This window comes from Chamaea fasciata, unplaced genomic scaffold (assembly GCF_029207755.1).
Source record: "Chamaea fasciata isolate MVZ Bird 193981 ecotype frontalis unplaced genomic scaffold, bChaFas1.0.hap1 SCAF_3, whole genome shotgun sequence".
NCBI lineage: Eukaryota > Metazoa > Chordata > Aves > Passeriformes > Sylviidae > Chamaea > Chamaea fasciata.
In genome coordinates, this window is record NW_027094088.1 from 81575711 (window position 1) to 81647799 (window position 72089).

General features: G+C 40.6%; 1 protein-coding gene across 2 annotated transcripts; it reads left to right on the plus strand.

The window, feature by feature from the left end:
- Positions 1-19275: 19275 nt before the first annotated feature.
- On the plus strand, positions 19276-36749 carry LCA5 (lebercilin LCA5). 2 transcript variants are annotated; one of them, XM_066179639.1, is made up of 10 exons: positions 19276-19361; positions 19652-19736; positions 19839-19960; positions 24151-24542; positions 26791-27320; positions 28852-28989; positions 30232-30328; positions 31448-31593; positions 33426-33564; positions 35344-36749. In XM_066179639.1, exons 4-10 carry the CDS (start codon positions 24344-24346, stop codon positions 36141-36143), a joined length of 2049 nt encoding a protein of 682 aa, XP_066035736.1. In that variant the 5' UTR covers positions 19276-19361; positions 19652-19736; positions 19839-19960; positions 24151-24343; the 3' UTR covers positions 36144-36749. The 2 variants fall into 2 exon arrangements, with proteins under 2 accessions (XP_066035736.1, XP_066035737.1); XM_066179640.1 differs by lacking the exon at positions 19839-19960.
- The last annotated feature ends 35340 nt before the right edge of the window (positions 36750-72089 follow it).

The following is a 72089-nucleotide window of genomic DNA, read 5'->3' on the forward strand; positions in this document are numbered from 1 at the left end:
GCACCTTATTTTATTATGTAGAAGTGTTAACTCATCACATTTTAATCTTCATCCCTGTGATTCACCAGAAATCACTTTAAGTTATTCACTTAGTATTTCTCCACAAGGCAGCTGTGAGCTCAAAATTCAAACAGGTATATTAATACAATGAATTCTGATAAATTTGTAAAACCTCTGAAATCAACTACTGCTGTGAAGTATACACAAATGTTTCTTTCATTGCACTGTATCTGCCCTTTTAATATTTCAATATTTCACAGCCTCGGGAATTTGTGTTGTTAAAAACAAAACCCCATGAACAATGCCCAGTGTGCTTCTTTTATACATCCTCTAGTTCAGCTGAGTTTATGGAAGCCCTTTCTCTGGCACCTGTCAGACACACAAAAGGGGTGTCAGGAGTGCTGAAGCAGCTCCAATACCATCATAGTCAGAGAATCCTCAAGAAAATCCTCTTGAGAGGGTTGAAAGCAGTCATAGTATGAGAAGTGACACCAAAAGACATTCTTTCAAAGAGTTATAACACTAAGTTGTCAGAGGTGAGCTGTCGCTTCTCAGCCAATGACTCAGGAACACTTGAAAAAAGAAAGAGTGCAGGAGGCCTTTGGTCACTACAGAGCCTAGGACATGGGAGGCAAACTCTGAAAGTGATTGTGGGCTTTTGATTTCTAAAGGTAGGTGAGCATACAGTAAGAAAAACAGCTGGCCTCCAACAAAACCAAAGCTTATTTTGACACATGCATTTAAAAAGTATAAGGACACCATGAATATGGAAAATGTCAAAACAGAGTAACATTAATTTGCATTACAATTTTAAATATTTCGATTATACAATTGCAGATAGCTCAGAGCATGGGAAATATGTGCTGATACTCAAAGTATGTTGTATCCAGGAAAATATTCCAACATACAATAAGGAAAAAACCTTCAACTAGACCCTAGGTACATCAAAATTCATGCACTAATACAAGTATCTTAATCACCTCATAGACCATATTTATAGCAGTAGACAGAGGGGGAGATTTCCAGATCCCTAACAGTGCCTACTCCCAGCCAGTCACAAAATGACAACTAGTGGAATTTACAAATACTCTAGGACTGGTCGAGTTCAAGAAGATCTTGCACAGTCCAGCTACTGGAATAGTCCAGTTGATTGAAACAATAACAATGAAGGTTCTCTTGAAGATCTTGCACAGTCCAGCTACTGGAATTGTCCAGTTGATTGAAACAATAACAAAGTGTGTTTTTATTGTTTTTTCAATTGCAGCTCAGTTTCAATGATCTGTTCTATAAACCCCCTCCCTCACTACTTTGTATTGTTATATTTCATCCCTAATGGATGGTTTCTTTCCCCCTGTATTGTTGGCTTTGCCCTGGTTGTCTTTCTTCCCTAGACCTGCCCTTCCCTCCTCCCACTGAATTGTCAATCCTTCCCTAACTCTTCCCCTTCTTCTAGACTGTTCCCTATCAATCCCCTAATTGTCGACGCCCTAGTGGTTAGTTAAGACTGTTCCTTCCCCTTCTGTTTTTTCATTGGTCTATGTATTGTACTCCCCGCTTTATGTTCCTTCCCCATGTAACTCTTATTGATTGAAAATTGTATCCTCTCCCAAGACCTCGCTCGCTCATAAGCCTCTGCAAGCCCAGGTTCTGTGCCTTTTTCTGTCCCTGACCCTCCCAGGAATAAACACCTTTGGAAATCACACAGAAGGCCTCTCCCTGTTCCTTGTCCCTGCCCTTGACGCATTCCACCTATGCTGCAGAGCTGCTCTGTGCCCTACAGCCACACCCCAGATTGCTTGGCTTTCTGGGGGCAGCCCACTCTTGGCAACGGTGCTGGCAAGGGAGCCAGCTGGGCTGAAGAACTTGGGCATTGCGTCAGGTTCAGGATTGCTGAACGCACTAACTAGAGAGTATTAATAATATCTATAGTAAAAGCACTGATTTGGGTGTCCCTATAGATCTAGTAAATTCACTAACTAGGGGGCCCTAATAGATACAGTAAATGCATTTAATTATGTGATTTATATTGTAAATACATTTCGTTAATGACCTAATGACAGGAGGTTAATATATGTGCGGAAAAGAATTTGGAGTATCCATTTTACTACCGAGCAGTTTCCCTATCACGCTCTATTTGTTAATTGTGGTAAGGTTCCCTCTTGTTAGTTGTCAATTGCTAATAAAGTTTAATCCCCGTTTGTACGTTTCTCAGTTCCTACTTCCCTTGTGTCAGGTAAGGCACTTCCACTGCTCCCATAAAGACATGCACGCATTTCCATATTCAAATGAGGAGGCTCCGGTACTTGACAACAACCTCTAGCAACGAGCCAGAACCAAATAGAGACACAGGAATGACCACCTTGGGCCGGCAAAACATCGAAAAACCCTAGACTACCTAAAGCTACACCTCGACCTCTCACCGTAAGTTAACCCGAGGTTGACTGGACAGACACCCCTAAGCGGTGAGCCTTGGTGCCTTAAAGCCTTTAGAGCCTTCTTGAAGACTCCCACGAGAATGCCCAGATCTGCCTGCGCTACAGTTAACAGAGCTGAAGACTCCTCCTCCGGCATGTTGTCCTGGGAGCAGTGGTGGTGTGTGCACGCCCCTCAAGCCCCCCATCCCAAGCTGTTTAATAAAGGCATTCATAGGAGGAGCTGGTCTCTCTCTGCCCATTCATAACAGCTGGGGGCTTGTTTGGGATCTGGCCACACCTGAAGAGGACTGCGGGGGACGAGACGGCCGCTTGCCCCAGCGGCCAGCCGGACAGAAGAAGAGAGCTTGGGGTCGGTGACACAGCGGAGTGCCAATAAGTATAACTGGTGGCAGGAGTAGGGGGCGAGTGAGGGTTGTGTGAATGAGATGGGGGCCGGCAGCTCGGACCCCTGAATCAATTGTGGACCCCTTAGTATCACGGTTCCGATCTCCCGCAATGGGGCTGGCCGGGAACAGGGGGAAGCAAGTGACCACTGAGTGATTGAGGCGTCCCCGGGGTATAGTGAGCCCCCCCTCTGAGCATGCAGGGGGTACATAGAAGTGTGAGTGGCACGCAAGAGTAGGCCCCCCCTGATAGGGCTAGGATGGATTGGGTTGGGGTCTCCAGGTCCTACTGGCACTGGACGCCCGAAAAGCCCCAGCTTCCCAGAGTAGGGTCAGAAGTGCTGAGAGGTGTCAGTCATCGTCCAGTCCCAAGGGTGGGCTGGAGCCTGTTGCCCAGGGCACGGGGGCAGGCAGTCTGGAACAGGGCGAGGCAATTGGCGTATAATTCTTTCACGCACTCCCCTCGTCAAAGCCATCCCATGGTGGGAGGCGTGACTAGGAGGCAAGGGAGGTTAATCTCACCAACATCCACATACATCTCCCGCGCAGAAGTTATCTCTTCTGGGGTGGAGGATAGTGAGGGAGCAGGGAGGCAGGGGGCCAGAGGGGCAGTCTGAAATGACTGCAGGCACTTTGGCCCATCTGGAAGTTTTTGGCTTAGGGTACTAGGGGGCAGGACAGTTCTGGCCTAGGGAGGGGTCAGGCAGGGAAGGTTCTGATAAAACCCCAATACCAGGGACCTCATCACATCGACCCCGAGTGCCACAGTCTCCAAGGGAGAGGCAAGGCAGATGAGGTACACAAACAGGTGGCTTACAGCACTAGGAGGCAGGAAACCCCAGTGCCAGGGACCTCATGGTGAGGTACACAAACGAGAGTAACTCCATCCATAAGTCCTGACGAGGGGTCGGGCAACTTAGTACAAGTGAAGAGGCAAGCCAGAGAGTGTGTGAGAAAGACTGAGTGGAGAGTGTAAGTGATCCCCGTGTGGAAGTGAGAAGTGCTTAGTTGCCAGAGCAATAGGAAGAGTGAAAAGGTAATACAGAGAGAGGAAAGTTTCAGTTGTGTGGATATTGATTCTCAGCCTTTTTTGTTTAGGGGCTGAAGTAAAAGTCAGTGCTTTTGTTGCCTGTCAGTATGTTTAAGTTTGGGTAGAGGCACCTTTGAGTTCTGTTTAGTAAAGGCCCAGTCATTGAGTTGTGGTGTTTAAAACTTTAGTTAAAGGCAAGGATCCACTAGAGAGAATACAGTCAGGGAGCAAAAATGGGAAAGTGCATGAGTAAGGAGGGAAGACCAAAGAAGAGGAACAAGACTAAAGAGAAAAACATACCCCCAGATAGCCCTCTTGGGCAAATGTTGGCCCAATGGGAGGAGTTAGAGAAGACAAAAGGACTGGATGAAGTTAAGATGGTTTACTTCTGCATGGAGGTCTGGCCCTAGTTGAACTTAAAAGGAGAGTGGCCATGGGTGGGGACACATGACCCCTGGATGTGCTCTCAACTTAACCAGCATCTAAAAGCCCAAGATGCAGCAGATGTGGAGCAATTAACCTACTGTCCTGGGTTGAAGTATATTCTATCACCATCTTCATGAACTGTTGAAATCAGGTGAGGCAGTGCTCCCTGCCTCCTCCACTCTGGCTTATCTTCTGTTAATGGGCCCATCAGCACCTTTGCTACACAGCTCACAGATAACTCCCTACTGGACTATCTCCTGTTAATGGGCCCATCAGGCCTTATCACATGACTCACCATCCCATTGTGAGATGCTCCACCCAGAGGGAGGAACCAAGCATTCCAGCCTGGATATAAGCTGAGACTCTGAACACCAGAGGGGCGCTTACCCACTGGATTCCCAGAGGACCCGAGCTACCAGACCTTTCTACAAGATCATTGCTTCAGGAAGACCACCTCATCTGGACTGCTTCCATCACTCTGCTCAGGTTGTATTCTGACTCTGTCAGTGGTCTTTTGTATTATTGAATCTATTTTATTTTACTTTCTTTCCTTTCTTCCTATTAAATTGTATCTCTAACTTAGAGCCTCTCATTTGTTTTGCTTTCAAACCACTACACCTACACGGCCTGCTGGGAGGAAAACAGAGTAACTAGAGAGACTGCAATGGTATGCATATTGAAAAAGCCAAAGGAAGAGAAGAGGGAAAAAGAGAATGAGAAAGTGAATGAGGAAACCAGCAAGAGCTGGGACCCAGTAGACTGTTTACCTCCTCCTCCTCCTGTTTACCCAGCCGTACCCCAACTCCCAGAACCACTAGCACCACCCCTAATCCCACCAGCCACTCTAATCCCTTTACCATCTCCATCCAACACTCTAGTCCCTCAAACTGTCCCAATACCGACACCACCATTTTCTAACCCTGCAGCTCCTCCAACTATTCCAATTCCCTTACTGATTCTTCCCAGCACTCCTACCCCAACCATAACCCCTGGACCCACCTCAGTCCCAGCGATAACCCCAATCTCTCCTCCAACCTTTTCACCTATTTCTTTGACTCCATCCCCAGAGTCCCTTACTAGAAGTTTAGTTCAATCTCCTCCCACTCTCTCTCCAATCCCGCAGATGTCACCTCCTGTGTCACAAGATACAGGGTTAGCATCTTCTCCCTCTCCGGCAGGTATCCCTTTACCACCTTCCCACTGGGAAACTAATACCTCCTCTCGTACTACCTCCCCCAAGTCAGTTCCTCCTCAAGTCAATAACTCCCCTGAAGAGCCGTACCTAAATATTAGGTCGAAAACCCCTAAGGTGGAGAGACTTTTCCCTTTAAGAGAAGTACCTATGGGCGGAGTAGCCGGAGGAGTAGGCTTTGTTAACACCCCACTAACTGCCTCGGAAGTTAGGAGTTTTAAAAAAGAGTTGGAGAGCTTAGAAGATCCCGTAGGAGTTTCCAAGCAAGTGGATCAATTCCTTGGCCCAAACATCTATATGTGGGGGGAGTTAAATTCCCTATTAAACATCTTATTTAATGCAGAAGAGGTTAGAATGATTCAAGTGGCCGGAATGAAAATATGGGAAAGGGAAAATAGAACAGGCCTCCCAGGAGAAAAAAAGTTGCCCATCGCAGACCCCGGATGGGATCCAAATCAAGAGGAAGGGAGGAGAAATATGGATGAATATTGGTCCCTAATGGTAAGAGGTATGAAAGAGTCAGTACCCCGGGGAAGCAACACCAAGTTAGCCTTTGATGGAATGCAAGAAAAGGATGAAACCCCAGCAGCATGGTTGAAGAGACTGAAACAAAACATCCAGTTATATTCCACTATAGACCCAGAGAGCCCGGAGGGACAAGTCCTGTTAAAGGTGCAATTCGTAACCAACTCCTGGCCAGATATTCGGAGGAAATTAGAAATTATGGAGGATTGGCAGGAAAAAAGCATAAATGAGCTACTAAAAGAGGCTTTGAGAGTATATCTGAGGAGGGAGGAAGAGAAATAGAAAGCCAAAGTGAGAGTGATGGTAGCAGTAGCAAGAGAAGGTATGAAAGCAGAGAGAGACTGAACAGGACCTTCCAATAGAGAGGATGCAAATAAGACAAACCCCCCTCTTGATGGACCCAAAAACAAATCAATCCTGCCTCCATGAGCTAATAGGGAAAAGGAACCGAACGCACCTAAGGATGACAAAGAATGCTACTATTGTGGGAAGAAAGGACACATCAGAAGAAATTTCAGGAAGCTGTCCTTCAATGAAGCCATTTGTAAAGAACAAGAAACTCTAGAAAAGATCCTGAAAGAACATGACTAGTGGTGTCAGGGACTTTATAAGTTGGGGGACCCAATGAAACATTGGAATGAGCCCCTAGTAAATTTTGAGGTGGGTCCCCAAGATGAGGACTTTGAATTTCTGATTGACACCGGAGCTGACCACTTCAGTATCAAAGACTTACCCATTGGACTAAGTATGGGAAAGAAAACCTGTGAAGTGATGGGAGCAAAGGGAAAGCTGTTTAAGGCTCCCTTAGTAGAAAATGTTGAGGTAAAAGGTAATTCTAGAAAGTGCACAGTGGACTTCATATACCTACCAGACATAGATAGCAACTTGCTGGGGCAGGATTTACAAGTCTAATTGGGAGTAGGTATTGTCCCAGAAGGAGGAAAAATGGTTGTTAAGATCATGCGGCTTATGGAGAGGGATATCAAAGAGATCAACCCACGAGTGTGGGCCAAAGAAGGAGAGACTGGGTATTTAAATATCTCTCCCATAAAGATCGAAATGAAAGAGGGGACTACAAATATCCAGGTGATGCAGTACCCCATGTCGCAGGCGGCCTGGCAAGGACTGGCTCTGGTTATGATTGAAGGCATACTCGAGCCATGCATGTCTCCCCACAACACCTCTATCCTAGCGGTGAAGAAATCTGAAAAGAAGTACAGGTTGGTTCAAGATCTAAGAAAAGTCAACAAAAGGACCATCACTAGACACCCCATGGTATCTAACTCCTATACTCTTCTGAGCCAAATTCCTAGGGAGCAGGCTTGGTACACTACCACAGACCTTAAAGATGCCTTCTGGGCATTTCCCCTAGCAGAGGAATGCACAGATTGGTTTGCCTTTGAGTGGGAAGACCCAGAGAAAAGAAGGAAACAGCAACTAAGGTGGACACGCCTACCACACGGCTTCACTGAGTCCCCAAATCTATTTGGACAGGGCTTGGAAAGTATATTGGAGCAGTTTACCCCCGAGATTGGGAATAAGATGCTGCAGTATGTAGATGATCTGCTCATATCAGGGGAGAAACAGGAATCAGTAAAAAGAACCAGCATCAGATTGTTGAACTTTCTCAGAGATAAGGGGCTAAGAGTGTCCCGTGAGAAATTTCAGTTTGTAAAAGAAGAGGTCACTTATTTGGGACATATCATTGGAAAGGGATATAAAAGATTAAGGCCCAAAAGAACATCAGGAATCCTTGCGATCCCAGCCCCGAAGACAAAAAGAGACATCAGGAAATTATTTGGCTATTATAAACAATGGATAGATCGGTACTCTCAGACTGTTACACTTTTGCACGAGAAACTAGTAGACCAAGACCCTATAAATTGGACCAGTGAAGATGAGAGCAGATTGGAAGATTTAAAAACCAACTAAATTATCCTCAGCAACCGCCCTCAGCTTACCAGACCTTAAAAAGACTTTGAACTGTTCGTTAACACTGAGGAAGGAGTCGCCTATGGGGTCCTGACCCAAGAGTGGGGAGGGTATAGAAGGCCCTTAGCCTTCCTATCAAAATTCTTAGATCCAGTTGCAAGAGGATGGCGACAGGCCATTGCAGCCACTGCAGTCTTGGCAGAGGAAGCACAAAAAATAACATTACAGGGGAAGATTAGAATCCACACTCCCCACGATCTGAGAACTATCTTTAGCCAAAAAGCCCACTGCTGTTGACTAACTCCAGAATTCTAAAGTATGAAATCGCCCTCATCAGCACCAATGGACGGGAATTAGTGACATCAAAAAGTCTCAACCCGGCACAGTTCCTTTCTGGAAACCCTATCTTTAATCTAGAGCATGACTGCCTAAAACAAATAGCCCTGCAAACTAAAGTCAGAGAAGACTTGGATGACACCCCCCTACCTTATGGGAGGAAGTTGTTTGTCAACGGGTTTTCAAGAGTCATTGAAGGAGTAAGAGCTTCTGGCTATGCCATGACAGAAGTAACAACCCAGAGAGAAACAGACATTTAAAAAAGGGGTGGCTTCCTTCAAACTGGTCAGCCCAACACTGTGAAGTGTATGGTCTTGACAGAGGATGGAACACTCTGGAAGGAGACCGGGGGACTGTCTATACGGACTCCATGTATGGTTATGGAATTGTGCACACATTTGGTAAAATCTGGGAAGAGAGAGGATACTTAAATTCCAAAGGAAAAGACCTGATCCACAAAGAACTGATAAAATCTGTATTAGACTCTCTATTTAAACCGCTAGAAATTTCAGTAGTGCACATAAAGGTCCACCAGAAACCAACCATTCTGGAAGGAAAAGGCAACCAGATGGCAGACCAGGCAGCGAAGGAAGCAGCATTGGACCGCAGCAAACCCATAAAAGTCCTAAAACTAGAAGAAACTTCCAACAAAGAAGAAAAAAACGTTGAACAAGTTTTCAGCGAAAAAGAACTAAAAGCTATAAAGGAATTAGAAATGCATCAAAGGGAAAGAGGGGAATGGGTAACTAAAGATGGGAGGAAATTTCTAAACAGAGCCCTAGCCCGAACAATGTTAGAAGAAATATATCAGCTAACACACTGGGGAACCCAGGGACTGTGTGACCATTTCCTGAGGGAAAATTTGTGCCTAGGAGTGTATGATCTGGCCAAGGCGGTAACAAAAGGGTGTGTGTTATGCCAAAGAGTGAATCAGAGAGCTGCAAGAAAAATAGAACCTCGGGGAAGGGAATTAGCTTTAAGACCTTTCCAAAACATCCAAATTGACTTTACTGAGATGCCCCCACTGCAGAAATTTAAACATCTGTTGGTCATAGTAGATCACCTTACTCACTGGGTGGAAGCCTTTCCTACTGCAAAAGAAACCACGGACGTAGTGGTAAAAATACTTTTGGAACAAATTATCCCCTGATATGGACTGATTAACATCATAGATTCAGACCGAGGATCACACTTCACTGCTCAAATACTACACCAAGTGGTAAAAGCTCTTGGCATTAGGTGGAGATTACACATCCCTTGGCACCCCCAAAGTTCGGGAAGGGTAGAACGCATGAATAAGACAATCAAAAATGTGATCATTACATTAATGGAAGAGACTCAATTGAATTGGTTAAAATGCCTACCCTTAGCCCTACTGCGCATGAGAACTAGGCCACACGCAGACTTGGGAGTCTTCCCCTACAAGATGCTGGGCTCCCCTTTTTGATTTCCCCATTTAGCACCAGGAATTACTTAGAGGGAGAAGAGATATCTCATGAGTATTTGAAGACTATAGGAAAAACTCTGGAAAAACTTAGGAAAAGAGGTTACCTCCCTCAAACGTCACCTTTTGATGCAGACATACATAACATTAAGCCTGGAGACTGGGTCTTAGTAAAAGTCTGGAAAAACACCCCTTTAACCCCAAAATCTGAAGGCCCCTTTCAGGTCCTCCTGACCACCCACACCGCTGTAAGGACCAAAGAGAAGGGCTGGACTCATATCACACGGGTTAAAGGGCCAGTAACTCCACCAAACAAAAACCCAAACTCAACTACAGACCCATCCGGTTGGACTGTAACTCCAACCCCCGACAGTCTTAAAGTAACTTTTAGGAAAAGACCAAAGAACTGACTAAAAGACTAAAAGAGATGGTCAAAAAGAAAAATCTGTGTCAAGTTTAAAAGGGTTATTGTTGTGATTGTTACTTGAGTTATCACTGTTAATATATACCTATCTATTAAGGAGTAGCCATACATAGTCGAATAAGTTTGTATCACTTTTAACAGTTGTAATTTTTCCCTATAAGTCCCCTCCTCAGCTCAAAACAAAACCTCAAATCTCCTGTAGAACACTCCTCAAGAGGCCACCAAATTAGTAGAGAAAGGGGAGGGAAAGAACCTTGAGACAAAGAGAAAGGCCCCCATATAAAGAGGCAAGGCCAATACTAGGTAAAGGAGTACACCGGACTCCTTGAACAGATGGTGTTGATCCTGCTTGTGATAGGAGCCGCAAGAAGCATAGAAAATGAATCCACTAAGTGCTACTATCCCTTATATGATGGGGAGAGCCTCACTGTGTTAATCAGGGTCCACACGGACATTAGTCCCAAGTGCTTCAATGCCTCCCAGTTAACCACTTGCCAGGAAGGTGGGAAGACTTTTTGTATTACTAAGAATACAGCCTCTTTTAGGCAGTGCCTTCTTGGAGAATGTCCTGCTGGAGAACCCTGGGTTTGTTTTGAGCATGTCAGTAACTCAGGAACAGTAAAAGGTGTGGTAAAAGATAAGCAATTGGCCAAGCCCCCTAAGCAGAACGAATTTGAGATTCCCACAGGAAAGAACTTGTTTATAGACCTGGTAGAGAAGATCAGTAAGAAATTAAATTTAACTAACTGCTAGGTATGTGGAAACACAAAGATGACCGAAATTTGGCCCTGGGAAAGTGTAAGTTTAAGACCTCTAGGTGTTCTAAAGTGGAAGCAAATGACACCAAAACTTCAAACATTTTGACAAAGAACGAAAGAGAGATGGGATCTAAAATCAAAAATAATTGGAGAGGAATGTATAATGAGATCTGGCAAAAGGTATACTACCATAGTAGGGAGGATGGCCTGCAAGAGATACTTGATCGTGAAAGACTTAACCATCAAACGGGTCCCTCAAGAACCAAATAGATATTGGTCAACTGGAAAAAAAGAAAGAGGTTGTATCTATCATGAAGGATTTGGTTTACATGAATGTGCTGAAAAGGGAATACACCCTTTTTGGGGATTAAGGTTAATATCAAAATACTGGGAATATCCATGGGAAACTAAAGATAGTTTTTGAGAGGCCCCAGCTCATTTATTTTGGATATGTGGTAGTACTGCCTACACGAGTCTCCCTAGAAATTGGACTGGAAGCTGCACTTCCAGTGCACTTCTAATAATGCCACTAATTTTTGGCATTATTAAACCATCCTTCTTTGTACTCCCTAAAGAAGCTGGATCAGAGCTAGGAATCCCTCTCTATGATAATCTCGGAAAAACCCACCAAAAGAAAAGAGACATTATTAACATGGGAAGTACACAAACTTGGAAAGGTAAGACCTGGACGCCACAAGAAATCATACGAATGTATGGGCCAGCCACCTGGGCCCAGGATGGGTCCTGGGAATACTGCACACCAATCTACATGTTAAACAGAATTATTAGACTGCAAGCAGTGCTCGAAACTATATCAAATAACACCGCCCTTGCCCTCAATCATATAAGCACACAATTAGCACAAACAAGATCTGTAATTTATCAAATCTGACTTGCAGTCGACTATTTGCTTGCTTACGAGGGGGGGGCATATGTGGTAAGTTTAATTCGGCTGAGTGCTGTTTGGAAATAGATGATAAAAGCGCAGTCATTAAAAACATCTCAAACGAAATCAGAAAGATTCCATATGCTGGTACTCAGGAGTGGACCCCACTAATGGAGACTAGCTGGTGAGATGATTTCTTCTCACTAAAAGGGAAATGGTGAAAAAAAGTGGCGTTCCTGGCAGTTACAGCAATCTCCAGCCTATTGCTCTTATCTTGTTTACTTCCCTGTCTTGTCCGAGTTGTACTTTCCACCCTCCAGGCCAGTACCCAACTCTCCGAATCAGTTAACCAAAAGCAAGCAAAAACCATGGTGGTTGAGAGCCAAGAGAAAGGGCAAAGGATAGCAAAAAGAACATATGACCAATACCAGAAAGTAAACAAATTCTATTTTAAAGAAGAAGAAAAAATTACCAATTGATGTCGGCATAAGCCCAATCAAAAATAAAGAGGGAGGACTATGGGGAATAGAATTTGGAGTATCCATTTTACTACCGAGCAGTTTCCCTATAACACTGTATTTGTAAATTCCCATTTTACATTTCTCAGTTCCTACTTCCCTTGCGTCAGGTAAGGCACTTCCACTGCTCCCATAAAGACATGCACGCATCTCCATATTCAAATGAGGAGGCTCCGGCACTGGACAATGACCTCTAGCAACGAGCCAGAACCAAATAGAGACACAGGAATGACCACCTTGGGCCGGCAAAACATCGAAAAACCCTAGCCTACCTAAAGCTACACCTCGACCTCTCACCGTAAGTTAACCCAAGGTCGACTGGACAGACACCCCTAAGCAGTGAGCCTTGGAGCCTTAAAGCTTTTAGAGCCTTCTTGAGGACACCCATGAGGATGGAACGCCCAGATCTGCCTGCGCTACAGTTAACAGAGCTGAAGACTCCTCCTACGGCGTGTCGTCCCGGGAGCAGCGGTAGTGTGCGCGCGCCCCTCGAGCCCCCCATCCCAAGCTGTTTAATAAAGGTGTTCAAAAGAGGAGTTGGTCTCTCTCTGCCCATTCATAGCAATATATACGGGGTCTGTCGAGAAATCCCACAAGCACAGCTCTGTGCATGAGGATCTCTTTCAATGGCCGTGGGAAAAGTTTTTTGAGCCAATGTAGCAGGCAGGTGTACTCCTGTATGGCCTTCATGTGGGCACCCGCACTGCTGGCCAGGTGCTGAAAGAGGTTGGGCAGTTTGGGCATGCAGAAGTAGGAGGGCAAGCTGATCTCCATAGGAAACCTCGCATTGCCTATGACAAAGTGGTGAAGCTGTTTTGTCTCCAGCGAGAGGTGGAGGAACTTCAGGATATCCATCAGTCACTGCTGGAAAGCCCTCCTGTGCCACCATGTCAGGGTTACAGTGTTCAGCAGGTGCATCACCACAGTCTTCAAGGCATAGTGGGAATAGCCGATGCCCATCGGGAAGCAGGTGAGGAGCTGCAGGCACTTGCAGTGCCAGCTATCCTGGGGGACCTGCCTGGAAATGTGCCTGAAGAATTTTGCCTCTGCCACAGCCTAAGTCTCAAGCCATGCTGTGCTTGGGACACCTGCTTCTGTAGGCTGGCTGCCCACAAAGATACCAGAGTCTCCTTGCCACACTCCAAAGATCATCTCAGCCGTGAAGCTTTCCTTGTCTCAGCCGTGAAGCTTTCCTTGTCTTTGCTCAGCTGAAATTTACAGGAGTGGCTGGAGGGCTGCAACATCAAACGCCAGTGGCAGGATTGGATTGAGGCAACAGCAGCCAGGCTACTCTCACAAACCGATCGAACCAGTGGACTGTTCTCTCCACATCTAGACAGGAGCCAGTGCAGAGGGTGTACAGGAGGGCGGGGTCCTGTTTCCTTCTCAGCTCCTCCTCGGGGTGGTGGAGGAAACATAGCATGTCCTCCTCCCCCAGCTGCTCCCTCGTGTAGGTGCACAGCTGCTCCACATGGACACACAAGTTCCTCTGGAGCATCCCCGCAGTGTCCAGCTCCAGATGGAAGGCATGTCCTGGAAGGGGACTCAGGGGCACAAGCACATGGTACACAACATGGTCCTGTGCATGGGGACTCCAGCCTTCAAAGGTGCTGCCCACTCCAATGGCTTCTTGTGGCACTGGGTAGAAACTGATAGACAAGCCTTGTCCAAAGATGTCTGTGAGTTTGTCCATCAGGTTCATTATCAGCAAGCAACCTTTGTCCAGATCCAGAACAGGCAACAGTATGCACTCCTCTAAAAGGCTTCCGAGGTTCCTTTGGACACTGGGGTCATTGTCTTCTACCTTTGCATCATGGTTGCCTTCTTCATTTCCAGCAGCATTGGCTTCCTCCCCCTTCTCATCATAGTTCACTTCTTCCTTTGCATCATCATTGCCTTCTTTTGCTTCATTGGCAACAGTGCTTTCTGCCTTTGCCTCAACATTTCTACTTTCTTCGTTTCCACATTTGCATCGTTGCTTTCTATTTCATTCTTTGCCACAACAATGTGCCCTTCTTCCTCTTTTTCCTCCACCAAGTTGCCGCTGGACCTCTCCTTGCGGCCACTGTTGTCTGGTTAGCATCTAATTTTCCCCACTCCAAACCACAGTGCCAAGAGAAGGACAAGGATTCCAGTCAGAGCCCAGAACCGCCACACAGAGCACAGCTCCCCAGGCCCCACCACTCTGCTCCACGTTCTTCTGCTCCAGCTCCTGAAGGAGCTGAGTTATCTGCTGGTTCAGATACTCAGCCCGCTGCTGCACACCCTCCTGCCTGGCCTCATCCAGCCCTTTGCCAGCCTGCTGCCAGTACTGGATGAGGCCTTGCACAAGCAAGAGGAGGAAGGTAATGGCAAGCATGGCCTAAGGAGGTGAGCAGGGCTTGCCTGGGGATGGGAGGGAGGTACAGATAGGGGAAGTGGGGACAGGAGCCGCAGGGATCCAAAGGCAGGAAAGAGGGGACCAGGCAGCCGGCAGGCAGCAAGGCCTGTGCCACTGCCCCAGCAGCAGCAGCACCGTGCCCTGCCCAAGGTGCTCCCTTTGTGAGGGCCTGGCCTCTGGGCGCCCGGTGAGAAGCGGCTCCCCGGGTACTCACGTTTCTGCCGTGGCCCTTGTTCAGCATTCAGCACAGCCTCCTGTCTGTGTGCACGCTGGCTGCTCACCGAGGCTGGACTGGGCCGGCGTTACCTGCTGCTCCTGTTGGTAGCTGCCCCCACTGTGACATTGGTGCTGTGTTGTCACAGGTGCCAGAGTGCATCCCAGCCAGGGAGAAAGTATGCGTGGACTTAGTGATGTTTAAGATTTTTTCCTAGCTAAATGACTCTATGATTCTATTCCATAAATATCTCCCTTCCTACTGTACACTGAAGAGGCACTCCGGGCTACCCAGGCCTGCTTTGCGCCAAAACCTCTATAGTACAAACCCCTCACTTCTAAATAAAAATGTTTTTTACAAGTGTGTATGCAAGGTACTACCTTTGGTGCATATGCAGGGAGATGTCTATAAAGGTTTTTGCATGTACAAGGTCCTGTTATATTGCTTATTCTGATGCAAAACATCAGAAAATATAAAGGCTGAAGGAGCCAAAAGGAGTCTTATTTGGTACTTCATACCTTGTCTGATAGCTTTAACCAGCCTTTGATCTTTTGCAGAAAATAAATGTCTAAGTCTTAATCTCACAGTGAATTTTCACATCATGTATTCTGGTTAAACCAAGCAGCATAGCGCTTTGGCTCCCTCATTTGTATGACCATGCATTCTTTTAAGTCCCCACTTTTTACAGATAATGTGGTTTTGAAAGCAATACCAGAAAGATACTCCCTTTTCAAATTTGAACATCATCTTTTTTCTGTCAGTTTGGGAAATCTGTTTTATCTATCATATTAGGTGTAGTAATTGTGACAGTTCCTACCCTGTTTGCCATAGCTATTTCTATGGTGCAATGGAAATCAATACCATTTTTTCTATGCATCAAGGATTTCCCATCAATATTTATATACAATTAAATAAGCACAGGTTCCACTCATCTGAATAAGCGTGGTGGCTTTATCCCTTTTGGAATCTCTGAAAGCAGCAAACTGTGACATTACGACCTGATTCAGTGTTTGAAGATTTCCACCCCCCTTTCTAGAGCATCCCTCCCCTCAGTTAAGCTCCAAGGCTAAGGCTGTTCCTTCTGAGCCTTCTACTTTCCCCTCCAGCTCTTGAATTAAATACGCTGTTTAAACGACCTTCCCAACCAAGCAAGCAGTTAAGACATCAGACTTGCTTTACACAGACTGAAGAAAACTGCAAAACTTTATGTCTTGCTCAGGTGATTTATCTATTTGCCCTGTCCAAGGGAACAAGAAATACAGCACCATCAATTATCTGCTGTGTCTCAACTGCTAGGTTGTTAGGAAAATATCTAGAATACATGATTTGCAGTTTCTAGACTAACAAATTTCTATCAATTAATCCCTATGCCAACATTTCACAGCATCTGAATTTATTCCAGCTCACCAGCTGCTCCAAGTCCGTTGCCATTATTCTGGATGGAGCATTTGATGGAGAAATAAGATGTCATTTGTTATGAACAAGAGGCCTCTTTTCATTATTACTCAATACCTGTATTCCACATACACACTGCCTAAATTCAATACCTGTATTACCCATATTCAGTAAGTAATTATTAGTTAGTCACTAACCAGGCCACAAATTGTTAGCCATGGCAATTAGTCTATAAATTATCAACAAAAAAAAAGGTCTCTTCCATGTATTTTAATGCTTTCTCATGTTTGTTTGTTTGTTTAATTGCTTTTTCTGCTTATAATTTTCCTAGCTACGGTGGGCATGGAGATGGATTATGAATCCCTTTCATCCTATTTACAGCAGCAACAGCATCTCAGATTCTGGTCTGGCTTGCTGCCAGATACAAGCAGTACATTTCCTCCAGTTGCAAGCAATAAAATTATTCCATCTTTGTCATTCCCTGGATCTTTTTGAAGGACATCAATGATTCTCTGCCAGCATTCCAGTGATGAATTATATGCTTTCACTGTTTAGCACAAGGGTGAGCTACACAAAGCCACAGAGGATGAATTTAAAAAAGATGCACATGAGTTTTTATTGTTTATTGAAACCAATTTCGTAATAGCAATACAAGTACAGCAAAAATATTAAGTGTAATTAGGGAGACAATCAAAATTAGGAAATTCACAGACCGGTTGTTGGGGTTTTTTGCATGCTTCATGCTTGTTTTCTTGGATATTAGGATCAAAAAATAAAAGCTCCATTCAGCTTGGGAGACTCCATGTCAGGTTTATGCTGCACAGCTACTTCTGTGCTTCTGAAATACCAGTATACATCTCCTCTCGTTTTACAGGAGTTGATGCTGATGTGTCTCTGATTGTATTCTAGCCTACTCACTAAATTAAATTTTCCAGTAATTTAATTAAACATATTCAGAGTTCTTGTGTACAATACACATAATTTTTGAGAATCTCTCAAGTCTTCCATAACCATGTTTAGTTGGTTTGGTTTTTTTTTTCTTTTTCCTCCTAAAATTTATAGTTAGGGAGGAGGGGATAGCAATATTTTAATTTCAAGTGCATTAAAACTGTATTTTTCTCATATATTTCCTTATTTTCATTGTGAAGTGACAGGTTGTGCCTGAAAATATTGCCTTAGTAAACAAAAACTGGCAATCCTGTTTCCTCCACTCTTATTATTTTCTTTTAATGGTCACTGAGCATTCATTTTGAACATTCAGAATTGTGAAGACACAGTTCTGCCAAAGGCAAATATGTCTCCCTCTCTCGAATGTCCCATTTATGCTTTCCCACACAGGCAGGTTATAATCTTCATCTGAAATGTTCTACTTTATCCTGCTGCACCCAAATTCTTGTGTCCCTTTCATTGCTGTGCTATCATAACATACTCCATCAGCAAGTGAAGCAAGCAAGATCTCCTGTTTCCTTTTCCCTTCCTCTCTCCAGAAAGAAATTCACTTTACTACATTTGTTAATAAAGATTAGCATTAGGGAAGAAAAATAGCAGTAACTTGGAGTAATAAAAGCCAAGGTTTAGAAATTCTCTTACTTCTTTGTGGAATAAACCACAACCGCTTCATTACATTGGGCCTGCCTTTGAATTCAAGCCTTTTTGCCAGCTTTAGGCAATACTTTCATCCTTTTGTCAGTACAATCCATTCCTGTTCCCCCCTTTTGCTCTCATCCCTGACCCATCATTATTCCCAGGTGCCACCCTGACCCAGAGCCTTGTGTTCAAACTGGCAATGCCAGAACATGCCCAAGGCTCCCCAAAGGCTCCATTGGTCCCACTGTCCAGAGGGGTTGTGAGGGGACACGACGGGTCCCAGCACTGTGGTGGGCTGCTCTACCACCCTTGTGCTCCTAGGCAGCTCTCTGAAAAGAATCAGAAAATAATTAGGTTGGAAACGACCTCTGAGATCATCAAGTCCAACCTATGACTGAACACCACCATGTCAATTAGACCAGGGCACTAAGTGCCACACATCCAGTCGTTCCTTAAACATTCCAGGCATGGTGACTCTACCACTTCTCTGGGCAGCCCATTCCAATACCCAATATCCCTTTCTGTGAAGCAATGCCTCCTAATGTCCAACCTAAACCTCCCCTGGAGCAGCTTGAAGGAAGCTATGTCCTCTGGTCCTGTCACCAGCTGCCTGGAAGAAAAGGCTGATGCCCTCCTGGCTACAACGTCCTTTCACAGAGTTGTAGAGAGCCCAAAAGCCTCCCCTGAAATCCCTTTTCTCCAGGCTAAACACCTTCAGCTGCTCCTCATAGGACTTGTGCTCCAGACCCTTCTCCAGCTCTGTTGCCCTTCTCTGGACTCGCTCCAGCACCTCAATGGTGAGGGTTCCAAACCTGGACACAGCACTCATGGTGTGGCCTCAGCAGTGCTGAGTACAGGGGCACAATCCCTGCCCTGGTCCTGCCAGACACGCTATTGCTGATCCAGCCCAGGATGTCCTGGGCCTTCTTGGCCACCTGGGCACAACTGGCTCATGTTACTCGGCTGTCAACCAGGACTCCGGCTGCTTTTCCATGGGCTGCTTTCCTTCGATTTCCTTCCTTTCCACGTGCCCAACAGAACCGAAATGGTGAGGGCAGGGCAGGGCAGGGCAGGGCAGGGCAGGGCAGGGTTTCGGAGCCTGCCGATCTCGGGGCACAGGCGCGTGGAGACGGCCGTGTCTCCCCTCGGGCGGCGGCTCGGCGGAGCTCACCCGGCCCGGGCCGGGCCGCAGCGCCCCCTGCAGGAGCCGCCGGGGCACCGCGGCACGGAGAGGGGGCGCCGCAGGGTTCAGCCCCGCCGCACTCTCCTTTAGCCGCGCCTCAGCCAATCACCAGCCGGGGCTCTGCCTTCAACCAATGGAAAGACCGGCTGTCGCCGAGCTGGCAGGGCGGACAGCCAATGGCTGACGACAGGAGCCCGCCCCCGCCCCGCCGCCCGTTGCCGGGCAGTCGCTGTCAATGGCCGCCGCGCGGCCCCTTTAAGCGTAACGCGGCAACCGCCGGCGCGTCCTCCAGGCGGGCCGAGGGGCCGGGCAGGTACCGCCGGGACGGGCCGGGGGCGGTGGGGACATCGCGGACATCCCGGGGCGGAGAGACCGGCACGGGGGTGGGAAAGGACCGCCGCGGGGCCGTGTTTTCCTGGGGGCTCTGGGGGGTGGGAACGGGCCCGGGCCTAGGCCTGGGGTTGGCCTCCGAAAGGTCTCGGGCCGCTGGTGTTCAGTTCCTTTCCTCCGAAGTAGTTTAGCGTATGCAGCTTCCGGTGATTGCATTTAAAATATGCCATCGCGAAGTGCTGCTTGAAAATAACATTCGATATGTTCTTTAAGAAGGTCTCCGCTGAGCGAAGGAGAGCTGTCTGGTTGCGCTGCGGGAACCGGCGGGTTGCTCTCGGGAGTGCCTGAGCTGAACTCGGTAAGTCCGCACGCTCCGGGCTGTGGGTGGGAATAGGAGCGACGGCGCGGGCCTCCGTGATGCAGTCTGATTTAGAAATATAATCTCTTCTCCCGGTTGTAGGACTGGGCTGCATGTGCTCTGTTTGAAGTGCCATTTCCTCATTTCAGACCTGGGATTTACAGCAGCTTCTTCATTTTGAGATCTGACACAAGTAACGTTGTGGTTTACTGGGACAGAGTCAGGTAAATGTAACATTGGCTTTTAAAACCATACAGCGTTTTAATTCACAAAACGCAGGACAAGGCAACAGTCTTAAGCTGTGCCAGGGGAGATTTATGTTGGATGTTAGGAGCAATTTCTTCACAGAAAGGGTGATTAAACATAGGAATAGGCTGCTCAGGGTGGTGGAATCATCATTCCTGGAGGTGTTTAAGGAAAGACTGGACATGGCACTTTGTCCCCTGATTTAACTGATGTGCTGGTGTCCAGCCTTAGGTTGGACTTGATGATCTCAGAGGTCTTTTCCTACCTAATTGATTCTGTGATTTTGTAAAAAGCTATTAAACCTAGAAATACTATGTACAGCTAAGTCAGCAGCTGCAGTACCTCATGAAGTTATACTTAGTCCTCACTAAGGCTCCTCACTTAGTATGTTTTGATGTCATAAAAGTAAATTATTTTGCTCTGCTTCTTTCTGGAAAACCTACAGTGTTTGGATATGAAAAAGAGGGATGCAGGGAGAGGAGGGAGACGTATTTCTTTTGAAATTCTTTGCTCTTAAGTACAGCTTCAATATCTTGGTTTGATGCTTTTGTACTTGTCTGAAGCTGTCTGTCTTGCACGGTCCCTGTCTGACAATAGGTGGAGGAGCGGAGCGGGCCGTTAGAGGTCAGTGTTTGTACGGGGGAAGTGCCACTCGGTGACCAGCAAAAGCACTGAGCTTCCCCTGCTCTGGGAAGGGTGGTAATACTGAAAAGGACATAAAAAGTTTTATGAGTCTTGCACTGCACTACAGAACTAAGCTCTGGGTGCACTACATGAGAAGAATTGCTAAGTAATTTTCCTTTCTGCCTACTGCAAAATACCTGTAATCCCATGGTTCAATTTCTGTTTGTGTGGTTCACTTAGGAGTAATAGGGAATCTCCTGTCACCATTGCAGTTGTTTTGTGTTCTCTGTTTTGTCTGTCATGTCCTTTTCGGTGACCTGATGCTTGATTGGGTTTTTTTGTAACAATGAACACGGTTTTGATATAAAATATGTAAATAATAGCAATGGATAAGAAGCAACAGAAGTGAAGGAGTGTGAAATCCTGGAAACAGAATTCTTTCTAAAGTTTGTGGAAGTCCCAGATTTCCTTCAGCCACTTTGTATTGATGTGATCCCAATTCATTAGGCTTCTTAAAGCATGCCTTGAACTTTTGAGGGGAAAGGATTGGGATTTTGGTGGTGATGGTGGAGTTTAGTAGACCCACTGCTAATCCACAGTGTTTCACTCCTCACAACTTATTAAACATACAGGGGAAAATAGATATTTTTGTGGATCTTATTCACCCGAGTTAAACTTACTTTATAATCAATTCAAGCTAGTCTGTAACAATTGGAAAGTCAGGGAACCAAAGCATTTCTTAATTAAACAGTCCTTAGGCTCACTGAAGTAAAACTCAAATATCCTAGTTATTCTTTTGTTCTCAAGATAAACTGTACATTCTTTTGTTAACCAAATTGTATTACAAACTGTTGGAAAAATTAATTTGGCAAGACTTGACAGATTAAGGGCTTTTTTGTTTCATATGGAAAATATGATATTTCCAGTTTATAAAACTGAAAACCATTTGAAGATCCAAAAGATGTTTTTGGGGATTCCTCAAGGGAGCTTTCTTTGTTTTACCTTTTTCAATTTGTTTTCATTCCATTGCTTTTCAACTGCTTCCAGAATGCATTGAAAATTCCTGTTCATTTATGTCGCTGTATGTCAAAATGATACTTAGCAAAATATTCTCAGGACTGGGGAATATCCAGTACAGGAGTGGTGGATAATTCTAATCCTCCAGTTCTTACAATTTGTTTGTTTTAAATACACTGAGTTATGAAAAACATTCTTCAAAAAGATTATTGCCTCTTCAGTGAACTCTTGTGAGGCTATAAAATATCTGATCAGCTTTAAGTCGGTATGTGAAAGTAAGTGCTCTTGTTTTATATATATAATTAGGTATGAACTGCAGGCAGTTATGCTTTCCCTAAATGTAACATTATGAGGTCTGTGCCTCCAGAGTACTATTTTTATATCTCATATTATTTTAGTACTTTAATATAAATATATATTAGTTTCTATTTTTTTGTATTCCCTGAAATTCTGTCCTGTGGAGACAGATCTGATGCAGTCTTGCCTGTGCATCCTCTAGAGAACAGATTGTCCCTGAAATGCTGCCTGTCTGGGCTTATTTTGCTCTTCAAGGAGCAAAATAACATCCATTCTGCACAGGTGTTTGTGGGGCCAGGAGTTAGGAAAGGAAGTGTTCGGGAGTACGGAAGCACCCTGATATGTTCCAATATTCTTGCATGATCTTATTTACGGTTATGATTAGGTACATCCTTTCAAAATAATTTTAATAACTCCATTATCTTGTTAGGAAAAAGAACAATAATTCCTGATTATTTGAATGTCTACAATAATGATACCTTCCAGCATGTGTTTAGCAATCTCTAGAACAGGTGATCTCAAGCATAGCTTATTTAACTTTCTAGGCTTTGCAATGAAATTTTTGTCTTCCTCAGAATCTTTTGACGTAAGTTTTCAGTGTCTAATTTTTTTGGATCACTTTGGAAATATTTAGGTGTTTAAAAAACATTCCTTTGGAAAGTTACTTCCTAAGTAACAAAAATACTCTTTTCCAGGTAATTCAGTATTAATTTCCAAGCGTCTTCCCAGTTTAGAAACCTGATGGGATATTTATTCCTCTAATTCCTTCTGTATAGATTATGAGGCCAAATGAATTCCCGTCACTGGAGAGTTGTGCTAACAGTGCATTGAGCCAGAAAGCTTGAATTAGTAGTGAAAACTGTCTTGGCAGCTGACATTTCTGTTCTGCCTGGCTCTGCAATAATGCATGTATAGGCAGTGAAGGCTGAGAAGCAGGCCAAGTTTGTTTTATTGGGAAATAATACAGTGAAAAATTTACAGCTCATTTACAGGTAGGTTGAATGTCTTGCTGGGTAGAGCAGTTTTGACTGAAAGCAGCTCAGTTTTTTGTAGTTTTTGTGTAATTTGCTGTGCCATTTAGAAATCAGCTAGGAGGTTATGTCGTTCAACAGGTGGAACTGATGGGCTCCAATGCAGGTCCTATTTATTCACCCACTAGAGGCCTGATATCTCAAAGTTGGATTGAAAATAAAGAGATGGTGTAATTAAGCTTGAAAGCTGCCAAGAGTGGTGAGAGAGGCAAAAGACAAGGGAAGCTGAGCATAATTAGTAAAACACTTCCTAAATTGTCAAGGAAATTTTTTTGACTGAGAAGGTGACGAAAATTTTGGGTATATTTGCTCCATTACATTCTCAGGAAGTGTCTCCAAATACAAAATGGAATGATTTCACCTTGAGATTATGGGATTTTTCAGTTTGCATCAGGCTGCAGGAGTGGCCCTTCTTGTTTTATACCTGCTGCAGGTGTAATGTTTATCATGTACTGGTGGTGTGGTCTCTCTTATCAGATATAAAAAAGGTATAAATATAAATATAGATGTAGATAGAGAAATACACATGGCCCAAACATGTGTGCTCTGGCCAGTCCTTGAAGGCATGAAGCACCAGATGTTGTAGGATATGGGAGTGCTTTTCAGGGTGAAGATTGGGATAGATAGGTACCGTCTCATTAGGGGTTAGGGACTGGATGTTTTCCAGACAAATGGGACAATTGATTTTCAAGCCCATTATTTAATGTTGTTGGAATGTCAGAAATTGAAAAACGGAAGATTTAGTCAAATTCTGCAAGTATCTTACTTCTAGTGACACAAAGAAGTTTTTAATTCATTTGGTTAAAAAGTTTTAAAACATGTCTAAGTTAGCTTCCTCAGTATCAACAAACTTTCACTTGTGTTCTGTTCTGTTTTCCAAATTCTTCTTTTGCCTTCTCTAACATGGGAGTAGTTTCTTATTCTAGATTTAGCCGTGTTAATATTCTAATTTCCCTTTTAGGATTGAAATACCTCAGACTACTGAATGTAATACAAGTAGCATTCCTAGAGTGATGCCTGTTATATTTAATATGAGAAGTTAATATACATATAATTACTAATATAAACAATAGGTAACACAGTTTGTGGCATAAGGTTATAGGAATCATGAATAATTTTACAGCTTTTTAAACTTTCTTTCTTAAACAACTTTCTTGCTTAGCAAAACCATTCTCACTGTTTTTTTCTCTCTCTCTAAGTTGTTACAGAAAAATGCATTCTGAATGATAACTACTGCTTGCTGAACTGAGTTGCAGAGATCTCGTGCTTGGAGATGAAGATGATAAACCAGAGGAAATAATCCAACTGCTGCCATTCTGACAACTAAAAGATCCTTTGTGCCAAAATGAGCAGTCTTTAAGAAAAAAACTGGGAAGCCATTAAATCTGAGAAATGGGAGAAAGGGTAAGGAGCCCAGATTCTGAACAAGAGAGGAAATCAGATGAGGATAAAAATAGTGACTCCTATTATTCAGATGAAGGTGATACATCTCGTTCATCGAGCCAGTCGCCAGCGCTAAGCTCTCCATCTACAAGCCAAGAAAAAAGACATCACAAAACACAGACTTCAAACAGCCGGTTGCACTACCAAGGTAGGTAGGTAGCAGAAATTGCTGCTTTGTAACTGCTCCGAAGAGTTAATTATCTTTGAAAACTCAAAAAAGATAAACTAGTATGATGAGCATCTACAAATACAGTTCATGTGAATTATGCTACAGATGGCAAGTAGACAGTAGCTGCTCAATTGAAAACTGAAATTAACCTACTCCTGCGTAAGGAGGAGTTTTGGTGATTTTCAAAATTCTTCATAATTTTCTGAACAAGGGGATATGGCTTTTATACTAGCCTTCTGTTGAATCATGGTGATTCTTTCTTTTTGTCATTGACAAAAAGCTCCAGGCCAAAACCCCAAGGCAAGTCCTTGCTATGCAGTCTGTAAAAAGGAGAGAATTGTTAATATTTGCCTGACCAAATAACCTACAGATACCTCACAGACATAGGCTGCTTTTTTGATAGAGATTGTACAAGAGTAGAATGGTTATGCAGCTCCTGGTCTGAAGTAGAGCTGTGAGGACTTTCTGCCATACTTTGACAGCTTGTTCTAAATAATTGTATACTTTTTTTGGTGACGTTATAGCACGTCCTACCTTTCTCGGGCAGGTGTTTTTTATTCGTTGATAAATGCTTGATAGTATGTGAATAATTTGGTCTGTGTTACAATCTAGGCTGTGCCAGAAGGTCTGACCTTCAGTGTTTCATTTGCTCAGGGAGTTATCTCTTCAGATCCTTGACAGTGTGGGTATCCTGGTGCAGCTGGTATTTTGCTGAGCTTCTCTGTTTTCAGAAGTGGCATCTCCTCTGGTGGTCATGGGTTATCTGTCTGGGAACCAAAAATTGCAGTTCCACCATGCTATTTAATTTGGAGGGGGCAAATGTGTGACCAGTTCTTTGTTTACATATCCAGAATTTAATATAATTATTACATGAAAGTATTGTGAATGTCATATTACATTGTCTTGAATTACACTATTCCCCAATGTAACTATATGATCAAAAATACAATATCGGTGATGGAATTTTATGTGTGCCCTAAATAAGGAGAAATTCTGACAGGGGCTGCACGTCTAGGGTTAATGGGAGCTCCCTTAGTTGGTGATAGGAGTGGCATCATTCCTACAGTGCATGTATTAGATAATCTTTTCACACTTGAATGTGACATAAGTGTTCTTTGTAAAGGAAAAAAACACCTTCTTTTGTTTGCCCGAGCTGTGGAAAAAAATGAGCAGTGAGCAGAAAACGAACGAATGTTTTTGCAAAATGTCTAGAGGAAATTATAAGAAGGTATTTTTAAGCTGTTGTTTTTGCTGAGAAGTATTCTCAGTAGAGTAGAAACACGGTGAGTGGCAAAGGGGAGGAAGAATTTGCTGTCACACACACTGTCTGTGTGCACATAACTGGACTACTGCTGTATCCCAGCTTTCAATCCAGAATTACGAACTGCTGCTCAGTGTACTTCTTTCAAACACTGATGTACCTTAAGGAATTATGCATTCTCTGTTAATTCAGTTGTTTTAAGAGGTATTTTTAGTGGATTATATGATTTATTCTTTGAGTCTGGCATGAGAGGCACATAAGATAGAAACAAAATGTTCAGCTTTTATGTGTGGTGATGACAATAATAATAATCGTAATAAATAGGAATGCAAGCAGTGCATGCAAGTAATCAAATGAGAATACTGTATGGAAAATAACTTGTGATACAAGAATAAATTATTCAGGGAGAACTGAATTTTCATGGGATTTATAATTTTGCTTTGGAGGCTTTTTGTATTGAGCCTTTGAAATCTGCTGTTTTGTCTGTAAGCATGGCAGCTGGATTTGAAAATACTGCTGCATTTGTCTGGGAGAATTACATCTTGCATAACACATAACTAGCTAATGCTCAGCTGATTGTTGCCATTTTAAAAGCTTGTGATAATTTTGTATGCATTTAGAGTATAGTATTTCTAAACAATTTTAATAAACATTATCAAATATTAACAAAATATTATTCTTATTTCTGATACCATTTGTAGATGGTAGGACCATTTACAAGGGTCCTTTATTAATGGCTGCAGATATTACCTCCTACAGTAGATCACGGACATAAATCTCCATTTTTTCAGCTATCAAAAGGAGCATAACTCTATGATATGTATGCCTTTTATTGTCTGGTTTGAAAGCTGCCTTCTCTGCTAGATATTGTATGATTGTTTCAGGCAGAGCTTGGTTCCAAGGATGTCTGAATAGACAAACTGCAGTGTCTAATAGTAAACATGCTTTTTATTTTTCCTCTCTCAGCCACAAAGAAATTGGATTCCAAATATGCACCAAGCAAAAGAGGAACACGGTGGGGTTTCCGTTCTCAGAGCCTCACTAGGGATTCTCCTGCAAAAGATATAGATCTTGTTACAAAAAGAGTTCTTTCTGCTAGGCTGCTGAAAATCAATGAGCTCCGAAATGAACTGACTGAACTCCACATCAAACTGGATGAGCTGCAGAAGGAAAACAGGGCACTGAAGAGGCTTCAGCACAGGCAGGAGAAAGCCTTGAATAAGTTTGAAGATACAGAAAACGAAATCTCTCAGCTCCTTGCTCGGCACAACAATGAGATTAGAATATTAAGGGAGCGCCTACGAAAATCTCAGGAGAGAGAACGTGCAACTGAGAGACGGCTGAAAGATACAGAAGATGAACTGTACAGGAAAAAAACTGTCTTGGAGAAACTGAAAAAGCTGTCTGCAGATAAGCACCTTGCTGAGAGAGATGACCTGGCAAAGAAACTAGCCTTAGCAGAGAGCAAACTGGAGGACAGGGAAAAAAGAATTAAGGTGGGATGGCTTTCTTTTTGTAAGAAATTCTTGTACAGATACTTCTTTTCACAATGAGCTGTAATTTTACACAGCTTTGGAGCAAATAGAAAACCAGTATTTTTTGGTTTTACCCATAAGTAGAATCAAGTAAATTATTTCTAAGGTGATTATATAGTTACATATGAGAGTGCATTCAAATTTCTGTTTACAAATTAAGCATATTTTGTCAGAATATATCCTGTGGATTTGTGCTTTTAAATGCTTTTATACCTAGCAGTAACATTTCAGAAGTGCGTGCAGATGTAATACAACTTCATGCAATCTAGTTTCTCCTTTTGGAAGGAAACAGTTTGTAAAATTTTCTGGGTATTTAGGGAACTTTACACTAAAATTCTAAAAAAAAAAATTATATAATAATTCCTTTCCAATTTTTGAAGAGCATTCATACAGTGTTTGATTGTCCACTATTCTGCACATCTAAGAGCTCAGCTGGACAAAATTATATCGTGTTCCTTAAATACTGAAATAATCTTTAGACCTCTTTATGGGTATCCATTATAAGAAATTTGTCCGATATATTTTAATTTTTATATTTTAATTTTATATTTTAATTTTAATTTCATCCAGAAAAAATGCTTATGGTTTTGTAAACATGTCTAAACATGTCTACGCTGTTAATATGTCTATAAACTCATCTTTCTTAAAATTTGTGTTAACACTCTGTTGATAATTGTACTATTTTGATAGTAGAGATATTTTAAATATAGTATATAAATTTTATACTATTCTTAGCTTAAATTATGTCATTGAGATGGCATTATGGTTTAGTGTCTATATTAGTAATTAAACCTAAATTACATTACAAAGATAATAGATCCGGAAATCCAAGGATTAAGCTGGAAACTAAGCTTTCATAAAATAAATCCCAAAGTACCAAGATGTAAATGGCTGAGTTAGTCAAACCACCTCATCCTGTAGTGTCACCATCTGTCATCTGTACTTTTATGATTAGGTATTTCAGCATTTGTAATACTGGATCATGTTAAAATGAATCATGCTTTAAAAAGTAAGGGATTTTCTTCTAGTTTTTTTTCCTGCTTTTATCAACACAGCTTCACTTAAAACAGCTATTACAAGATGAGGGCATGTAAATGAAATCGTAATCACAAGCTGGTTTCTAGTAGAAAGGTTAAAAATTCTTATTTTCCTCCTTCTAATGCTGCGCTTTCAGGGAAGGATTCTCTCTCTTACCCATCAGTAGATTTGTCTTAGAGATCTGGAGGTCCACTGTGGCAAGAGCCTTGCAGGAAGTAGTGTGAATTTCTATTATGTCCTCAAATCAGTTCTCAATACACAAAAGGATGAGCTGCAGCATCTGCAGGTGCTTTTCCCCCTCAAAGTTAGGATTAAAGGTTTAAATGTATTCAGTGTTACAGCAATGGTTGAGCCCATATCTAAACTCGAGACACTGGTTTATTGTGATTTTGTTTAAGTAATTTGACTATAAAAATTACTTCAGTTATTAAAAAATATCTTTTTTTAATTGAAGGATCTGGAAAGAAATCTTGAATTAAGTGGTAGCAGTTTTCAACGAGAGTTACATTCAAAGAAAAAAAGGTTGTACGAGGCTCAAGAAGAAAACAGAGTTCTCCAAGAAGAGCTCAATCAGCTAAATCAGAAGCTGAAGGTAAAATGTGAAAGGAGTAGAAGTTGCTGACCATGTTCTGGGATTTTATCTTTGGAAGTATCTGTAATCAGGTTTGAATAGTTTACCAGTGGCTGCACTCTCTGATGTGTACTTAATTATATACCACATGTGAGTTCTTTTCCTGCATTAAATTGAAATGTTCTGTGCTCTGACCCTACAGTGTTTACAACAGGAATGTCTCTGTGTTAATCATTATTGTCAGCACTAGCTAAAAAAAGCGAGATCTAATACATAGCCAAGCATTGAGAATAAACCACAAAATCTATGGAAAATTAGGTTTTGAAGGCTTGAACTTAAAATTAAATCTACAGGTGCAAGTAGTGCTTTGTTACTAATATACTTTCATTACAGTAGGTTTGCATGAAAACTAATGTACTGTATTTGTGATATACACATAAGTTGCTAATTTGTGCAAATATTTATTTGGACCCCACAGCACCATCATTGTTGTCCAAATTCTCAATGAAAGTACTTAAAATATTGTTATATTCTACTTAGTTTGTCTCTAGGAAAAAAAAAAAAAGGTAAGTTTTGAGCTAAAGTACTTAGTTGCTGGGAGAATTTTCCTTAAACTCCAAGTCTCAATATGTTGGAGATGCACCTGTTCGCCGCATTCCCAGCTACCCAGCAAGTAGCGGTAGTGTTAGTAGCTCTAAAATGTTTAGAGTAAGAGTTCTAAGCCTGATTCATTAGTGGAGAGTTTGCAGTTTGAAAACCTTTTCATTGTCGGATGAATTCTGATAATTCACTGTTCATTTCTGTATTTTATTCAGTAAATGTGCTAAAAGTGTGCCTCTATCTGTGTGATGCAATGGGCCTCTGCTAACTGATACTGACATGCTCTGTGACAAATATTGCTTGCTTTGAAATGTTTAACTCTTCACAACATAAAATTCAGTTGTGCAGTCTATACATGTGGTGTAAGTTTTGTTCATGTTTATGGAAGCACTGGCATTTAGTTTTATTTTCACTGGAGAGATGGGTTCTTTTCCTCCATAATATTTTGCTAAGGAGTTTTTTTGGGGGGGAAGTTTTCTGCTTTCTCACATCATAAAAGAGTCAGGAATGTGATTGTTATCCTTAAAACACTGGATGAAACAACTGTTTATTCTGAAACGAATTTATTACCATATCTATTTTTAATCTCATTTACAGCTTTACTAGTCACTGGTAGATGAAATACTAGTAACTCTTTCTTATACCTACCTCTTTCATTCACAGGAAAAAGAAAGAGAACTTGAAGCAAAAAATATATATGCTAATCGTATGTTGAAGCCATCACCTAGAAAAGACATGGATATTGTACAAAGAAAAAGAGGTAACTTGTATAAAGCAATAAAAGCAGAAAAATTATTAGCATCTCTTTGAAATGTCTCAGCTGGGTTATACCTTTCATGCCACTCAGTGCTCAAGCCTGACGCTGCTTGTTCAAGCTCATTTACCTTTTTGCACTTCTTTCAGCACAGCACTGGTTACAAAACGTTGGTTTTTTGACTGTTCTGTAACTGCAGCAGAGCCAAAACACAGAACTTCATCAAGCAGCAGTTTTAACTCCTTTCATACCAGAAGTTCCTGGGTAAAGGAGGGGAACATTGGTAGTAAAATATCGAGTAGATGATAGATATTGTTTACTTGACAATAAATTAGAGAGGCCTTAAAAATATGTATCTTCACTACTAAGAATATTTTGGTGATCTATTTTATTTATTTTTCACTAATTCAGATGTATTGTCTGTCAGATGAGCTGCACTTATTTCTTCCTCAGAGTATATGTGTCCCAGAACATAATCTTCTAAAAGTATCAGTGTACAGTGATTTTTTCTGGTATGACAAGGCAGTCTCAAACCTTATCCTACCCACATAAATATGTGTGTCTGTGTGTATGCTTAGACTATTTTCACTGGATCAGTAGAATCTACTTGTCAGAAGAAGCAGAAATTTATGGCACTGTTTTAAATATTTAATGCCAGTATTTCAAACAGTTTGTCTGCTGCTCGTTTTATTATAGATGCACTACCATTATTCCATTTTAGCTTCAGATTTTTTTAAATGTCATTCCATAGAGATAAGTATACGTGTTTCAAAGATTCAAGTAAGTGAATTTTAATTTTATGATTTCGATTCTGTGACAAGCAATAAAGTGAATGAGATACTTTGTGGGGCTTTTTAATTAATATTCAGTGCACTGTAATGACCTTATAAGTAGCATTAACGTGAGGTTTAAATTATTTTTTCAGTAGAATTTTTGCATGCATATTTTTTATGATTAGGTTTTACAGATGCCGAAAGCAACTGTGTGAAACTCGTCAATACTTTCCACTTCCACTGACTTCAAGACAGTCTTTTGTTTGCTGCAAATCATGAAAAATGAGAGACAGCTATACACTGGGATATTTTCAAGTGGAAACACAATTTAATTAGTTTGTATTTTCTACAGCCAACAACCAAAATATTAAAAAGGGACCACAGCTCACAAAAGGTGTACAAACCAGTGGATGCTTCTCACCAGCAGAACTTCTTCCACAATCAGAACTTGTCTCTGGTGACACAGCAAACAAGAAAGAAGGAATTCTTCCTAAAATAGTGAGTTCTATAAAAATTTGAGACCCAGTCCAGAGAATTCACCTATCAGATTGTAAAATGCAGAGCTTATATTTTAGAAAACGTCTAAGTATATGTGTGTAAATATATAGGAAATACAATTTCAAAAACATTCTCTTCGTTAAGGCAAGATCTACCTCTCTAGAAATATACTCCATTTTTTTGAGAATTTATCATATTCTGTGTCTTACTGAGAGCAATCAGTTTATTTTTTTTTCCTGCCACTGTTACTTTGAGGTGTTTAAGACTCCATTTTCAGTTTCACCCTTTTTCTAATGCTTATTTAAGCAATCTGTAAAACAGTGATGGCTGCCTTCTCTCTGTTTTCTCTTTGGTCTTAATTATGGTTTCTTTTACTTTCCAGAATGATTTCACAATGCATAGATCTAACACTTCCTCATATTGTCACAGTGCTGGTATTTCTTCTGGTTTTCCAGCTTTGTCAATATGCTTGGATTTTTTTGTTTTTTTCATTTCCCTTTTTAGTACAAAATATACCAATTAGAAGTATTGCTAACACTTTTGTGACCCCAGGCTAAAATCAGAGATTTGTAAGGTATAACGAATCAGAATGACACATGTTCTGATACAAATTGTACAAATTCTGATTACATGAGGCTAGGACCTCTTTTCGGAAATAATGCTCTGAGGATGGTCTTGGCTGGCTTCCTGTTTGGGCTGAAGCTTTTTTCATGGCAGTTTCATTTGTATGTTCTCTCTTCCCAAACCCTTTCTTTAACTATGGATATTAGTTTAATGCATTCTTCCAGTATATACCTGAGTGTGTGAGTTACAGAACTACACAGTTGGTACAAGTGTGGCTCATGGAGTCCAGCTCTGTGTTCTGTATGTGGCTACTGCTTTAAGTAATGTAAGTTAGATTTGGGTAGTCTATGCTTTCATCAGTTTTTAAAGTCAAGCATTTTAAATACCTGGCCACCATCTCCTTATGTAGTTTATATTTTTTAATGTAACAGTGATAACCTTGTACATGAAGGAAAATATTTGAAGGTTTTTTGTCTAACTGTCATCTTTTCTTTGTTTGTTAAATAGTAGCTATTTCTCTTTAGAAGGGTATTTTCAATCTAGAAGTTTATTTTATTCTAAAATAAGCACAACCTACAAAGTTAACTCCCATGTGTTGGATTATGCTGACTTTCTCTTCACTTCATTGCCACTACATTTCTGTGTTAGTGATTTTTACTGCTGATGTTAATATCTTTTCTGCAGGTTCTTGCCTTTTACATACGGATGTATAGTCACTAGCTAAAATTGTCATCTGAGATTAAAACCTTTCTCTTCGATTGTTTGTTACTTAATACCCCATAAATTTAAGTACCAAAATGAAATTGCCTGAATCTACAACCCACTCACTTGAGTGAAAAGGTCAGATTGTGCAAGTAGAGGGCAACTAATAGCTTGCTTGTTAAGAGAGTGTGATGGTGAAATGTGGCCTTCTATTAAACTCCTTGAAGAAGACAACTTCTGGTTTCTAAGGAGAACCACCCTGAGAGTGATAATTTTGCTTTATGACATTGGTGCTGCAACTTCCCTGAAATGTGCAATACAAAATAGAGTTAATTGTCTATTCATTTTGTTTCAGGTGTATAAAAGTATACTAGAATTGATAATATTTTGGGGGCAGACTTCTGGGTCATCAAAGCTGGTTTGGTTTAAGGTCACTTGCTCATTTTATGTTTAGCAGTAAGAATGTGATTTCAGAATGACAAAGAAGTTCTCACGATTTTGTTAGGTTATTTGTTTAATTGATTATTTTTCCCCATCAGCTTCCGTTTTCTATTAATTTATTTCAGGAAAAAGAAACTCAAGACAAAGGATGGAAAGAACAAACAGAACTCCTAAGACAAGACCAAGACAGGGAGAGGGAAGAGAAACTGAAACATTTTCAGGAAATACAGTCCTTAGAGGAGAGGGTTCCAAAACTTCCTGATGGTAAGGAAATGGGCAGCTGGAGGGTGAAAAATGCACCGTAGAATACTAATCAAGTGAGGCTGCTGGTTTCTGGTGAGAAGAGCAAAATGATTTTCAGAGATCACTACAGTGGAAAATTATTTTCAGTTATATTATGCAAAGAAGAATCAGAAAGAAATACAGGATATAGAGAATAATCTGTGCCTTGTACTCAGCTGTGATTAAGTATGCAGAAGCAAAAATGCTGTCTAAAAAAAAGTATGGGAGTTTGAGAGATTGTGCTTTACAAAACAAGAATGGCATAGAAGGTAAATGCTGATGTTATCTCTTGCTAAATGTTATTGAGGTAGGAAGTAGATTTTTTACTATTGTAGAACTAATCTGTTTTCCTTAATATAGCCTTTTTTCAGTACTTTCTACTGCCTTATGTAATTTGAAATTTTAGTTTCTCTTTTCAGGTCTGGTTATCTGAATCATTTGGTGTGACTATTTGAGAAATGTCAGTTTCTATCATATATTAATATTGCTTTTTTATTCATTTGGTTTTCACAGCATCTTAATGACTTAAATACACAAGTCGATCTCAAGTATTTTAGATGGACTGCAATGCACCCTGTCATGTTAAAGAGCTCTTTCAGTGATTGCAGTTAATGAACAGCAGTACTTATTCTATATGACAAGAATTCTAAAAATCTATAGCTGCTTTCGGAGGTAGAATCTGTGAAAAATCTTCTATCACTACTTACATAAGCCAAGAATCTGATTTTATATCTCTGAATAAGATGATTTAACCACGTTACCCATCACACAGTATAAGCTGGTATTTCCTCCACCTCACAGACAGAAACATGGCTCTTTACTTAACTTGTATAATGATTAGCTATTGAAAATATATCTGTGTTAAATATATTAGTTGAACTATTGCAATTGTTTCTGAAAGCCTGAGCTGAAGTACATTAGATAACAGGGAACTTTGTGGAAACCTAAGTCAGAAATTTGAGTAAAGTGTTCAAAGGAGAATGCCACTGTGTTGGAGGGGCCAAGTAGTCATATTCCACTTTTGCCCAAATACACATCTGTTATCTTGGGGAAAAAAAACATTTTGAAGAGAGAAATATTTGAGAAGCTTCCTCCTACTACACATAAGCATTTCCAGGTTCTGTCTGTAAGTTGCTGTTCTGTACCTTTGGTGTCCCTCCATAGCTGTGCACAGTCACTGAATCCACACAGTGATGCACAGAACACTCATGTAAAGGTCTTTTCTGTATGCAGCTGATGCAGGGTATTTTAAATCATTCACTGCTTGAAACAGGTGATGACTCCTATGCCTTTGAGGCCTGATAGCTTCACAGAAATAGTTCCTTCTATGGGGAGGAAAAAAAAAAAAAAAGAACCCACACGTGTATCCCAGGACTGTCCTAATGTCAGCAGTGATGACAAATAAAAATAAAGTACCATGTAAGTAAGAACTGTTAAAATCAGTAATGTTGTATCCATTTTCATTCAAATTCAGGAAATGGGAAGGCAATTGGCAGAAATCAAGTTGCTTCAAAAACTCTGAAACATGGGTAATGTCCCAATGCCTTTGAAAGATGGCAGTAAACTTTTATATCTTACCAGAGAACCAGGAGTGGATTTAGTTGCAATTTTTGAAGAACTTATTTTTGCAGCAGGAAAATGACATTGTGCGTAGAAGAGCTTATTTAAAACTCAATGACTTTTATTTGCATTATTTGCAAAATCTTATAAGGGTATTTTAAAATTAAAACATTTTAAATACTGTTCAAACATTTTTTGCAGAGTGGCAAAGGAAAGAATATGACAAAATTAAAAAGGAAAGTAACTTTTTATTGGATAAAGAGGAGAAAATAAAGATGGAGACAGAAATCCACAAACCTGAAGTAGAGAAAGAAAGCACTGAAACATTGGAAGAGCGACGAAAAAGAGAGTTCCTGCTTGCTAAAATGCAAGAAATTGATAGAGAAATTCAAAGTACAACAAAAACGAAACCAACTTCCCAAGCACCACTCATAAATACAGCAAGAAAATCTGATTCCCTGGAGAAAAAAGAGAAAACTAATCCATTCTTTGAGATTCCTGGGAAGGTTACTAATGGATTTCCTGTAAAGGACAGCCAGGATGATGGCATAAGAGCACAAGGGCAGAAGCAACGAAATGTTAGGACTGTAGATTTAAGTAGTGAGTTAGCTTTTGGTAGTTATGTACCTTCCTTTGGGAAGGGATCAGGGAGACCAAGTTGGCTCACTCAAAAAAGTGACAGATTAGAAGAAAATGTTAAGGAAAATGCAGATTTTGACAGTAAGAAAGAAAAGAAGTCCAATTTAATGGAACAGCTCTTCGGAAGCAGTGCCAGTACCATTGTTCTTTCCAAAAATAACAATACACCGCCTTTGGACATAGATTGGGACTCTAGTAATAAGCCTTTTGTTGATAAAAACAGTAAAGTCAAAGAAGACAATGGGCTTTTTGGTGAAGGAAGAAGCCTAAACAGACCCCGTCTGCAATACACTGCACACAAGCCAGGAGTTAATACCCTTGGTTCTTTAGAAGATGAAATCGAAGAGGTAGTTTTACAGTGACCGTGTTTTATATGTTTCATATGTAAATACTGAAAAACTATTTTCTTGTAATATTTATTAGATGTAGATTTGAAATATTTCAGATTTATTGTAAAGCCTTATAAAGGAATAATTTACATAAATGGGTATGTGTATAGAGAGATGCAGAGGAGAGATGCTTGGGGTTATGTTTTACCTGTAGGCTGCTCACAGTAAAGTTTTTTTCATTTGGAGTATTTCTTTTAGGCCTCAGATACTTTCTTTCTCAGGCATTTGGAGAACCTCTTAACTGTGCCAGGAGAAGGCATGTGTAGTAGCAGTCATGAAATGAGTAGAAGAGACATTCTAAGCACTAATTCTCTTAGAAAGAGAATATTTTACGCTGCTGTTATGTTATCTCAGAAGAATATCCAACAGAAGCACAATTAACTCAGGAACAGCTGCTCCCTCCTTTTGCATAGGTTTCTTGTGGACCTTACTACCAAATGTGTCTAAGTCTTCTCACATATTCAGATTATATTTGTTATACAATGCCATCTTTTGTAATTTTTGAATTTTCTATGTAAAATTCCAATCATTACTAAGTAATTTTTTAACAAAATTATTTTATTAAATGAGTTGAGTAAATTTCTTGTGTGTAGATCATCTTTAACACAAAGTTCTGTCTTTTTATATCATAATATTGGTATTGGGAGGGAGTTGGTTGCCACTTTGCTCGGGATGTTATTTACTGGTTGGTGCTGTGTGCACAAATTAAAAAGATAGGCAGTGAATAATTTAGCAGAAGCATTCCAGAAAATAAGGTGAAGGTCATTCCTTAAGCTTAAGGTCATTCCTTACTAGAGCAAGTGATTTTGAAACACCTTTCTGATACGCTCCTCTGAGCCTGATTCAAAACCCTAAAATACAGAGAACTCTTACAGTTTAAAGATGCATTGAGTCAAGATTTTTCTGAACACAGTGGATCTTCTGAAAAGAAAGGCTGGTGTGTTTCTCATGCAGTAGCTCTCTTTGCTCCTCCCATTCAGAAAGAAAATTAGTCACAGATCCACATCCCGAGTGTGGGACAGTTAGTGAAGAGTAGCTTCAATCTCAATTACATTCATTGTAATATTGCAGAACTTATCTGGCTCATTTTGCCTGCAGATGGTCAGAAAAAATTTAAACAACAAGAGTGAATTTAACTCTCTTTTATTTTCCTGCTATGACTTTTTGTTGTGAATACTGTGGTGTAAGAGGTGGGAGAGGGCTGTGGGTAAACGCCGTGGGTGTTTGTAACTGCGTAGTTACTTGTCCTGCCTGTGGGTGGTGCTGCCCTTCTGGAAGCAAGTGCTTTGCTCCTGAAGATGACATTGAGGTGGATTGTTTATTTCCTGGGGTTGAGGATTCTTAAGGCATAAAACAATAATGTATCTGCTGCAGTTATTAAGGATCATGTAGTGTATGGAGGGGACTATTGGTTTTGTTTCTTTGCGAGCCAACTCATTAACATCAGGCAAATTCAGATCACACTACTACTCAGCACAACTCTTGTGCTGAACTGATGTGCCCTGCTGTTTCAATTACAAATGTATGTTTTCTAAGCTGGTTTTTGTTATCAGCCCCTTCTTAAGTTCACAAATATTCACATCCCTGTTACCAGCCTCTTCCTAAAGCAAATACTGTGGTGATTCACACCAAAAATAAAAGGTGCATTAAGAAAGTGAAAATAAATTGATCTGCTGGAAACAGTGTCACAGGTATAATTTTCCTTTTCCTCTCCTGGCTGTCCATCTCTACAGCTTATTCTTTTCTCATGCTGCACTTTCTAGTTTCAGAGTTACTGGCACAAATACCATTGCAGATAAAATGTGTAAAAGCAGAGGTAATTTTTTGATTGTGGGAGGAAACGGCTGTGTCCTTGTAACATCTGTAAGTGGCGTTTCTGCTGTGGAGTAACAGTTTTCTACTTGCTGGAAGAACCTTTTACAAGGTCTTAAAAGGCTCTGTAGACTTTACAAATGGGCACACTGATCCCCTGTAGTCCTCTGGACCCCTGGTCTTAGTTGCTGTAGCTGGACAGTCTGCATATTGCTTTTAGTGGTGGCAGTGTCTTAACAACACTTGATTGACTGCAAAAAAATCCAGTAAAAAGGAGTAGTTTTTGCAGTAAAAAGTAGGTCACAACAGTTTTGATGATGATTTGTGTATGATTTGATGTTTTTGTCCAGTTGTAGCTTCTGTTTGATGTTCAGACCATACGGCTATTAAATCTGTTCTTGCTTTCCTTCTGAACTGCCAAAGGTGGTGGAAGAAATTCCTCTGTTCCAAGAAGGAAGGATCATTAAAGTGTGATTAAAAGTTTTAGTGGAATATTCAGGGACATTATTACTGCCCTGAAAAAAAAAAATGGTCTTACAGTTTTGATCCCCAAGAGAGTGGTCATCAAACAAAAGTATCTGTGGAGCATCTGATGAGGGTGGTCAGGTGTCAGTGCCCACCTGACAGAGGAAATAGGGAGTGTTAAGAAGGAATATTTTTCTCTTTGAAAGAGGAGATGAACTGTTGAGTGTGTCAGAGGGAGCATAAAAGGTGTTCTGAAATCCAGAAGAAACATGAACTGCTGGAGGAGAACTTGGGAGACTCATCACAACTCTGAACTGAAGCCTTTCAGCTGAGAATAAAAGGGAAGTGGGAGATGCTTAAACATCTTGAATACTTTTCCCAGATCTGTGGTATTTTTGAAAGGGGGTGGAGGGGGGGGAAGGATTTTTCGTAACCTTATGGCATCCTGTGTTTGTGGTTTTGTTTTTTCTATTGCTGCCATGTGTAAAGAGGTGAATTGCAAATCTATGATGCTTCCAAAATGAGGACACTTAGAGAGGATGAGCTTAAGCTACTTGGTAGCCTCAGGTTCATTGCTGGTCCCGAGAGAGAAGGTCTTACCCAGCCAGGCCTGAGCCTATTTGCACTGTCAGGAGATGGGACAGAATATCTAATCTGGCATGTTAGCAGTATGAATTTGTTCTTGGGACAGGTGGCTACAAGAGCATCAGCAGGGCTTTCGCTGATATTTGTGCTCTAGAAAGTGCTTTGGGTGAGCCTTTGCTGTTCAAGAGAACAGTAATAAATTCTGCATAGTGGTCTGAAGCAGAGCCCAGCACAAACCAGTGTGGCAGACACGAGTGCCTGCAGGAGAGCCATGGTTGCAGGAAGGGAGGTTTTGTTCCCAGCATCGCATGGCTTCGCTAAGCCTGACCTACTCTTGTTCCAAGATGACAACTTTAAGCATAAGAGATGCCCCAGGTGACATTGCTCATTTATAAAATTCCCTTTTGTTGGATCAAATTTAACGTGGTCTCCTGTTTCGAATTATCTCTTTGATTAGCTGCAAAGTTTTGATGTCTGCAGGAGGAGAACAATTGCATCAGTGTGCGCTGTCAGCCGGGACTTGTGGCTGCTGGGGAGTTGCTAGGATACCTCTCTAAAAGGTACGATTCACTTGATTAACCACCAACCCGGTTTGCATGAGAAATATTTTTCCTATCTTTGTTTTGTGCTAGCATCAACTGAGCATTAGATGTGCATGTGTGTTTAGAGCAAGCTACAGGTTGATTTTCATGTGTGTCCGTTTCCTCCTTTTGATATGCAATAAAACCCTCTCTGCTTCACAGCAAAGAATCCAGAGCAGTTATAGTAGCAATTCCAGTAATCTGTAAAATGAGCTTTGCTTCCAGAGGGGAGCATCAACCTAGAGAACCAAGGGAAGGTTTGACTTTGGATAATGCATTTTTGGCATTATATCTAAAGCTTCACTTTATATCCGTGAAGATGCAAGGGAATTTTTCATCTTTGTATTCTTTTCTTCCCCCACTCTGAGCAGGGGGTTGGACCAGATGACCTGCCAAGTTCTCAACCAAAACTGTTCTATGATTCTGTCATCCTTGCCACATTCCTCTGGTATTAATGCTCCCTTGCAATGGAAATGCCTTGCACAAAGCTGCTTCGTTCTAGTTGCACAAAGTTGTCTTGGAACACCTCCTGTGTGCCCGTCTGTTCCTGAATACAGGGGCATTGTATTCAGGATGCAAACCCTAACTCAACTCTCTCCCCAGTAGCTGCTTCCTACATGTTTATCTAATGCCTTCTTTTTACCTCCATTTTCCTATTTCCTGAAACATTTTGTTCAAACATCAGAACATCTTACCATCATTTCTGTGAATCCTCCTTTGTCCCACAACTCTCTGCACTTTCCATAAACTCCTTTTTACTGCTTCCACCATGTCTTTCCTCCGATGGACCATCATTCCTTCCTTCTGTCTGAATGGACTTCCGCTTTTCATCCCCTAGGCCTGACAGTTATGCTCTCCCTGCATTCCCTTTATCTCCTCTCTTTGCAGTTTCATTCCTCACTCTCAAGCTCCCTACCAACTGTGTTGTGCAGGGTTCCTTCTCACCTGTGGGTGGAAGTAGCGTTGCAAGAGGGTAGGAAAGATGCCGGAAAGGGAGGTGACCTTGTGTTGGAGCTGAGCTGCTCACACATGAGCACTGAGATGCAGGTGCTGGAGCGCTCTATCCAGCGAGCAGGCACCAAAGATATATGTACCCAGCTGGCTTGGGTACCCAGAGCACAAAGCTTGCCTGCTCAGTTTTCCTCTGTTTTCTGTTCACTCTTTTAACTGGGGAGAGTGGCTGCCTTTGGAAGTGCTATTTGTGTCCTTTAGGAGCTGCCCATCTTAACCCACCTCTGTAAGCCGTTATGATTTCCTCTCTGTCCTTTCTCACCTTCTTGAAACTGCCAAGTGTTCCAGGCTGTTCTTCCCAACATCTTCCCTCAATGGCATGTCTGTTTTAGTCTGAGTATAGACCACCCCTGCTATTCCAAGTAACCTAAAAAGCTGCACATTGCTGTGCTAGGGTCTTGATGGCCTGCTAATCTGAGTGCCTCTGACAGCCCTTCTGCCGATCCTCCTGCTGCTCCCACATCCCAGCCTTCCCAGTCGTTTTCCCTTTATGGGAAGTCTTCTTGTTTCCACTGCTGTTCCCTATGCTGTGATATATTGGGAGTCATGGGACTTGGGCTATGTGCTGCTGTGTTGTGCAGAGCTTCTAACAAGCTGTGAGCTTCACAGTTTGCTGCTTAATAATTCTCATGGTAGCAAGGAAGGATAACGCAGGTGCTATAATTCACTAGAGATCACTTAATTACTAGTACTCAGCATGAAAAAGTCGTGTTCAGATTGGCAAAGGACACACACTGAACTCCCATACCTGACCTTCCTCTTGCTGTAAAGCTAACTCTGGCTTTGAATTCTCAGTTGAAATCTCTTAAACTGTCAGTGTGAACCAAGCACCTGAGCCTTGGGGAATGATCTTTGTTTAACAAGTAAGCATTAGTTTGACTGATACATGGTTTTCTTTGTCTCATAACCCATCATGGACAGTAACAACAGCACCTGGGTTTCAGAGACATTTTTGACTCAACATGCTCTCTAAACCTACAGGTCTCATGCCACCCATGTGAAAACCCTGAGGAAATGAGGGGTGGAAGTGGTCTTGTCTGAGTCACAGCAGCTGGTGGTGGAAGTTAGACTAGGAATTTCCACAGTCATGCATCACAAGGCATTGTCCCCAATTTTGTTTGTGTATGGGCATCCTGTATTCAAGTCTCAGGTATAATGCAACTCTGGAATGAGTTGTGTGCAATTTTTTTATTGCAGAAAGGCATAAATCTAAGATGGAAACATTCCCAGGATTATTCTAATGTCTTCTGAAAATCAGGGCTCTCTGATATTTTGTTTGTTTCTAGTGACTACACCACAAATGCTGCCACGTATAAATAACGTGTGTCAGCAAAGGCTGTAGCTTCACCTCATGTGGTAAGTCACAGCATCCTCCTGATACTATACCTGCAATCCAGTGGGGGAAAAAAGCATGGTTAAAGCTTGAGCAACATTTACAAGATTCACTGGAAATACTTAATTTTAAGCAATATTAATATTTTTATCTCCTCATCAGTTATAAATTACACGCAGGGTCTAGAGTTTCTCCAAAATGTAATCAAGTAAATCATGATTTTAATGAGTGGCAATCACTAAACCTGGGAATAATTGTCCTGACTATCTTAGCAGCAAAGCATTGCAGTGCCTCTTGAATTCAACACAAGATTAATCTTCCTGGCGAAGCAGACACTTGTCCTGAAATAATGTATACCCATGTATAAGATCTGCACATCAGTACATTGGAGATCAATAGCTCTTTTCCTGATTTGGCCAAATGATAGTGCAATCAACCAGAGCTCAACTGGAAGATTGAAACAAAGTGTGTGTTGCTGTTCAAGGTACTTCATACTTCTTGGAAGGGAACATGTTGAATTTTATAAATGAATCACAAAGTAATTGCAGGCTCCTGATGGCTAAGGCTGAGACAAAGCACTGCTTACCGTGCTCTGGTTGCTCTCTGGTGCTTGTTCACTCACATGCTTCGTTCCTGAGTAGCTCTTGTAATCACTGTCTGTTTACCTGCTGCTGTGCTGTGTTATCACACATTCACACAATGGGCAAGGTTGAAAGGCACTACAGTGGGTCACCAGGTCCAACCTCCCTGCTCAGGCTGGGTTGTCAGACGCCACATTGCACAGGATTGCATCCAGATGGTTCTCGAGGAAGACTCCACAATCTCTCTGTGCAAGAATTATTTAGCTCAGATTAAAGTTTTATGAACTATATCATGCTCCACTTTCCCTTGTTCAGAATGTCCTGCTAGTTCAATATACCTTTCTTTCCTTAGCCACGATCTGAGGTCTTGGTCCCAACATTTATGTTGTTTGGGACAAGGATGCCTTCTCATCATAAGCAATAAATGTTTGAAGAAAGCTTTCCACAGGCTTCTTTCCCCAAATTCAGAAGAGCTATTAATGACTCTGCATTTTATCATCTTATGGATTATTTAAGTTATTGCATGTAGACGGTTGCTGGGCTGTTCCATGGCTGCATGGGCAGTGGGTCTCACAGCTGTGAAGCTTTCCTGTGTATCAGATGAGTTCCCTTTAGAGGGCACCATTGACTTCCCTGCAGCCTACGTTGATGTTTGTGCTTGCTGTTAATAAGGCTTGTTACCCCTCTGAGGTATGTTTCAGTATTTTTTTTGCTCTAAATATTTTGGGTGCTCTAGGCTACTGCACATTATCTACTGTATGAAAATAACTGACATAAAAAGCACCTTATAATAGACTTCTGAGGCCTTGGATATAATTTTCTCAGCCACCATGCAAAATGTTGTAAGGAACATAACACTCCAGGATGCTGAACTGTGTCTTCTCACAAAGGCTTTAAGAGGACTGGAAGGCTCAACTTCAAAACACAGAGGCCAGCACAAAAGTGAGTCTTCTCCTGTGTGGTCTGGGAGATGCAGGTTCTCCCATCCTGTGTGACTGGGTCTGCAGAGATGTAGTAGTTTCTCCTTCCCTACAAATGTAGCTGTTTTACAGCAGATGGGATGTTTCAGCAGTCAGATGTTTCATTTCATCTTCCTCTCTCCCACGCTCAGTTTCTTTCTTTGTATGCTGTCCCTCAGGTGGGCAGAACGTGGCTGCGTGGTCATCTTACTTCATAAAGTGGTACCAAATGAGCACAGCTTTAGGAGGTTGTTTGTCTCATGAGTTACTTTCTAGAATAAAGGAAGTTGTTTTTAGATTTTTTTAATCTACATTTCTGCTTCTTATCTTTAATGAAGAAGTACAGATATTAGGGAGGTATAGAAAGTGCCTACTGTAGTCTCACAGCTTCAGGCAATGCATGGTTCAAGGGAAGTCCACAGTGATGTAAGCAGGATAATTGTGAAAATAAATGTCTGCTCTGCAAGAAAAAATGAGATTTAATTTTAGAGCTGAACACTCAAAAGGACGTAACTCATTTTTTCCAGGCAATTATTGTAATTTTATGAAGAACATCCAACAAAATAGTCATTCGGATGCTTACCTGGTCTCTCACTCCTTATTATTGCTTATATCCTCTTCTGTGCAATTGCATCAACATGGTCCTCGTACTGTGGGTTTGTATTTTCCATTTCTGCAGTTAATGAACTGCAGGGCTGCCTGAGCCTTTCTCTAATATTGCAGAGGGCTGAGGACTGTTCAGTGTTTGCAGCATCTGAGCCGAATTTTTTTCGTGCTCGTAACGTTGTCTTCTTCATTGGCTTGAAGAGTGCCCGTGGCCCACAGTGGGAGCGGCTGACTGGTACAGGCAGAGGGACAGCACTGGGTCAGAGGACAAAGAAAAGCCTGGATGAGGGTGTAAAAGCCATCCTTTGGAGAATTGGTATGGCAAGCACCATGGAGCTCTTGTATGGCAGAAGCAGAAGCTGGAAGGCAGCCCAGAAGATGTCCCTAGGTGTGTAATCCTGTGAATCTCACCAACCCATCACTTACCTCTTCTTTCATCCCTGTCACCGGTGATTTTCATAACACCCAGCAGATTAAGCCTCTTACTCAGCAAACTCAACATAAATTTATTTTGTGTTAGTGTCACTTACTGTTACAGTGTTACACCTCTATCCCCCAAAAGCTTTTCAACCTCACTCTTGCAATGCACTAAAAACATCAAATCTCTTCTGAGATGTTACAAATTGTCTTTTTTTATATATCCTAGTTAAATCAGCAGACCCAAGTTGGAGGAAAAATCTAGTTCTACCAAACTTCTAGTTTATTTATGTAGTCATTGATGGCAGGCATGTTTACATCTCTGTGATCCTAAACCTTAGGGAATTGCATTTCATTTCAGGGCTGCTGGGTCTGCAAATCCCATGAGATTTTTATCTTCGATTTAAAAATAAACAGGGTGGTTTTTTTCCTATGATTGTGGAGCAAGCCATGAAAATAGAAGTTGGAGGCCTCAAAGAAAAAGAAAAGAAAGCACATTTAAGGGATAAAAATACATGATTAAATAATAAAAGTTTCCAAGTGCATATTTCATCTTGTGCCTTTAAAAAAAAATTCTATTTCATGACAGAAGGTGACCAGTCATAGTTTTGAATTTCCTTAGAAAAATGTTTCTTCAAGTCCCCATCAAGATGTTCACAAGTTTCAGGCTGGAATACACCATTATAGTGAATGCTGTGCTCCTCCTACGTAAGAGAGGATGTAGCCAATTAAATAAATATATATTATTGGTATCTCTACCCTACAGGAGGAGAACAAATACACAGAATCTAATTCTTCCACAGCTCCTGGCTCCCGGGTACCTTAAGGGAGCCATGCAGTTTCTACACCCACTTTGTCCAGTTTCAGACTTGAAGGGCCATATTTTAATCTTAGCCCACATGGGAGCCAGTGGGATTGGTGACAACCTCTCTGAAATCTCTGCTCTGTTTCAAAACCGTTTATAAAACACTTGACTCCCAAACCAAGTTCGAGAGCACTCAGGCACCTGATCTGCAGGGAAAGCAGTGGACAGTAGGTCCTGAAACACTCCTGAGGCCACAAGTGTGGAGCACCTCTGCGTGAGAAGGGCCCAGCAGGCTGCAGCAGTGTGTGGGTGGAACACGGATTCTGTATGTGATATCTTGTTTATCTCATTACCTTGCCGCTCATAGTGATCCTTCATGGGATGAGCTGGTTCCCAGCTGTCAAAAAACGGAACTAGCAAAGCAGAAGGTGGCCACAGACACAACCTAAACCTCAGCCTGGTGTTGGTTCTTGCCCTATCTGAGCAGTTCCCTACCACAAGCTCAGCTATAGCATAAAAAAGAAAAAGACTTGGCACCCTGGATACCTTAGGCTCCGAATTCACCTTTCTACCACAAAATTGGATAGGTAATTCCAGTCCTCAAGAGAGTTCACATAGCAGCTGAGAGAGAGGCTTTCAGCAGCAGAGGAGGATGCTTCTCTTCTCACAAGTACACTCTTGGCTCTCATCTTTCTGGAGACTTGTCCCAAACAGAGCAACACTTCACCTGTCTCAGCCTGAGAGAGGTTCTCTACAAAAGGTGTGTTCTCCTGATCTTCCTCTTCTGAAGTTACTGTCAGTGCAGCCCCTGGATGGTCTGCAGCCATTGATGCAAAAATCATGAAATTGTTCCTCTGCCACTATGTCTATAAATGGGTTCTGCTTGAATTTTAAGCTAGACTTACCTTTCCAAAACACAAATGACTTGCTCCCTGGAAAGTCCAAATTCAGCAGTATTTTCTTTATTTAGATGGAGACTGTAGTTAATACAGTGATAGAGTTGCATCTTTCACTTTTTTTCTAAAAATTTTCTTTTTACTCCGTCTTATCGTCTTTTATAACTTTCATGCAATGTTTAGATGACCAACACCTAAACCTCTATTTCAGTATAACAGCAGAGAAGCAGAAGGCACCTCTTCATCATAAAATCCAGTCCTGCAGTCAGACAAAGGAACATGTCATCTCATCCTTAAATTAAGCTGAATTATCTGTCTTAAGACTGAGTTGTCTCTGTTGTTTGTGCTGCTTTCTAGAAAGCTATTCTCACAACTTTAGTGACAAAAAAGCCTCTGATTATCAAAATTACTTAAATGGTATTCCTTTGTTTTCTCACTGACTCTAAGGTATTTCTCAAAGAAGCTACTCTTGCTTTGCTTTGTGATGTTAGGTAAGTCACGTTCCCCTTATCTCCTCTGAAAACATGGATCTGTATCCCCTTTACTGTCCATATACCCTCCAAATTTGTATGAAGTCCTTTCCCCTATAAGCTTCTCAGGCAGAGGTAAATTGGTGCAGGTGTCTTCTAGAATCATTATTAAATATTATTTTGAGTTGAATTTGATACATGGATGTGATCAGCTTCAAAATTAAGGGAGCTAAGACCCAGGCATGTGATCTGTGCTTCTTCTCTTAATAATGAATAATTATTATGTATTATTGATTTCTTATCCATTATTGTAGTTTACAGTGTTTTGCTCAAAACACTAATGAAAATGTGGCTGCAGCTATATTAAAATTCTGTGACAGTTATTCAAATATAATGAAATTTGTCATCCAATGTATTGCTGATAACTGATGGGACCTACACAATCCCTGTAATTTTCAGCTTTGTGGGCTAACTGCCTTTCACACCTAGCAAACATGAAGACAAAGACCAGTTATAATGGACAATTTCCCATTGTTTCTATTGAGGACAGGAATGTTCTTATTTAAGCAACTGGTGTTTAATACAAAAGCTGAGGAGCTCTTGCTCCTACTCAGTGTGGCATGCCTCACAAATTTAAAGACAGTGTTAATCTTTTAAGCCATCACTTTGCACTGAAGCTTCAGGATTAGCTCACCATCTAGTGTGACTCTTCAATTTCTTTTCCCTTCCCCAGGATGCAATCTCTGCTCCCATAAGCACAAATGTTCTTTTTCCATGTATGTAACTATTTGGCTTCACTGTAAATTAATTCTGTTTGCTTGTTTGTGCTCAGTTTATTGCATCTGCTAGAGGGAACACCAGTCCTTTTTTTGTTGTTGTTGAAAAATCCTCATGGTTTTATGTACAAACTTTATGAACAGTATTATATATGCTGCCCATTCACTGATACAAGGTAAATAGTGGGAAGACACAGGGCAATGCACTAAAAATATGCTTCCTTAGTAAGGATTTCCCAGGAACACTTCTCTTTGAGATCAGTCAGTTGACTGGTTGTATCATCTACTGCCATAGTGATGATTCTGTAAAGATGTAATCTATAATTATCAATATTTTCTATATATATACACATGTGTTTGACACATTGGATTGGCATTTAGACACCAACCAAATCTGTGACATGACTAAAAGGATATTGAGTTACTTTGGAAAAAGTCTTTGCTTTCTTATTTTCTTTCTGGTATTGATTGTACGCCTCTCCTGCAATTTATTTAATAATGGAATCCCATATATACTCTTCTGTTAAGTTTGCTAGAACTGATATTAGGCTGACAGAAAAATGGGTTATTCGGTAATCCTTTCAATGCCTTTGACATACAAAAACACACTGAGAGCAGCCCTGTGGAGAAAGATTAAGTGGTTCTCATGAATGAAAGCCAACAGTGTGGACTTGCAGCCCAGAAAGCCAACCACATCCTGGCTGCATCAAAAGAAGGGGTGGCCAGCAGGTCAAGGGAGGTGATTCTCCCCCTCTGTTTTTGAGACCCTACCTGGAATGCTGCATCCAGGTCTGAAGTCCTCATCACAAAACAGACATGGACCTGTTAGGGCAGGTTCATAGAAGGGCCACAAAGATGCTCAAAGGGCTGGAACTTCTATGCAGACAGGCTGAGAGATCTGGGACTGTTTGGCTTTAAAAAGAGAAGGTTTCAGGGGCACCTTATAGCAACCTTTCAGTACCTAAAGGGGGCTTATAAAAAAGACTGAGAGTGATTTTTTACACCGGCAGTTGGACAAGTGGAAAAAGTTTTAAACTTGAAGAGGAGAGATTTAGATGTTAGAAAGAAATTTTTGACTGTGAGGGTGGTGATGCCATGGCACAGGTTGCCTGGTGAAGCCGTGGATGTCCCATCCCTGGAAATGTTCAAGGCCAGGCTGGACAGGGCTTGGAGCAACCTGGTCTAGTGGGAGGTGTCCCTACACATTGTAGGGGGATTGGAACCAGATGATCCTTGACGTCCCTCCCAACCCAGACCATTACATCATTCTATGATACATTCTTGTATTTAGCTACATTTTTTTCTTCTTGCTTGTCTTATTTTAAAGGAAAAAAAAAATTCTGAATATGTAGTTGCTGTTGGCATAAACCAGCATATTTCCTATTGCCTTCTTTTCATTTTGGGAGAGGATGAGACTATCAAAGTGCTTTTCTAAAATCAGAAAATGAATTATCCAGAATAGAAAGAGCAATATGTATTTGTATACTAAGTCCATCTATTTCCAGGGAGCATCCTTTAGTGATGAAAGAATTAATTCCTTTTGCTTCTCTTCATCTTGTGAGTACAATTGTTGCTGCAGTGCTTTTACACTTGATGTTTCTCCACAGTGACACACTCTTCTTTGTTCATTAATTTCAGGTGACTGCTGCTCTTGTCTCTGTTCCCAGCATCTTTTGTAGCTATTTACAGACTGGGAAGGTTGGTTTGCTCTCTTCAGACTTGCTTTGGCTGGTGCTGGCAAGACCCCATATTTGTTTATCTGAGGAAGTGGTTGGGATCTCATTGCTTTTCTCATCACACCACAGTGAGGTTTCCCTTTCACACATAAATGTCTCAGACACCTGAGAAGCTGCGAACTAGAGATGGGTAGAAGACACTTTTCCCTTGCTGCAAAATTATTTCAAATTTCAAAAGCTGTCTTATCCTATTCTGGGACAAATATTTTTCCAGATACTTTACATTTACAGACAGGTTGAAAGAGCTGGAGGTGGTTTGGGGTACAGCAGAAATGTGCAGACCCTGCCACCCTCATCCAGGGCAGGAATTTGGTCTGTCCTCTGCAAGGCCCACAGTGCAGCTCTGAGGAGAAGGAGGTATAGGTTAAGAAGCCTAATTAGGAATCTGACTGTAGGTTGTAGAAACATATCATACATCTGAGCTTCTTCAGCTGGTGAGTATCAATGGAGCCAGTTCAACTCCCTCTGAAGCAGGTGCCCTGTGCCAAGTCAGACAAACTGTGTTGATCCACTGCCTGATTCAGTCACCTATACATGGGGCTTTGAAATGCTCTGTGTTGCCTTGCCTGGCTTTGCAAGCAACCTCTCTACCTCCTGTGTCAGATCTACGAGCTCTATGTAACCCTTGCATTAAATAAACATCCTCAAGCGTCATTGGGCAGGAACTTTGACCTGAGTCCATCACCTCTAAGTCAAGTAAAGAACTGATTTCTTTCTTTTGTTGGTAGATATGTCATTTATACAAAGTGGAACAGCCTGGATAGCTGAGAAGAATTTGTTAGAGTGGGAGAAGAAGAAGGATCAGAGTGAGGAATGCCTGCATACCAAAAGCCATTGAATATTGCCAGAGGAGCCATTGCCATAGTTATAAATAGTAGAATATTTGGGGGCGAAAAAAGTTTGATAGCAGACACATTCCAGAAAACAAACAAAACAACAACAACAACAAACAAGCGAACAAACAAAACAAAACAAAACAAAAAAAGCATGGAAAATTCATGACCTGATGTTCCGGATCAACACACTTGAAGCACAGTTCATGCTCAGAGCACTGCTTAGAGTCTGGTTTCCTTTCAGCCACCTGGCTGTTCTCATGGCATGTGAGGTTGAAGAGCTGGGCTCGCATTTATCTGCCTGCCTGGACTGCAGCTCTGCCTTTGGGGGAATTGCTGAGCTGTATCCATTCCTGCCTCTATCCACTGCAGCTGGCCCTGCAGCAGGAAGCTCTTCTGCAGAGGAGTCCCTCCAGGCAGGCAGCACTTAAACCTCCACAAGGGAGGAACACATACAGGCAGTGGAGGATGATGAGGTGAGTCTGCTGTGACACACAGGTGTTCTGTCAAGGAGATAAGAAGGTCCTTTTGAAAGACAAAGTTGAACTGCTGAACGCGGTGTCCCTTTCAGCTCCATGGCTGGCACCTTTGCAGAGACCATCTGAAGCCTCTCTCTGCTTTCTGTCTCCGTTTTACTACTTAAGATGGAATTTTGGAGATATGTCTTATACTTCTAAAATCCCACTTTATGTATTGTCATCCTTTGAAATGTTGGTGTGTTTTCTCTGGCTTAATTACACTATGAAATGCACAAGACCACTTCTCCTCACATCCTCTTACCAAGCATGATTATTTTAATGGACAAGGAGAATATGCAAACACTTTGCTTGGATTGACAGGGTGTTGAAGTGATCTCAGATATTCTCTGTTGTGATTCTTTATTAATTAATCAGTGATTTCTGTATGTAATTCCTCAAGTTCAACACGATTCTTTATCCCCTGTTGAAATTACTCCACTTTTGAGGGTTCTTAGTCCAAAATGGCCTGGGTGCTGCAGGTTAGGACACATCTTTTTTCTTCTTTTTTTCCCCCCTCTCCTTTCTTGTTGTCTGGGATGAAAAGCTTTGGATAAAAATGTCTAGGAAATTATCAGCCCAAACAGACTGCTATTATATATCCACCGACCCCAGTGCAAGTCCTTTCAATGTTACTGCTTGGCTTCAGTTCTCTATTAACCAAAGGTCTTAAGGACAGTCTTGGTTTTGTGTTTTTGAGGGTTGAATAAACTCATCATCTTCCTACTCTATCCCCCAGCAAATATGGAGTTTCCACTTTCAGAAATTCTTTTGAGATATCTTGGCTAACAAAACTGCCTAATGTCTGATTTTATTAACAGGGAGTTTTTACAGAATGCCAAATCTCTTCCAAGGTCCTTCATTGAAGTTCTTCATTAATATTGAGGCTTGGAAGACTGCATGTGCTCCAGGTCACCCAGCGTTCAGATAGCTTTTGAAAACTAGAAATCCAGGAGCTGTCAGTCACTGTTTCTAACAGAAGTATGAGCATCATTTCATGCACAGACACTACTTGTTAAAATGACTCCTGGGAGAAATTCTCTTTTGGGTTGTGGGTGGCTGACAACAAGGTACTATGGTTTTAGCACCTGTTTTCTGCATGCCATTTTTTGCCCTCTCTTTTAAAAAGTATGCTCTCTAGATATAGCCTAAGGGCATATCCTCTGTACTGAAACCAGCTGATTTTTTCCAACTGCTTTGTTCTTCCCTGACCCCATTCTTTACACACTTCATCTTAAGGGCAGTAACCACCTGGACTGTCCCCTACTGGTGGGGCCAGTCCATAATGACAAGGGCAAACCAGCACCCCTGCAGATCCACTGGGAAAAGGGAGAATCGTAAATTTGAGTCAGGCACAAATACCTGGAAGGTGATTCAGCAGCTCAGGACCCAAGCAACTCTCTTTGCAGAACAAATACTTCCTTCTACAGAGAGATACTTTTCGTGTTCTCTCCCACCTTCCAGACCTATCCCTAACTGCCTCTCTGTCTGTTTCTCAAAAACCTTAACATAATTTCAGGCTGTCTTCTTCACCCACATCTCTTTCTGGGATGCCCCAATGGAACTCCACTTCTGCTGCTTTTCTCTCCTTGTGTAACTGCTGGCTGATCCCTTATACAGCAATTATCTCTATGCAGGTGATAGAGGTGGTTTAACTTCTGTGCCTCTCTCCTCTACTCCATCCTGTCCTGCTGACAGCTCTTGAATAATTATCAGCTCTCAGAGTAACTAACACAGATCTCAGCCAAGCCTTCTCCCAGGCTCCTTTCTTTGTGGGGCAAGACTGTACTGGTCACCCCATGCTGCCAGCATTTTGGACCCTAGAACCAGGAATATGCTGTAAGTCACAACTCTCATCTTCAGACTCTCTCTGTGACTTTCATAGATATAGATGTGAACACGCCAAACTTCGTATGTGTCAAATATATTTATTTGTGGCTTTACTCTTTTAGGAGATGCAGTATGACTATCCACCAGCTGGTAGAGAAGTCACAAGCAGGTGCCAAATGTGACTGCACTTTCTTCCCAAGGCCATTACAGACAACCAGATACCTTGGTGTTTTCTTACCACTTACTGACACAGTGCAAGGAATTGGCCGTGGCACGGACCATGCAAGGCTGGGAGATGCTCATTGCTCTTCAGGGACAGGGAGGCTATGAGCTCATGGGCAGAGGAGCACCTGGGAACTGACACTGCTGTGAGATGGGAGTGATGGGAGTCCCTCATCTGGCTGAGTGGGAATGGCTGCTCCAACAGCACTGATTCCACACAGATGTTGCAAGGTCAATTTGAACACTTATTGGAGAGCCCAAGTTTTGGAAAGGTGAAAATTCAAAGTCAGGCCCTACCCAAGCCATGCCACTAACGATTTTTAACAATTAATGGCCATTTTGTTCTGGCTTTGTGTATCATGCAATGAGGTCATGGTCCATGACTACAGCTCCTATGCAATAAAATAATACAAATAATTAATAATAATAATGAGTTGAGTTTTATTATGTGTCTTGCACTGCTTAAAATCCCCTGTGAGCAGTTTCTGTCAGTGAGAATATTTATTATCTTGATGCAATTTAAAAATGTAGTGCAAATGACAGTATAATGAAACAAAGAACTTCGTCAACTTCTAATTGAAATTAATGTGGAGTGAACTTCTACTTTGTGCATAAAAGAAGAGACTTCTCCCCCGGCCTTAAAAGCTGTTGGCTCCAGGAGTGGCGTGACTCGATTTGAATTATCTTCTTTTTCTATCTCAAAAAGATTTTACTGCAGAAAACTAGTCTTATTTCAGACAAACAGTAGATATCATATGGATTAAAAAGTTAGACTTTTCTCTCAATCCCTGCAGAAATGTTTTCCCTATATATTAGCAGATCTGTAAGAAATCATAGCCATCTGTATTTTGTGAGACTAGGAGCTGAAAATACATTCCTTATCTAAGAGACTATTTTCTACAATACTATTTCAGAAATTTATACATAGACCAAATCTTAACAAAAAAGACTCTGTTTTTTCAAGGTCACTTTGAACCTCTATGGCAGAGGTATGAAGATTAGAATCGTCATCAGGCAGAAGCACAGTGCACTGAGGCATGCCAGCGTGTTTGTCAAAATGGCTGTGGAAGCCCTTTTCCCATCCCCTGGCAGCAGAAGGGAATAACAGAGATGGCTGGAACTGGCCATTGCATTTTATTACCATGCAATAAGACAGGCAAATATAATTCTCCATGCAAACATTTGGCACTGGTACGATTTCACAGACCTCTAATGACTGTAGCAGAGCACAGTTCAAGCCACTCAGCTCCAGGTGACCAAAGTGTTCCCTGTTTTCCAAGTTTTATGTAATATTTACTTCTCTTGTAACTTTTTTGCTATAAAACCTGGCAAACCAAGAATTAATATTTTCTTTTTCCTTTTTTTTTTTTCTTTACTAGTTTGCACAGCTTTGCAGAGCTTTAAGAATGTCTAAATTCCTGCAAGCTTTAGCACAGCCATTTAAGTCATTCCACATTGCTATACTGCAGCTGTTTGCATTACGTCTTGTGGGTCACTTGTGAAGGGTTGTTGTGATGTACTGTATTTGCCAACAGCAGGCACAAATCAGGAGAATTGTACTTGGAGGCATATCATTTAATTTCAACAAACAGTTTTACTGGAGAAAGTCATTCTTCCTGTGAGATCACTAAAGCTGCCACTGTCCATAAACTATTTAGAAGACCCGAATAAAGGGCTGCTTAAAGTCTTCAGCTGATAAGGCTTAATGCTGTGTTTTCTCATTCCTTTGTTTATGACACTCCTACTTACCAGTGGTTTCTTCTCAGTGCCTGAATTATTTTGTGTTCACAGGCACCTACTATCAGGATTGTTGGAAAGATGGGATATTTAAATATTAGCTCCATCTAGTATCTACAGAGAGACTTGAAGGTCTGTAAGTTTTTTGATGCCACAACAAATGGATGGTTAGTTTGTGACAAAAACATGCCAGACAAGCAACTAAGAAGGTGAGTTCAAGTGATAGTTTTTACCTCAGATACTGTTGGTTTATTTCTTTTCATAGCAGTTACATACGCTGCTTCTAAAAATAATTTTTTTCATATACCATCAGGCTGCACTCTGGGTCTAACTCAGAGACTGTGAATAAAATGGAGATTATTCTAAGCAAAGATATAAAAAATCTCTATAAATAGGATAGAACTTGTGATATTTTGTTCTATTTTACTTTAACTAAATGTGAAGATATAAAAACTATAACTTCTATTTTCTGAAAATGTGATTAGTCTGCACCTTCCAGAGACACAAAAAGCAGTGCCCAGAATCTACAAACTCTTCTACAAAATGGTAACCCTCTTAGAACAAGAAACAGCTTGTCAAAATCCTATCTTTCATAATGGAATTTGCTACTTCTTGATGGAGAAGGATGCTTTCTGCAGCAGTATTATACACTTACAAGGCATGAATCAATTTACATTTTAATCATGGGGGGCCCATACCATCAATTGGTGAGAGTGCTTTTAATTTACCTGAACTCAGTCATTGGGTTGATCCCAGCAGATTTGCCTCCACAGCAACACCGGCTTTTATCATGACATCCCTTGAGTATTCAGCCCCCATAAAAATAAATAAATTCTCCTGAAACTGTGCTAAATTCCTTTCCAATGAATCTTCTTTCACTATATGGAATTCTAAATAAAAAAAGACAGGTTTATTTTAAGCTTTTAACAGACTGTTGTAGTTAATCATGTATATCAGGCAAGAGGCTTGGTTGCTAAGAAAATCTTTGGCATGTTTCCATGGGATTTGTGTGTTATTGACAGAAAAAGTACCAAATGATAGGAAATGCATCTGCTAATTTGAATAGTGAAAGAAAAAAAAAAGAAAAAAAGAATAGAACAATTTTCTGCCCAACTTTTGAGTTAATGCAAGCTCAGGCCAAAAATAACATACTTCCCATCAATTTACAGAGAAGAATTTTGGCTTCAAAGACTTGATTAAGATTATAAAAAAATAAAATCTCCATTTCTGTGGTGATAGAACATATGGATCCCTGGTTGTTAGTGGTTGCCCTTACGGAGCTGCACAGAGGTTCCCAGGATGAGCTCAAAGCTAGAACGTGTTCTGGAGTGATCTGCAGAAACACCCAGCGTGTTTGTTACTTCCAGAAGAAGTATCAGTTGTATTTACATTGAATGTTCTCCCATGTGCAGTTGTCTGCCATGTGATCAGGCAGACCTTTCTCCATAGTCTTCCCAGCTGTCCCAATTATCAGGGTCCAGAAGAGAGGGAGAAAAACAGCAGGAGATGGAGCAGACAGAGTGGGGCCTCCTTTAAAAACCCCTGACAGTGCTTGCCTCGGGAAAGGACACAGCGGTAGGCATCCAGGACTTTAGTTGAACAAAGCCTGCCTAGAGGAACAGATGCCTGATACTGGGTCATAACCTGGAGCCCAAAATGCTGCCAGAGAAGTTTTGCCAGGTACTGGAGCAGCCAGTGTCAGAGAAAGCCAGCAGCCCCAGTGTGGAGATGGAGTCCTGCACAGGCCAAGTTTTAAAGACTGGCTGACCATGAAAAACATACTTATTCCACTATGAAACTTTTTCTTCTTTTGTATTTAGGTATCGGCCAGAGTCATCTGGAAGTCAAGAATCAAGCAATGGGGTTAGATCTTATTGATATATTCTCAGAAAAAATCATTTTAGGTGCTCTGTATTTAGACCCTTGGCTATGCTCCATAATCAGTGCATGACCCCATAATTTAGGATTTTGGAAAAGGAATGAGTCCCTCAGGTCTACAAGCCAAACAAAACAGTGGATGTATATTGTGGGAGGATATATTCTTTACCAGGACAACATAGTTCAACAAAGTAGTGTTGTGGCCAAGGAGCCTACCCAGAGAACAAAGTGCCTGGGCTCACTGAGAACATTGATCTACAGTGCAAAGTTCACGAAATCTTGTGGAAAGTTAGTTATTCTGGGGGGTGATAATTTTATTTTGACTTCTTGAATTCCTGTTGCTTTTAGGTATCATTTTTTATTCCTGGACAAGGAAAATCAACCATACCGCTGAAGCCTATAGCCACATAAGGCATGTGTGGGGCTCAGTAGTTGGCTCCCACAGTGTTCTTTTACCTTGTGAAAGAAACCTGGATTTGTTGTTCTCTCACACTTAAATAATTGTTTTTTATTTCAATTTAAACATGGGAGGATTTTAAAGGCCATGGAACAGGGTTCCTGCCTCTCATTACCATTTAGCTAATTAAGCAGCAAAGAAGTACTGGACAAGGAGGAAATCTTATGGAGGCAAGAAAATTGGGAATATAACACTCTCTGTTACAATTCAGTAATAGCACTGAAGAGGATGATATATTTGTTGTGGAAGATAAGCAGCCAGGGATCTTTTCTCTTTTCCTTCTCCTCCTTTTTTTGTCCATTCTGTGTTGGGGCAAATCCTCCTGACTTCTTGATCCCTCACTCTTCCCTTTCTGCAAAACAACAAATCAAACTACTTTGCTAGAATTTTGGAGGAATGGATGTAGCTTTATAAATATGTAACGAGTTCTATTTTTGCTAGGAGGCAAAATGGACTAACATATATATAAATTTAATGTTTGCCACTGGGTTTGGAATTTTTTCAGGACGTGCCAATAAGAGAAGAGACTTAGAAGCTACTCTGACATGTCTTATAGAGTGTCTAAGCTTTGCATCAAATATTTGATTCGAGCTTCTCTATGAGTCTGTTTTTAAAACACCACAGAGGCAAGGCACATTTGCTTAGCCTGCATATCCCTAGAAAGAAATGAGATATACATTTTTAAATCATCTTCATTTACTTACGAGAAGAATATCTATCTGCAATACTCCACAGAGTATATGCACAGAGCATATGTTTTAATTTTAGTTCAGTACAATATTTCTAATTTAAACAAATTAGCCGAAGGCATAAAGGCATAAACTACCAACCATTTTTTTCTGTTTTGAATACAAGCCAGATTGTAGAGAAACATTACTAATGAAAACAGCAACCACAAACCTGAACATGTTTTACTTAACTCTCATTAATAACACAATACACCTATTTTTTAATTTAGATTTTCCTATAGTGAAAGAAAATTAATTGGTAATGACCTTATCTTGCTATTTCTTCACAGATTTTTGTCATAACCGTTTTAAGGAATTTTGTGTTGATGGTACCATTAAAACATTGGTATTTAGGGCTATCTGCCTTCAACTTGTTCAGTTTCCGTGCTCAGTAACCAGGGAATATGGACACCACGATCTCTGAACTAATTCTAAGATAACTGCTACTGATAACTAGGAAAAACAAGTCAGAAGGTTTAAATTTACTGTTCAAGCATTCACATTTTTAACCCTGAGAAATGGTATCTATTATGTATATTGAATATGTACTCCTGTAAATCCTCTTTCTCCCACAAAAGGCTTAGCTTAACAAATTGGATGCCATTTTTCCAGTTACAAATATTCTATGACAACACCATAGGTTGTTGCATTGCTAGTTATATAAAATTTTATGGTGAAGCCCCTTTAACTTCATTCAGAAGTCAGAAGTACCCACTTGAGAATACTCTCACTGAAGGGAGATTCAATAGTTAATACTATTGCATGTTATTGAATACTCAGGTATTGCAAACAATTGTGTTAAGTCATTAGAATAGAGATAATTAACAGAATATTTTTTTCTTTCCTGTGCAGGAAATGGGGCATTGTTACAAAAAAGGTTCAAGACCAGGTTTGAAGTTCATGTAAAGCAATACATTTAAGTCTCTTACCAAAATTTATTTGGATGTTCCGTCCTTCTGTTCACAAGAACTGTTTTATCAGACAGGGTTTCCTATAGGAACCTCATTTTTGGAATCTATCTATCTGACTTGCTCATATGAACCCTCCTTGTTAGTCTAAAGTGAAGTTGTCTGCGATGGCTTGAGCAGAATTCATGTGGGTCTTTGACAGCTTCTCAGGAATGACTTACAAGCATCTGGGAGGCTGAGGAGGATGGAGATCTCTAGTGCAAAGAGGCAGAGAAAAGGAGAGAAAGGGAGGTGTGTCTATATGGAGAGGGCACCCAAAGAGGAATGAGGGTAGGAGTGAAAACACTCCCATTGGCTCAGCTGGAACTGGAGGAAAACATGCCCATGGCAGGGTGGGTCAGAAAGGGATCCAAAGGATGAATTTGGTGGAATTTGCTTTCAGGCACTCAGTTAAAGTTGTCACACTCAGTGCAGCACCAGTAGCACTAACGCACAGGAGACGATGAGTACGGCACGCGCAGCTGTGATCCCACCCTGACTTTGCTACCCATGCCGCACACAGAGATGCAGGCACCCACAGATAACCCTCTGTAGGGACATTCCTACACCCCTTACACTCACAACCTTCTCCCTGTTTCTCACCCAGAAAGGAGAAGGCTGAGGGACTCACTTTTTACAATTGTTAGAGTGAGAAACCTAAACTAAGGTCTAGTTCCAGATCTCGGTCCAGCTTTAATTTAAACTCCAGTCACTCCTCTGAGGAATTTCCAGCCCTGTATGGATAAAGAAATATTTTAACTTGATATGCCATTTTCTGGAAATCTATTTTTTTTTTCTTTATAGCAGCACCTAAGTACCACCCTGAAGGGTTTACATTTCAACAGTGAGTACAGTGGGGTTCTGTAGGGAGCCCAGTCCTGTCAGCATGCACTCCGTGTGTGCTGACAATGCCTGCCAGACACACTCCCGTTGGGGACAAACTGCCTCTTTCCTGGACAGTCCTATAGTTGGGCAGACACCAGACTACTCAGCCTTGTTTGAAGAAGGGCTGCCCTAAAACAGGAGTGTGGTTTAGGTGTATAAGGAATGGAAAAGCATTCCCAGGATTAGACAGAACAGATCCAGATTCTAATTTCTGTAATAATCTTGTTTTAATTTCCTTTTCTCTCTCTCTCTCTCTCTCTCTCTCTCTCTCTCTCTCTCTCTCTCTCAGATCTCGTCCTAAAAGTCTTGCCTGGCATCATGTAAAGATGCTGGAATGGAGCAAGAAGTAGAATTCTATGTCCAGCTCTCAGAGTACTTGAACACCTAACTTGTGTTTCAACACAGCCACAAGTTTTCATTTATTTATTGAGAAATGCATCAGTGCAACAAAATAAACTTTTCACATGAGCTCCCACAGACCTATTCTTGATTTATGACATTACTCTAGAAGCTCAGTCAAGCTAATTTTGTTCACCAGATATCAAGGGAACAAATTTAAAGTGCTCTGTTGGAGCGCTTTTCTAGTTTGAATTTTATGTGAAAACCAACAGAGTCTACTTCAACTTATTCCAGTGCAGATGAGAAGAAACTCTACTGCAACTATGGTACATGAAAAGCAGCTTGTGTTTCAAATAGTCATTTCTTAATGTGATAGTCACTTTCTCATTTCTCTTTGTTTCTTGATTACCATACATCTTTAAAAGAAGAAAGGTTCAAAATTTAAATTAACTATAAAATCTATAAAAATATAAAATGAAGTATCTGAACCCATGCCTTCGACAATTACATTTATGACTGCACACTGACTGAACTGCCTTAAATACAGAAGGACAAATTGACACCAAAAAGGCAGTCAGCATAAAGTGCAACAATATCTATTAGAGAGAAAAGGCATTTGTGGGGCATTTGATTAATGTACTTTTAATTGGACTTTCCTGCCTCATTGGTTTTATTCTTTCAATTTAGTTCAAGCTGCTCAAATACCTAAATAGGCAAAGCACCTACTATAATTAACACAATCGACTGTTTGCAAATTACCGTACTTCTCAGATTGTGTATGCACAAATAGGATATTGTGCAAATATTGCTGAACTCTTACAGAATTATAAACAGGTAAGAAAAGTCCATTATTGACCAGAAAAAAATCCAAACAACCAAAAAAAAAAAAAAAAAAAAAAAAAAAAAAACCAACCAAAAAACCCCCTCATCCTCCTCTTTGAAAGCTACATGGGTCACTTGATCTTTGTGACTTGTTTTCAACAGCAATTTTAACTTTAGTTATATATTTCAATAAAAATTCATAGGATGTTTTCTCAATACCATTCAAGCTCAAATTTGAGGATAGTAATATTAAGTTTTGTTCCCCATGTGATGCTCCTTAATAATATAAAGAATGTGTAAGACCATACTTGTATAAACAAATTCAAGAAACAACACTGGAAAGCAAGCATGTACTGCATAAAGGATGCCTAGAGCACAGAAACCCAACAGAAAATGCTAAGTCCTATTGCTGTTTATAATCCTGAAAATATTCCAGGATTTTTAAGATCACATCATAGGTGCTATTAATCTAGAATGTAATTTAAAAAGAATATTTAAATTGCACAATTGCCAATAAAACACATTAAACGTTTAACCACTGAAAATCATATAGGCAATTTGGATTTGATACTTATATTCTCAGAAAATGTGAATGGCATCTGGGCAATAAAGCACATGCACAGAAATTCCATAGCCAGGATATAAGCTGAGTGAACCATTTGTTGTGTGAATATTTGGAAGAAAAAGAACAGACTGAAAACTGCACATCTTCCATGTTTGTTTGAGTGGTCATCTAGTTTTACATGATTTAAAAATTAGAGTTAGTATAATATTTAATATATTTTTAGATGTTTTACACTTTAAATACTCTTCAGTTGCCATATTTAAAACGCCAGGGTTGTCCTTCCTCAATAAACACTAGTTTTCATTTTGGACTATGATTTACCTTGGGAGCACCACCTACTGTTGAACACCTACATGTACAGTGTTTAGGGGGATCAGCTACAAAATTGATGGTTTTGGTCAAATACACCCTAGAAAAATACACAGAGTCTCATTTAAAATAAACATAGACAATTAAAGACACAAGTTCCAAAAGTTACCTGTATATTATATGAGCCATAGGGAAAGATATGATTCTTTTCCTCACACAGATTAGGTAAATGTTGCTCAGGAGAAATCAAATATTGAATTTATTTTATATTTACTACTCTCCATCCCTTCTTCCCTAAACTTTGCCATATAAAAGTGTAAAATTCTTATTTTCTTTTTCTTTATAATGTTTTTACCATTTCACCCACAAATTTAATCAAATAGGCTTGACTAATTATTAAAATTAATATAGTTTCCCTCAATAAGTACTCACAAATGACTTTACAAATATTATTGGAGTCCATATATATGTTCTTTTCTTAAAGTTATGAAAAGCTAATAGCATTACTATTAAGTAACATTATTACATGTGTTAGAAGCTAAGATGTTACTATTTTCTTATTGGCAAGGAGGATTTTTGAACTTGTACTCCATTTGTGGTGTACCTAGGAATTTCTGGGGAATATCTAGGTGTCTTGCAGACTGACAGCACTGGGTGCTCATTATTTCCCCAAAACAAAAGGTTCTGTAAAGTACACACTTAGCTAAAGAGTTCATTTTATGGGGGAAGGAATTTAAATTGAATCTCCCTATCTAAGTTGCAATCTTTTGTGCTGAGCAAAACAGTAGCAAAGCAAAGCAAATGTCCATTAGGAGGTAATAGCTGGAGCATGCTCCACTACTGCTGTTTCTGCACTGATTATGTAAAACAGCTGTCAGTCAGGAAATTCCTTTGGGAAAACTGCACTTCCTTCTTTCCAAATTAATTACATTAAATGTGGTGAATTACATTAGGGAATGGGAGCATGCAGGAATGGTTGTAGGAAGTTTGTTTCCATGCTATCAGAAAGTTTCAATCAGCTGTTTCCATGGAGGAGCACAGTGTAACTGAACTGTCCATATTAGTTTCTTCTCCAGCTGGGATAAATATAGAACAGGCTTGGAGTTTTTATTTTAAATGCATGCACTGTTGCTGTGAAGAGAAATTTTTGAAGAGTTTTGAAGAATTTTGATGAGAAAAATTCTCACCGGCTTCCTTCTCATAAGCTAGCAATGATACATATTTCTGAATAATTGCCTGTAATATGCTTCCAACACACTTATCAGAATTGGTGTTCCTCTTATTTGTATTTAAAACTTCTTCAGACTCACAGTCTTTCAACAGAGTTGCTTCCATACTGCTAAGAAATATGTTTCTCAATGGCCCAGCATCCTTTTAACTGAGGACAACAACAAATTGATACAACTGTTGACAAAATATTTCAAAATCTAAATGCTGATGAATGGCTCTCTTATCTCTACATCTGTCTTTAGGATAACTTCCTTTAGTATTCTCTGTCCTCTTTTGTTCCATATCTTGTGTCTGAGACACAAGGAAGACATTATAGGTTAGTTTTACTTGTGTCAACAAATTTTTCCAAACATTTTCTCAAAGCCTTCTAAAAAACACATTATTCTGATTGCTTAGATGTGGGTTTGTTTTTTTTTTAATTCAAAACATTTGTTTTGAATTCAGGTTGCCATAGCTATTTTCTATTACCAGTAATCACTTTTATCACTAAACCTTCTCATTTATTTGCTTGCTGCTTCACTTTGTGGTACAAGTAGTTCAATAACTACTGAATAATAATAGCTGAATAACTCTGATTGTATATTTGTATTTTTTTTAAGTTAGACATTATTTTCTGATCCCTGAATGGGAAGAGGCTGGATATAAAGATGTAATTGAAACACGTGTCACTGTAGTTATTTAATAATATCATTGTAGTGTAGTCTCCACATGTGGGTTGAATTAACTCAGTCAAGTCTGAGGCCAAAATGAGTAGAATTTCACAATGTTTATCACTATATGCCAAGCTTTGTCATTCTCCCAGTCAGTCATTCTAAGCTTTGGATTTCCCAAAGTTATGGCCTTAATCTAATGTCATGAGTTTTTCTTCTGCAGTTAGTGAGTATTCAAGAGCAAGAAATGGAATTAAATATTTCAAATATACTTTCAATACGTTTAGAACTGTCTGAAATCAGACTCTTGCTGCTAAAAGAGTTTTTTGTAGTGTTCTAACACTAACAGTTTTCTTGACAACCCTGAGCAAGCTCTGCAAATATTCCCTTGTTATTCCGGTTTCTTCACATTTAGGTTCCACCCTGCAAGCACAAGCAAGTATTACTACTGTGTTCAGTGTCGTTATCCAAAGTTCATAAAATTCAGAAATAGTGGAAAGTGGATGAAAATTCACCTTTACTGAAGATAATGTATTGTATCAGCAAGACAGGATTTCACTCAAAATGCAAGAAATAGAGAGTTTTCACTTCTTCACTGTATGGTTTATGCACCTGCAGTAGCCTCAAGGAAAACACCACTCTAACCTTAGAGCTAATTTAAGTAATCAGAAATATTTAAAGAAAATTACTGTTTCAGCTAGTGAATTGTAATAACCATACACAGCTGTTAAAATTGCTTATGCTGCACCACCACCAAACTCCCAAAGCATCTGTGATGAGAGATCAATCGTTTCGTGGTACTTATCAAGCAACCAATTAGAACAATAAATAGGATCCCACACATTTTTGTGTTGCATCATCAATTCATCTTTTACAATATATAGCTTTGATTGTAACCGACATTTGTTTTGCTGAATTCTGTCCAAATGTCTCTTGGCTTCTCAATTCAAAACTCCTTTAATGCATTTCTTCTAAAAATGTTTGAGTTTTCCTTTTTCTACTGCTAAACTAACTGAAGCCCTTGGAAGTAATTTGCAGCGTATTAGCTTCTGTAATACATATTTGTCCTTCACATCATATGGTGAGTGCTTGTGGTACAAAGTGTATTAATTTCAATATTGCAAGTTCTTTTGGTCTGAAGGGTCATAGACAGCTCCAGGGAACACAGATGAACACTTCAAGCCGTTTTAAAGGGTATTGTCATTTTATCTTGACTAGAAAGAAATCTTAATCAATTTCAGTGCCAGATAGTCCAACCACCATCCACACTCAAAATAATTTGTGGTCTCTAAGTATATCTAAAATTCTGGCTATCAATGAGGCTTAGTTTTACTCAGTTTTAGCGCTCTAATAGAAGGAAGAGGCTTAATCCGTGCTAGTTCCTGGATTTCATCTTCTCTCAGTGAAGAGAGATGGGCTCCTCCAGAACTTGTTTAATCCTCTCTTGTCTCAGAAACTTGTTCTGTGTCAATGCAGAAGGAGTTTAGCACTACTGAGGCTGCAAAGGGCAAAAGAGATTCACTCCACAAAGAGCAAGCAGAGGAAGGTACATTATGGAAACACTATTTCTACAGAAGTAAAATCAAGAAATCAAAGAAGACTACGCAGTGCAGCAGTGCTACTTGAGCTTTCTCACTAGTTTGCACCGTTACAACTGGCCACAGTCAGACATGGCAGTGACATTTTTCCAGCAAACTTCTATTCACAACCACTGCTCAACATGACAGATTCCTCCATTCTCAAGCATTACCGACATTGCTTTTGTCCCACAGCTGTACAGTTTCCCTCAGACTGTCCTGAAGTGCACATTCAGCACACTTAAAGAGCAATCCATGCTGCTGTCCGTCTCATTCTCTCTGTTACTTATTGCTTTCACACCCTCTTGTGTCTTCTTCAAATAGTATTAGCATCAGAATTTTGTTGCAAGTCTGGGCCCCACAGCTGAACCCTGTGGGACCAGTTAGAGCCACCAGGCCGCTGGTGATTCCAAATTTATGACTACATTTGGAGACATTGTCAGTGAAATAGTTTATCCTTCTTTTACTCCATATCAAACACATATCAGTTAACTTTATAAATGTGTATATTTTGGTTGTGGTATACCAGGTCATGCAATTTTTACTTACTCAATTATCTTTACAGATAAAACATTAAATGTCATTTTAAAAAATCAACACAGCAGGATTAAATCTATTTTCAGTAAAGTCCTGTTAGCTGGTATTAATTATATTCCCTGCTTTTAATTCTTGATGAATCAAGTCCCATATCAGTAATTTCACTAATTTGTCCAGGATCAGGATGTCAGAACTATAATTAGCTGGGTTATTCTGTTTGGATTTAGTGTAAAAACTGATCACACTCTTCTCAAGTAGTCATAACTAGATTATGCTCACTCTCTTCAATTGAAAAAAAAAATCATTAGCTATGTGATTATTGCTGTAAATCAGAATTTCTTTAAAGTAATCTTCCAAAGCAGAGCTGTATAGTATTAAAGTATCACATTAATTCAGAATTTTCTTGTGTCCAAGGGAAGCAATCAGAAAGGATGTTCTCCATGCTTAGACTGACGAGGACATGGCTCTAACTTCCCTTCACAGCCTTTCTTAACATAATCGCATGTGGCTGTTTGTGAAGCTGTTCAGGCAACCTCATCAAGCACAGAGACTTGTCTCCCCAGCCTAATGAGAGAAGGGACAACCTCCACAGGTACATTTCCAAACTGCAATCCAGCTGCTGCCCCAGCTATCCTTGGCTGCCAAGTAGAAATCAGGAGTTATCTCAGACTCGTGGTCTTGAATGGACAATGCTTACAATATCATAGAAACATTGAACCATTTAGGTTGGAAAGACCTCTAAGGTCATCAGGTCCAACTGCTAACCCAGCACTGCCAAGTCCAACACTAAACCATGTCTCCAAGTCTCTTTTAAATACCTCCAGGGACAGAGGTAATCTGCATAATCCACACTGATTGTGTCATAAGTTACATGCCTGCTCATTTTCTTTACTCTCTGAATCATGGAGTCATAGAATTATGATCTGGCTGTCAGACCTTTGGCCTTAATTTGTCCAGCCTCATTTGAATCTGCTGACACAATCTGTCCTCACAGCCCCCTGTGGCGACAGAAGTTCACTACCCAAACGTGTAAATATGTACTTTTTTTATATATAGGCTTTAAGATGCTCTATCACTTGTTTCAGTGGATTTCCCTAGTTCTGGTACTGCAGGTTTCAGTGATTAGCAGTTCAATTTAACTAACACCTACAGGATTTTAAAAATCCACTTTAGTTTTCTCCTCTCCAGACAGAAGAGTTGTATTTTCACAGTATCTTTAACCTCTGGAGAGGGAAGAATGGGAGATATAAGCCTGTCACTCTTTATTTTATCCTGTTTCCCGCTCCAGGATGGTCATCTTTTCCTCTCATTCCATGTGTGATGGAAAAGCAGATGGCACTGAAGCTACTGGGGGAAGTGGGAGGCAGGGGTTGATAAAAGAGGTTTGACTTTGCCTGTGGTTGTGGGACAGCTCACAGCCTTGTTATGCACAAGAACCTTGTTGTTGACAAGGCTCCTGTGTATATCCCAAGCTCTGTACCTAATCCCTGCAGAGAACTATCCCCCCAGGACTGCTGTTCTCACAGGATTTGTAAGAAGGCGGTTCGTTAAACCCAGAATGTTGACATAGGTATGAATGAGAGCCTCAGTGCACACAGTCCCCATCCCCACTTCAACTGCTGGGACTGGAAGCTACTCATGATGGTGCTGGTGTAAAGCAGCTTCTTCAAGGGTGACTAGTGGGACTCCTCACAATAGATCATCTTTTGAAAGTCCATTAGTTGAAGATGGATATGCCTCTTTGTCTTTACTTTTTCTTTTAAACTGCTAGTGTTTAATTCTGTCTAGCATGTGCATCATAATATATTTTTGGCCAATTTTCTGCTTGCCAGTCTGGAAAATCAGCATACAGTCATCTTTCAATATTGAGCTTTGTACACAGCTAATGTTAATGGAGAACAGGGGGCTGTTAACAAAGACGAAGAGCATGAGCTGGCATTATTTCCTTCAAGCTTCATTCAGCAGGAATGCCCTGTCAAGTGGAGCACATTATTCCCAAAACGTTTTGAGAATTAGTGGGTGCACATCCTCTATCATTCTGTAATTCTTGTCAAATATCAACTGTGCTGCTGGGAGGGATATACAGCATTCAGTGTGTGGCTGGAGGACTGACACTCCTGAGCAAAGAGCAGCACAATACCTGTAATTTTTTTGTTAGCTCTTTGTAAAATAAATAAAGAATCATTTGAGTGCGTGCAAAGCTGGATAGAGTGTGGCTCAAGTTTACAGCTGAAAAGTCTGCGCAGGGAAAATAGAGGAGAGAGTCCTCTGTAAGAAAAATGATCTGCCTGTATTTGTCATTGGATCGGCAGTACATCATTTACAAAACCAAGGGTTCTTACAAATGTTTCCTTAATGGCTTCCTAATTATTCTAATTAACGTGTTCCTACTAGGTTCCATCAGTCATGGATGAACTCATGTGATCTAGCAGTAGTGTTTCTACTGCTGCCTTGTCTTCAGAAATTCTGTAAAACAAGAAGTCAAGAATATAAAACAGTGATGAGGAAGAATCCAGTTACTAGAACTTGACAGAAAATAATAAATAAAAAGAATTATCATGATTCAAAATGTAGGTACAGTGCTGGAAAAAAGGCAAAACCTGAGGGGAAATGGTGTACTGTCTTCCTGACTGGCATGATTAGTTGTGCTGTGCTGTGGATTTCTTCCCTTTTTTGCTGGTCATAGTGACAACAGAACAAAGACTTGACAGAGCCTTTTCATTCTGTATATATTAAGCTATAATCTCACATTTTGAAAACAGCAGAGAATAACATATTACTTGGCAATCTAATATCAAATGATGAGCAAACAATTCAGGAATAAATTAAAGTCCCACTGAACTCAAATTGCTGCTTAAGCTGAACAAGCTATAAAAATATAATTATGTTTTGGGAGTTCTTCTTGTCTTTCTGAGTAATTCTAAATATATAATTCACAAACCAGTTCATGGATTGTTTTACTTTCCTTGCTTTTTTAAACTTTCCTAAGTCAATTGAAGCAATAGAACATGACAATATGGACAAGCATAATAGTACCATGACACAGAGATGCAAGTTCATGAGTTTTTTCTTAATGTCACTCTAGAAAGAATACTCTAACATGTTATAGATTATCAGGGCACCATTGCTTTGCCAGGAAATCCTGGTTGTCTCAATCTGTTAGGTGACATCAAGGATTTCCAGTTAAATGCAAATCGATACAAAAGGGGGAGATGATAGAGGAAGAAGTTTGTTAAGGGAGAAGTTTGGGTCACAGGCTTTCAGATACTGAGGTTCTATTGTGTAATTAATCTTCATCTTCCCAATGCAAAGCAGGAATCTGCTGTAAAATAATACCACCCATCTTTTCTTTAGGCAGAAAAGTATTCGTGGTAGGAGCCAAAAGAAGCAGAGGAGTCATTAGGAGATGCTAAAAGGTGGTTCAATGGGATCTATTCAGAACAAACTAGCAACAATAATCTATTCAGAACAAACTCTTTTCTTTTTGCTCGAAAAGAGAAATGCATTTTTCCTACTGACAACATCTGAGTCTCTGGAAATCATAGAACCTAATTCTGATCCATATTAACATCCTAAATCTGATCCATATTAACAGTGTTTCGTGAATGAAATATACTCCTAAAATTCATTCTGTTAACAAGGGTCCAATATGCTGATCACCTTAGAGAAGCTGGTCACCAAGGTTAATTTCCAATGGATCAGCTTGGGCATGAAAAAAAGACATGATTACATCTGCAGTCAGCCCGAAACATAAGCAGCACCAATACCATTAATTCAAAATTAAGTTATTTGTAAGCAAAAGTTGAGTCTCTATGATGTGATCGCTGGTGTCAAGGGGACATGGTAAGCATAGCTGAAATTTTAGAGCAGGCAATAGCTCTGTACAGCTCACTAGCTGAATTATTTTCCTCTTAATGTCAAACCTAATGTGCTGCTAGAGGATGTTCAACACAACACCCAGCATTGCATTAAGGCTTTGCTTAGCAAAGGCTGATCTTCCCAAGAAAGGTGGGTAGCAATAATCAAGAGGTAGAATTTCCACCCAGAGAAATCTTTCTCTCTGTTTCTCTTCACTTCAGCAAGAGCTATTGAATTTTAATCACTTAGTCTGAATTTCACACACTTCTTTTTTAGGTTTAGTGCAGGACATGCAGTATGCAGGCTGCACATGGCTCGTTCTGGACCCCAGGTATAATCCATGGTCTTAGAGACCCATGTCAGTTTTCATTTCTCTTTTTTCCTTCCATAATTACCAGTGAAACAATACAGTGATCCTAGGAGTAAATAGAATAAAGCACTTCATTTCTGCAAGAGCACAGAAGGAAACACTCAACAGTCTCTCATCCTCTTCTCAGGCTTATATGTACCCATTGCCAAAGCTGAAGAATTTCTGTGAGGAATCAGCTTCTAGGACTGTACTGAGATGCTACAGTTTGTCTTTTTTCCTTTTTTTGTTTTGTTTTGGTTTGGTTTGGTTGGTTGGTTTCTTGTTTTTGTTTTTGTAATGTACATTTCTCATATTTGTACAGTTTCTACTCTTGAGAACTTGACCTGATTACATCTAGCCATTCTAGAAGTCATAAATAGTTTTACAAATTATTCTCTGAATGCCTCAGACTGGGAAAGTTTTACATGTATTTGTTTGGATTTAATTACAGCTTAAACGTATGATTCTTGTTCCAAATAATGACTTCACAAATGTTCTTCAAATCCTCAGACTTCTCCTATCCACACTGGTGAGTTCACTGCAGACAGAAACTTATTAAGATAACACTGGAAAATTTTCTCCTAGACAAAAATGCTAAAACTGATTCTACAAAAATCAAAATCAAGGAGGGAAAGGGACGTCCTCTATCTCCAAGTTCAACAGAGGACAGGCTGTTATATATGGGTTTGTTAAGCAGAAGGAAGACTTCAGAGATGACCAGGGGCTTATAGAGAAGACAGTTTTCTTCTACATAGTCTGAAGTAAAAATTAGAGGCAACAGGTACAAAGATTTACAGAGAAAATCTGACTGAGTAAAAGGAGAAAAAACCCCAAACAACTCAACAGGAGAATGGTCAAGTGCCAAACAAAGTTGCCCAAAGTGGCTGTGGAATCTTATTTCCTGGAGATACTTTCAATTCTAGTGCACAAATACCTGATAAACTTAATCTAACTTTGAATTTAGGTTTGCCTTTAAGAAGAAAGTTGAACTGAGTGACCTCCAGAGATCTATTCCAATCTGAATTATGGTACATCTCTTCTTATTTTGCTAAGATACCCAAGCCAAAATTTTTTATCCCTTCTCATAAAAAAAGAACCTCAAACTCATTATTATCTGCCATCAAAATGGTAGATTATTTTCCTGTGTCAGTCAATAATTTGTAAAGAATGGGGTGTATTAAACTAATACAAATGCTTGTTAAAAGTACATTATCCTATTTGCAGGTTGATATAAAATAGAAGCTCAGTAGATGGAGACACTTCACACTGAAATGTATGTAATAGAGTCATGACAAAGGAAGATGTTTTACTACATGTGAAGTCAAAGTTAGCCTAGTATGGATGACACCTGCTCTGGCACACTGTGACATTTCCAGCCTTGAAAAGGTGAATCTCTTCCTACATCACCAGGATGAAGATCGTCTCTTGTATAACTGAGTAATTTTTGGTCAGGATTTCTGAATCCGAATGGATTCCCTGGAAACTTTTAAAGAAACAGCGGCTGCAGGAGCTAGGATGGTGTACTAGTAGGTGGTTCCCACTGTGGAACACAATATGTGAGAAGAGCAAAGAGAAAGAATCAGTGAAGAGAGGGGTACATCTATGCTAGGAAAAAAGGGAGGACTGTGACCAGTGTTTGACCTTGAGGAGAGATATTGTGGATTAGCAAAGAGCAAAAGTCCCCAGTGTTTAGGTCCAGTCCCCTCTAGAGGAATGGATCATATACAAACTACAGATTGCTTGGCATTGAGTCTCTTCTGTATCTTACATATCACCCACAAGATCCTATGACATAATTATTATCCTTTTGTCTGTTTAAAATTTTAATCACAAAGTCTCTGAAATAACTTCAGGACTATTTGCCAGCCTGTCACTTTCATGTCATTGGAGTGTGAAACTGGAGGATTTGTGTCATGTTCTCTAGGAAGCAAAAGTGTACAAAGCCTATTGAGGACTTTCTGGGAGTTAAACCTGATAATCTCACCCTAAGTGACTGCTAGATTGATTTCTCCATTGAGTCACTCCCGCAACTGTGTCTGGGTTTTTATCTTACAGAGAATGAGATAGAGTGGTCAAATGCAGAGCCTGGGGTAAGTTGACAATCAATTACATATCCACATAGGCACCTTCCCCTTAGTTTCCCTAAAAGTTTTAACAGGACAGCCACAGAGTTTAGAGTTAAAGCACATTCCCTAGCCCTGTGTGTTTGCCAGGGCAGAAGTGTGTCTACGAGATCCAGTGTGTCTGCAAAGAAGACTGTAGACAAGAGATTTTTTTTTTTCTGAGATGTTGATTTGGTACCAGTAGATTAGACTGTTGTTTTTTGTTTCTATATCCCCTTGCAATTGTGACATCTACTTTACAATTTGGAGTAATAATTTATTTCTTTCTTTTGACTTAAGTATGATATCAAAATAACTGGCTAAAAGTCACTGGTCCCACACCTCTTTAATTTAGCAAGACATTCCTTTAGATCTGTAATGGGGAAACTGTTGGGGTAAATTGTTTACTTAGGATTTCAGCAACTGTCCCACTTTTCCTAGGATAGCCAAAGGAAAGAGGACTGTATCTCCACAGTAGCTGCAAGAGCTGCTTTGAGAGTTTGTATTACTGTGCTG

What these genes read in the sequence shown, in the direction of transcription:
- LCA5 (XM_066179639.1), top strand. Translation starts at nt 24,344, where the DNA reads ATGGGAGAAAGGGTAAGGAGCCCAGATTCTGAACAAGAGAGGAAATCA. An exon ending in CAGCCGGTTGCACTACCAAG is followed by an intron (nt 24,543 to 26,790) that starts GTAGGTAGGTAG and finishes TTCCTCTCTCAG; the next exon opens with CCACAAAGAAATTGGATTCC. An exon ending in AGCTAAATCAGAAGCTGAAG is followed by an intron (nt 28,990 to 30,231) that starts GTAAAATGTGAA and finishes TTTCATTCACAG; the next exon opens with GAAAAAGAAAGAGAACTTGA.